Raw genomic sequence first — 72,089 nt, forward strand, 5'->3', positions numbered from 1 at the left:
TTGGGTGTGATAGATTCTAACTTTCACATACAACGGGTGTAAGCCAGATTTACACACACGAAACACTTAGGTTGACTTGACGAGCCTAGCATGTACAGACATGGCCTCGGAACACAAGAGACCGAAAGGTCGAACATGAGTCGTATAGTGGATATGATCAACATGAAGATGTTCACCGATGATGACTAGTCCGTCTCACGTGATGATCGGACACGGCCTAGTTGACTCGGATCATGTATCACTTAGATGACTAGAGGGATGTCTATCTGAGTGGGAGTTCATAAGATGAACTTAATTATCCTGAACATAGTCAAAAGGTTTTTGCAAATTATGTCGTAGCTTGCATTTTAGTTCTACTATTTTAGATATGTTCCTAGAGAAAATTTAGGTGAAAGTTAATAGTAGCAATTATGTGGACTGGGTCCGTAAACTGAGGATTGTCCTCATTGCTGCGTAGAAGGCTTATGTCCTTAATGCACCGCTCGGTGTGCTGAACCTCGAACGTCGTCTGTGGATGTTGCGAACATCTGACATACATGTTTGATGACTGCGTGATAGTTCAGTAATGTTAAACGGTTTAGAATTGAGGCATCGAAGACGATTTTGAAACGTCGCGGAACATAGAGGATGTTCCAAGAGCTGAAATTGGGATTTCAGGCTCGTGCCCACGTCAAGAGGTATAAGACCTCCGACGAGCTTCTTGGCCTACAAACTAAGGGAGAAAAGCTCAATCGTTGAGCTTGTACTCAGATTGTCTGGGTACAACAATCACTTGAATCGAGTGGGAGTTAATCTTCCAGATGAGATAGTGATGTTTCTCCAAAGACATTGCTACCAAGCTACTAGAGCTTCATGATGAACTATAACATATCAGGGATAGATATGATGATCCTTGAAATATTCACGATGTTTGACACCGCAAAAGTAGAAATCAACAAGGAGCATCAATTGTTGATGGTTAGTGAAACCACTAGTTTCAAGAAGGTCAAGGGCAAGAAGGGGTACTTCATGAAACGGTAAATCAGTTGCTGCTCCAGTGAAGAACCCCAGGGTTGAACCCAAACCCGAGACTAAGTGCTTATGTAATGAGGGAACAGTCACTGAAGCAGAACTACCCTAGATACTTGGTAGATGAGAAGGCTGGCAAGGTTGACAGAAGTATATTGGATATACATTGAATTAAATGTGTGCTTTACTAGTACTCCTAGTAGCACCAGGGTATTAAGATACCGGTTCGGTTGCTAAGTGTTAGTAACTCGAAATAAAAGAGCTACGAAATAAACGGAGACTAGCTAAAGGTGAGATGACGATGTGTGTTGGAAGTGTTTCCAAGGTTGATGTTACTATTGTTCATGGGTTAGGCATTAGAGACAACCACATTCACTTTAAATAGGGCACCACGTAATTCTGTTGAGATGACACCGTATGAACTATGATTTAGAGAAACCTAAGCTGTCGTTTCTTGAAAGTTTGGGGCTGCGACGCTTATGTGAAAAAGTTTCATCCTGATAAGCTCGAACCCAAAGCGGATAAATACATCTTCATAGGACACCCAAAACAGTTGGGTATACCTCCTATTTCAGATCCGGAAGCAAAAGTGATTGTTTCTAGAAACGGGTCCTTTCTCGAGGAAAGGTTTCTCTTGAAAGAATTGAGTGGGAGGATGGTGGAGACTTGATGAGGTTGTTGAACCATCACTTCAACTAGTATGTAGCAGGGCACAGGAAGTTGTTCCTGTGGCACCTACACCAATTGAAGTGGAAGTTGATGATAGTGATCATGAAACTTCGGATAAAGTCACTACCAAACCTTGTAGGACGACAAAGATACGTACTACTCCAGAGTGGTACGTAATCCTGTCTTGGAGGTCATGTTGCTAGACAACAATGAACCTACGAGCTATGGAGAAGCGATGGTGGGCCCGGATTCCGATGAATGGCTCGAGGCCATAAAATCCGAGAGAGGATCCATGTGTGAAAACAAAGTATAGATTTTGGAAGAACTACTTGATGGTCGTAAAGGCTGTTGGGTATAGATGGATTTTAAAAGGAAGACGGACAATGATGGTAAGTATCACCATTAAGAAAGCTCGACTTGTCGTTAAGATGTTTTCCGACAAGTTCAAGGAGTTGACTACGATGAGACTTTGTCACTCGTAGCAATGCTAAGAGTCTATTAGAATTATATTAGTAATTACTGCATGATTTATGAAATCTTGCAGATAGGATGTCAAAACATTGTTTCCTCGACGATATTCTTGAGGAAAGGTTGTATGTGATACAACCAGAAGGTTTTGTCAATCCTGAAAGATGCTAACAAGTGTGCAAAGCTCCAGCAATCCTTCTAAGGACTGGAGTAAGCATCTCAGGGTTGGAATATACGCTTTGATGAGATGATCAAAGATTTTGGGTTTATACAAAGTTTATGAGAAACTTGTATTTCCAAAGAAGTGAGTGGGAGCACTATAGCATTTCTGATGAGTATATGTTGTTGACATTTTGTTTATCGGAAATGATGTAGAATTTCTGGAAAGCATATAGGGTTATTTGAAAAGTGTTTTTCAATGGAAAACCTGGATTAAGCTACTTTAACATTGAGCATCAAGATCTATAAGGATAGATCAAAATGCTTAATAGTACTTTCAAATGAATACATATCGTGACAAGATTTTGAAGGAGTTCAAAATAGATAGGAAAAGAAGGAGTTCTTGGCTGTGTTATGAGGTGTGAGTAGTGAGTAAGACTCAAGACCTGACCACGGCAGAAGAGAGAAGAAAGGACTAAGGTCGTCCCCTATGCTTTAGACGTAGGCTCTACAGTATGCTATGTTGTGTACCGCACCTGAAGTGTGCCTTGCCATGAGTCAGTCAAGGGGTACAAGTGTGATCCAGGAATGGATCATAGGACAGCGGTCAAGGTTATCCTTAGTAACTAGTGGACTAAGGAATTTTCTCGATTATGGAGGTGGTAAAAGAGTTCGTCGTAAAGGGTTACACCGATGCGAACTTTGACACTAATCCGGATTATTCTGAGTAGTAAACCGGATTCGTATAATAGAACAGTTATTTGGAATAGCTCCAAATAGAGCGTGGTAGCTGCATCTAGGAGATAACATAGAGATTTTTAAAGCACACACGAGATCTGAAAGATTCAGACTCATTAACTAATAACCTCTCTCACAAGCAAGATATGATCAAACCCAATGGGTGTTGGACTCGTTGCAATCACATAGTGATGTGCACTAGATTATTGACTCTAGTGCAAGTGGGAGACTGTTGGAAATATGCCCTAGAGGCAACAATAAAATGGTTATTATTGTATTTCCTTCTTCATGATAATTGTCTGTTGTTCATGCTATAATTGTATTGACCGGAAACCGCAATACATGTGTGAATACATAGATCACAACATGTCCCTAGTGAGCCTCTAGTTGACTAGCTCGTTGATCAACAAATGGTCATGGTTTCCCGACCATGGACATTGGTTGTCATTGACAACGGGATCACATCATTAGGAGAATGATGTGATGGACAAGACCCAATCCTAAGCATAGCACAAGATCATGTAGTTCGTTTGCTAAAGCTTTTCTAATGTCAAGTATAATTTCCTTAGACCATGAGATACCGTAAGAGTGCTTTGGGTGAACCAAACGTCACAACGTAACTGGGTGACTATAAAGGTACACTACAGATATCTCCGAAAGTGTCTGTTGGGTTGGCACGAATCGAGACTGGGATTTGTCGCTCCGTATGACGGAGAGGTATCTCTGGGCCCACTCGGTAATGCATCGTCATAATGAGCTCAATGTGACTAAGTAGTTAGTCACGGGATCATGCATTACAGAACGAGTAAAGTGACTTGCCAGTAACGAGATTGAACGAGGTATTGGGATACCGACGATCGAATCTCGGGCAAGTAACGTACCGATTGACAAAGGGAATTGCATACGGAATTGCTTGAATCCTTGACATCGTGGTTCATCCGATGAGATCATCGTGGAACATGTGGGAGCCAACATGGGTATCCAGATCCCGCTGTTGGTTATTGGCCGGAGAGGTGTCTCGGTCATGTCTGCATGGTTCCCGAACCCATAGGGTCTACACACTTAAGGTTCAAAGGAAGTTTGTATGTGGTTACCGAATGTTGTTCGGAGTCCCGGATGAGATCCCGGACGTCACGAGGAGTTCCGGAACGGTCCGGAGGTAAATATTTATATATGGGAAGTCCAGTTTCAGTCACCGGAATAGTTTCGGGGGTTATCGGTATTGTACCGGGACCACCGAAAGGTGTCCGGGGGTCCATCGGGTGGGGCCACCTACCCCGGGGGACTTAATGGGCTGAATATGGGAGGGAACCAGCCCCTAGTGGGCTGGTGTGCCCCTCCCCAAGGGCCCAAGGCGCCTAGGGTTGAAAACCCTAGGGGAAGGGGGCGCCTCCACCTTGCTTGGGGGGCAAGTCACCCCCTCCTGGCCGCCGCCCCTCCCCTCTAGATGGGATCTGGAGGGGGCCAGCCCCTCTCCCCTTCCCCTAGTGGGGGTTCTGGGGCTGCCCAAGACATGAGTTTTCCTCTCCCCGGCGCAGCCCTACCCCTCTCCCTCCTCGTCTCTCGCAGTGCTTGGCGAAGCCCTGCTGGAGTGCCACGCTCCTCCACCACCACCACGCCGTCGTGCTGCTGCTGGACGGAGTCTTCCCCAATCTCTCCCTCTCCCCTTGCTGGATCAAGGCATGGGAGACGTCATCGGGCTGCACGTGTGTTGAACGCGGAGGCGCCGTTGTTCGGCGCTTAGATCGGAATCAACCGCGATCTGAATCGCTACGAGTACGACTCCTTCATCCACGTTCTTGTAACGCTTCCGCTTAGTGATCTACAAGGGTATGTAGATGCACTCCCCTTCCCCTTGTTGCTAGATTACTCCATAGATTGATCTTGGTGATGCGTAGAAATTTTTGAATTTCTGCTACATTCCCCAATAATAGCAATGACAGACAATGAAGTTACTGAATCTGTGAAGAAAATTCTTGACGAACCGATCGCCGCATGCAGCCAAATCGGGTTGCCACCTTTTTGCACCTCCAACAAACCGCCAGCGGTAAAGTTTAACTTAATGCTTACTGATCCACCTCCGCTTTAGTAATGTGCTAATACTCCTTTGTTTAATTTCATAGGCCAACAGCTCCTTCTGGAAGCGGAAAACTCAAGATAAACCGGTTAGGGCTCCTCGTGCGAAAAGCAAGGTCACAAAGAGAGCTTTCAAGAAGAAAAGTGCCAAGTCTTCTGATCCACCAGAAGATATTGACAAATCAGATCCAGAGGTAGAAGTTGACTCGCTTGGTTCCTTTTTCATACACCTTATTGACAATGACTATTCCCAGGATCATACGGAGGCCAGACGTGTGGACCATGTTGAGGTAATCTCTCTTTCCTCCGATTCAGATCTTGTGCCGGTTCAAAGATTTCGCCGTGCAGTTCGGAAAGTAAAATATTCTCACCCTCTTGCTTATTTGGATCCAAAATTTTCTTTGAAGACACAGCAACGTGAAGAGCGTCGCACAACCCGGCACAGTGGCCAGCAAATCACCTCTTCCAGTGTACCAGATACACCAACCCGGAAACGTCGTCCAGAGGTTACTTGTTCTCCCGAAAAAATTTACCCTTTGAAGGGTTTCTTCCGATACCCACTCAATCTGTCTGATCCGAATTATCAGGTGTCTTCCAATTCGTCTGGCGGTTCATCAACCACTCAGCTGCCTCCCCTTAAAACCATCCCTGGGTAAGTATACTGCCCTTCATATTTTTCCTTCATAGTTCGGTTTACCATGCTAATCTTTGTTTTGATATCACAGTGCTAAAGCCCGTATGAGCAAGAAGGCTAAAACCAGTGCCCCTATTGGTGAAGTTGAACCGGAAAGGGCTCCTGAGGGTACCGGTAGAAATACTGATGGTGTGGATGATTCCGCCCCACAAGGCGAGAACACTGAAGCTAATCCGCTGGAAGCTAACCCGGCCACTCATATTGATCCATCGAGCCCTCATGCTACTCCTCCAAGCCCGACTGCTGATCCACCAAGCCCAGCTTCTAATCTGCCAAGTCCAGCCAGAGGTACCATCAATCCGCCAAGTCCACCAAGAGGTGATGATGATGACGTTGTTATTACTGGCACGGCGCACACCAGTCCTGGTAATCCGGTTGTCTTGGCCAAACATACTGCCAAAGAGGAATTCACTGCTATGGGCAAGGGGAAAGGGAAGACCGATTTATCCAATTTTAGCAACCTTAGTGCTGAGGAACTCCATTCCGGTTTTTTAAACCGCCTTTACACCAGCCGTGACTTTGAAGCCGGTTTGGTGAATCTGATGAAGGAGCATTATGAGGTACTCTTCAAGAACACTTTAAAATTTACTCTATTCTGCATATCTCTTCCATTGTAGCCCCCAAGGGCCGGGTTATCTCTTGAAGATAAACCGGGACTTCGATATAAAGAACACTTCAACTGAGTAGCCCCCAAGGGCCGGTTTGTCTCTTGAAGACAAACCGGGACTTTCTATCCTTGTTAACTGTCTTTATTTATCACAGATCAATTGTGCATTAGCCCCCAAGTGCCAAGTTTAATACCTAGATTGAGCCTTGGGACTTGAAAATACTCACTTTTTTTAAAAAGCATCCACATTAGCCCCCAAGTGCCGAGTGCATAACTTGTAATGTGCTTGGGACTTTAATAACTTCATCTTCTGACTCTTGTAGACCGGTAAGGCTATCAAAGAATCTCAAATCGCCGACCTCCAAGAAAACATCAAGTCCCATCAAGAAGATACCTCTAAAGCCAAAGAGGGGCTAAAGGATGTTTTGACAAGCATGGAGCAATTGAAGGATGGGTTCAACTATGAACGCACCAACTGGGAAACTGAGAGGGCTGCTTTGTTGAAGCGGGCAGAAGATGCCGAAGCAACTCTTAAGCCGGTGGCGGAAGAGCTGACAGGGCTAAAACATCAAGTAGATGCGATGACTTCTGCAGTCTTTGGTAAGTACTTTGTCATAACCGGTTTGAAAATATCTTGAACTCTGCCGGTTTAACATTGAATTCTTAAACTGTTGCAGGTAATCGCATTGCGCAGCTGGGCACAGATATGCGGATGAAATTGAAGGCAACGTACACTTTGATTGAGCAATTATACACTGGTGCCCAACGGGTTATCTGTGCAATCTCATACAACAAACTGACACCAACACTGATCAAGGCCACACTAGCAAGATTATCCATGACACCCGCTCAGATAGAAGAGGTGAAACGATCTGCTGCCTGGGCTGGCGCTTTACTGGCACTGACTCGGGCCAAAGCATGGATATCTGACTTGGATCCAGTAGATATCGCCAAAGGGATTTCCGGATGAACAAGCAGACGGGTCAGCATTTGACAACGAAGCCCTCAAAGCCCTGACAAAGGAGATGCGTCCGCTATCAAGTCAACTGGCTGCAGAGGCTAACTTGACTGTTCATTGGTCCTTTTACGATGAAAGGAACCAGCGGGTTGATACGACTGTAACAGAAGCGCAAAATCTTATCCCGCTAATCCGTAAGCACACTTACGCCCCTGATATTGATCCGTCCAATCTGATAAGTGAAGAAGCTGTATTTCAGGCTCTAACCCAGATTGACTAGACCACCATTGAATTCCAGCCTCTGGGTGGAGAGGAGGAGGTTGAACCGGCGCCTGAAGATCCATCAACTTCACGTCGTCCTGGCAATGAGTCTTAATCCGTCATTCGAGTTACTTTGTCAGACTTTGTCGTGTAATAACAATCAACATTTTGGGCCTCAAAGCGCCTTGTAATAGGCTAGTGCAAGTACTTTAATCTTTGGCACTGAAACATAACGTTGGTTGATCCGTTATGATATTTGATGTGCTTGGTTACACTTTGATAATTTTCATGCAATTCTGATATCTGCATAAAAACAATTGTCCTGGCGGTTTACCGCCGGACGGGTCATAATGCCCAAGACAAAGTCTGGCTAATAACCAAAACGGAATAAATATGAAATAACTCATACATGTGATATGAAATCACTTAGTTGGTTAACCAACTATTATTTTAATAAGGGTGAAGACCCAAATCTTGACGAATATCACTTGGGAGGACCGCCTCTGCCCCGTATACCATGAAGAAAGGTGTGTAACCCGTCGATCTATTGGGGGTGGTGTTGATGCTCCATAACACAGAAGGCAATTCTTCCACCCAACAACCCGGCGTTCGCTTCAAAGGAACAATGAGCCGGGGCTTGATACCCTTCAAGATTTCTTGATTGGCTCTCTTTGCTTGACATTGGACTGGGGGTGCGCCACAGATGCTAAGTCAAGCCGGATGTGCTCTTGAAGGAAATATGCCCTAGCGGCAATAATAAAGTTATTATTTATTTCCTTATATCATGATAAATTTTTATTATTCATGCTAGAATTGTATTAACCGGAAACATAATACTTGTGTGAATACATAGACAAACAGAGTGTCACTAGTATGCCTCTACTTGACTAGCTCGTTGATCAAAGATGATTATGTTTCCTGACCATAGACTTGTGTTGTCATTTGATTAACAGGATCACATCATTAGGAGAATGATGTGATTGACTTGACCCATTCTGTTAGCTTAGCACTTGATTGTTTAGTTTTCTGCTATTGCTTTCTTCATGACTTATAAATATTCCTATGACTATGAGATTATGCAACTCCCGTTTACCGGAGGAACACTTTGTGTGCTACCAAACGTCACAACGTAACTGGGTGATTATAAAGGTGCTCTACAGGTGTCTCCGAAGGTACTTGTTAGGTTGGCGTATTTCGAGATTAGGATTTGTCACTCCGATTGTCGGAGAGGTATCTCTGGGCCCTCTCGGTAATGCACATCACTTAAGCCTTGCAAGCATTGCAACTAATGAGTTAGTTGTGAGATGATTGAGGGAGTCCTGGATTAGGGGGTGTCCGGATGGCCGGACTATGACCTTTGCCCGGACTCCCGGACTATGAAGATACAAGATTGAAGACTCTGTCCCGTGTCCGGATGGGACTTTCCTTGGCGTGGAAGGCAAGCTTGGCGATACGATATGAAGATCTCCTCCCATTGTAACCGACTCTGTGTAACCCTAGTCCTCTCCGGTGTCTATATAAACCGGAGAGTTTTAGTCCGTAGGATGAACAACAATCATACCATAGGCTAGCTTCTAGGGTTTAGCCTCTCTGATCTCGTGGTAGATCAACTCTTGTAATACCCATACCATCAATATTAATCAAGCAGGAGTAGAGTTTTACCTCCACCGAGAGGGCCCGAACCTGGGTAAAAACATCGTGTCCCTTGTCTCCTGTTACCATCCGCCTAGACGCACAGTTCGGGACCCCCTACCCGAGATCCGCCGGTTTTGACACCGACATTGGTGCTTTCATTGAGAGTTCCTTTGTGTCGTCGCCGTTAGGCCCGATGGCTTCTTCAATCATCAACCACGACGCGGTCCAGGGTGAGACTTTTCTCCCCGGACAAATCTTTGTATTCGGCGGCTTCGCACTGCGGGCCAACTCGCTTGGCCATCTGGAGCAGATCGGAAGCTATGCCCATGGCCATCAGGTCAGGTTTGAAGCTTAAACTACACGGCCGACATTCGTGGGGACTTGATCTTCGACAGATTCGAGCCACGTCCGAGCGCGCCGCACTGTCTTGATGGGCATGATCTAGCTCTGCCGCCGGACAGCGCCCAGAGTGCCACTCGGGAGTCCGCTCCGACCATTAGCTCGGAGCCGACTACGCTAACCAGGGACGGACGGTTGGACGCCACCCCAGGAGCCGCAATCTCTATGGCGATAGAGCCGAATACCAGCCTAGTCCTTTGCAAGGCCCGTGACTCCAAGGTGCCAGACTCTGTTCCGGACTCCGAATCTTCCGCACCCCTTCCGATCGAACCCGATTGGGCTCCGATCATGGAGTTCACCGCCGCGGACGTCTTTCAGCACTCGCCCTTTGGCGATATCCTGAACTCCCTAAAGTCTCTCTCTTTGTTAGGAGAGCCCTGGCAGGACTATGGTCAGCAGGGTTGGGATACGGACAACGAAGAAATTCGAAACCCACCCACCACCCACTTTGTAGCCACTGTCGACGATTTAACCGACATGCTCGACTTTGACTCCAAAGACATCGACGGTATGGATGCCGATGAAGGAGACGACCAAGAACCAGCACCTATAGGGAACTGGAAAGCCACCTCGTCATATGACATATACATGGTGGACACCCCCAAAGCAGGGGATGGCGAGGAAAAAACGGAGGATGACCCCTCCAAGAAGCAACCCAAGCGCCGACATCAGCGGCGCCGCTCTAAATCCCGCCAAAGCAAGAACGGCGAATCCGGCACCGGAGATAACAACACGCCGGACAGTGCCGAAGATAACCCCCTCCAGCAGGATTCAGTGCAGGAGGACGAAAGAGCCAGCCCTCATGAGAGAGCGGCCAACAGAGAGGTTGAGGACGACAACTATATGCCTCCCTCCGAAGACGAGGCAAGCCTCGATGACGACGAATTCCTCGTGCCAGAGGATCCCGTCGAACAAGAGCGTTTCAAACGCGGGCTTACGGCCACGGCACGCAGCCTCAAGAAAAAACAGCAGCAGCTTAGAGCTGACCAAGACTTGCTAGTCGACAGATGGACCGAAGTCCTGGCGGCCGAAGAGTATAAACTCGAGCGCCCTTCCAAGAGCTACCCAAAGCGCAGGCTGCTACCCCAACTTGAGGAGGAAGCAACTAAACCTACATCACCAGCGTACGATGCGCCCGATCGGCCACCCCGTGGCTGCGACAGAGAGGCCTTCAGGCCCTCGACCCAAGCCGCACCCCGGCACCACTCAAAACATGCCAGAGTACGGGGAGACGCAACAGACCTGCGAGACCTATTGGAGAACAAGGCAAGGCAAGCAAGATCGATCTACGGATCGCATGGGCGCCCCGCGTCACGTGATGATAACCGTCACACCGGATATGATAAATATGGCCAGGCCGAATACAACAGACCAAGATCATCCGAGCTGCGCCGCGATATAGCCCAGTACAAGGGCGCCGCACACCCACTATGCTTCATAGACGAAGTAATGGATCATCAAATCCCCGAGGGTTTTAAGCCCGTAAACATTGAATCATACAACGGCACAACTGATCCCGCAGTATGGATCGAGGATTATCTCCTTCATATCCACATGGCCCGTGGTGATGATCTACACGCCATCAAATACCTCCCGCTCAAGCTTAAAGGACCAGCACGACATTGGCTTAACAGCCTGCCAGCAGAGTCAATTAGTTGCTGGGAGGACCTGGAATCCGCATTCCTTGACAACTTCCAGGGCACTTATGTGCGACCACCAGACGCCGATGACCTAAGCCACATAATCCAGCAGCCAGAAGAATCGGCCAGACAATTCTAGACACGGTTCCTAACCAAGAAAAATCAAATAGTCGACTGTCCGGACGCCGAGGCCCTTGCAGCCTTCAGGCACAATATCCGAGACGAATGGCTTGCCCGGCACCTGGGACAGGAAAAGCCGAAATCTATGGCAGCCCTTACGACACTCATGACCCGCTTCTGCGCGGGCGAAGACAGCTGGCTAGCTCGTAGCAATAACATAACCAAGAGCCCTGGTAATTCGGATACCAAGGACAATAATGGCAGGTCACGTCGCAACAAGCACAAGCGCCGCATTAACGGCGACAATACCGAGGATACGGCAGTCAACGCCGGATTCAGAGGCTCTAAACCCGGTCAGCGGAAGAAGCCATTCAAAAGAAACCCTTCGGGCCCATCCAACTTAGACTGGATACTCGACCACTCGTGCCAGATACACGGCACCCCCGAACAACCAGCCAACCACACCAACAGGGATTGTTGGGTGTTCAAGCAGGCAGGCAAGTTAAGTGCCGAAACCAGAGACAAGGGGGTACGTAGCAATGACGAGGAGGATCCCCGGCTGCCGAACAACAGAGGACAAAAAGGATTCCCCCCGCAAGTGCAGACGGTGAACATGATATACGCAACCCACACCCCCAAGAGGGAGCGGAAGCGTGCTCTCAAGGACATCTATGCATTGGAGCCAGTCGCCCCAAAGTTCAACCCATGGTCCTCCTGCCTGATCACATTTGATCGAAGGGACCACCCCACTAGCATCCGTCACGGCGGATTCGCCGCATTGGTCCTAGACCCAATCATTGACGGATTTCACCTCACCAGAGTCCTCATGGACGGCGGCAGCATCCTGAACCTGCTTTATCAGGATACAGTGCAAAAAATGGGTATAGATCCCTCAAGGATCAAACCCACAAAGACAACCTTTAAAGGTGTCATACCGGGTGTAGAAGCCAGCTGTACAGGCTCAGTTACACTCGAAGTGGTCTTCGGATCCCCGGATAATTTCTGAAGCGAAGAGTTAATCTTCAACATAGTCCCATTCTGCAGTGGCTATCATGCCCTGCTCGGACGAACCGCATTTGCAAAGTTCAATGCGGTGCCGCACTATGCATATCTCAAGCTCAAGATGCCAGGCCCTCGCGGAGTCATCACGGTAAATGGAAACACCGAACGCTCTCTCTGAACGGAGGAGGACATAGCGACCCTGGCGGCGGAAGTACAGAGCAGCCTCTCAAGGCAGCTCTCCAATCCGGGTATCAAACGTCCGGACAACGTCAAGCGCGCCCAAAGCAACCTACAACAGAGCCAGCCAGCACGATCCGAGCAAGCATAGCAGTGCGGCCCCAACCCCAGCCCTCGTCAGATGGTGCTATCGGTACCACGCATACATAATTACGCTTTGAAAATACCATGGGCATAAGGGGAGGGGCACAACTACGGCACGCCCAGAATGCGGCTCAAACGCACTTAGGGGCTCCCTATTCGGCCGTTTTCCTTTCTTATATATATACTTTCAGGACCCAACTACTCAGAAGGCCTGTTCGGTAATATACTCGTCGAACACACGATGCAATAGCCAGGGTGAGGACAAGCCGCGTCGAATGTCCAGGTGGCCTCTATAACGAGTTAAATACATGTTTTTACTTACAAAACCCGCAGGTTGCCCCTGGAGGGGGACATGTCAAATAATCCCATCTCTTGCTTATCGCACTATTTGTATCGTTCTGCTTTCATAGCAGCCCCTTAATAATAAACAATACATAGCTTCTATCTATTATTGTATTCCTTTTATATATATATGTTCAGTCATGACATTATGCAGCCATACACTTTGGTACGGCCAATACACCAAGGGCTTAAGCACCCCATAACATGGTGTGAGAAGACCGAACACTCTCATGAGTGCGGCACCCCGAACTTATAGCACTATATGCATCGGCTCCGAATCATGTCTTTGGTCAATAGTTGGGTTTCCCCGGCTCCCATGTTTTGGTACCTTATGTTCCGCATGGTTGGCTAAGGTAGCGCTGGGAGAACTACTGCGATTGTGCCCCAGTTGAGCTGGGTTAACACCTCAGTAGAGAAAGCTAAAACTGACTGTCATGATAGTGCGAGAGACCGGTCGCTGTTCGCGAGGTTTTTCGAGTCCTTAAAGACTTATGCCCCTTAGAGCGAGGAACCGGACTTATCCGGCCTAGGCGTGGATAGCGCCCCGAACTCGGTCTTCCGAATACTAGGGGCTTCGCCGAAATTTAAAATTATAGAATTCTATGGCTAAGTGAGAGTGATAAAGCATTATAAGTCCGACGGCCTGGTTCGTTGTGCTGAGCGCCTCCCTAGATGGACCCAAGAATGGGAACAAGAGCGCTCAGGTTTATCCCGAACACCCCAGCACTCGTGGCATGGGGGTCGAAGCCGACGACTTGCATCTCTCAGATTTGATAAACGGCCGCACATAAGGTAATATTTTAAATTAACAAGCGTTGCTTAACGCATATGAACAAAGTTTTCAGCGTACAGGATAACAGATGCGAGCTTACTCAAAAATTACATCTTTGGAGCATTCGTCCGCTATATGGCGAGCACCCTTCAGGACACCCTTATAATACATCTTGGGCATGCGATACTCTTTGCCCGGCGGTGGCGCATCCGTCAAAAGCTTCTCAGCGTCCAGCTTGCCCCAGTGCACTTTAGCACGGGCAAGGGCCCGACGGGCACCTTTGATGCAGACAGAGCGCTTGACGACCTCAATCCACGGACACGCGTCCACCAGCCGCCGCACCAGACCGAAGTAGCTCCCAGGCATGGCTTCTCTAGGCCACAGTCGAGCTATGAGGCCCTTCATGGCCTGTTCGGCCACCTTGTGGAGCTCGACCAGCTGCTTCAGTTGGTCGCTCAGGGGCACCGGATGTTCGGCCTCAGCATACTGAGACCAGAACACTTTTTTCGTCGAGATCCCCTCTTCGGCTCGGTAGTATGCGGCAGGATCAGACACACTACGGGGCAGATCTGCGAACGCTCCTGGAGAGCTCCGGATTCGGGTAAGTAGCAGATAATGAACTTTTATATTCTTGCTTTGCATAAGAATGCCTTACCCGCCGCTATTTTATTCATCGCCTCGATCTCCTGGAGGGCCTTTTGGGCTTCGGTCTTAGCATTTTTGGCACTCTCAAGAGCCAAGGCGAGCTCGGACTCTCGAGTCTTCGAGTCACGCTCCAAACTCTCGTGTTTTTCCACGAGATCCTGGAGCTCTTGCCGCACCTCCGCCACCCGCGCCTCCTGCTTCTCTCGCTCGGCGCGCTCCAGGGCCGCACTGTTTTCGGCCTTGGAGACCGCCTCCTTCAGGGTCGCCACCTCGGCCGTGGCCCCTGCAACATTTAAGTTGGTCCTATCATTATTTGCAACCAGGTATTTCTATATACATTTACATGCGGTATCACATACCCTTCTTGTCCTCGAGCTGCTTCTTGGCACGGCCGAGCTCGTTCTCGGACCGCTCGAGGCTTCCCTTCAATGCATTGACCTCCGCAGTCAGGGCGGCAGAGGTTAGCAGTGCAGCCTGCATTCCCATATCGACATATTTTTATTAGACTCCTGCGTATATCTTTTTAGATCCTCAGCTCGGCTTTTCTTTCCGAACACCGAACCAAGCATCAGGGGCTACTGTCTATGTGGTAACATTTTTATATGTTTTTAACACATACCTCAAAGCCTGTTAACAGACTTGTACAGGCTTCTATCAGCCTGCTCTTGGCAGACTGAACCTTTTGAATCACCGCACTCATAACAGTGCGGTGTTCCTCGTCGATGGAGGCGCCGTTAAGCGCCTCCAGCAAATTTTCCGGCGCCTCCGGATGGACGGAGGTCGCCGGCGGCGTAGGCTTGCCCTTCTTATGAAGGCGCCGCCTATCGGACTCTGGAACTGTTGGTGGTTCCAGAGCAGTGTCCGGCCCGGGGCCGGACTTAGACCCCTCCGGGGCTTTACCCCCTTTGGGCCTGGAGTCTGGGAGGTCACCTTGGGGCGCCTCCAGGACCACCTCCTCCTGGTTCGGTCCCTTTTGGGACTCCACCTCGGCGTTGTCCGCAGGGAGCGGGGAGGAGGCCATCGGAAGTGAAGCGCTATTCACATCCGACGAATTCAGGGAGCCGCTCGACGAATCACTGAGCTGAGCTCTGGGTGGACTGCATAATTAAAGTTCGGCGTCGTAAGCTATCGAATAATAAAAGAGCGCCATGAGTCATTCGGTTAACCGGACACTTATGATTTTGCCAGGGGCTTGACCCTGGATGGCCATTCCTCCCCGCCGTCTTCGGCATCAGAGGCATAGTCCGGCAGAAGGGTCTTCCCCTTCTTGGACCCTCCGGCCCTCCCAGTTGGGGCGGCCTTCCTTTTCTTTCCTCCTCCCGTTGGAGGGGAGAGGCTTCTTCTTCTTCTTCCTCCTCCTCGTCTTCCGAGGCGGAGGGTGCGTCGGGGTTGTCGAGCGATGAATCCGACACCACCAGGCGCTGGGAGCTCTTTCAAGTCCCCGTGGCCTTCTTCTTGGCCTTCTTCTCCGGCACCACGTGAGGTGCCGGAACTAGCAGCTTCGTTAAACGAGCGTCCGCTGGGTCTTCGGGCAAAGGAGCCGGACAGTTGATCTCTCCGGCCTTCTTCTGCCAGTCCTGTTAAAGGGATGGGGGTTTAGATCCCGCATAGAATCAAATCTATGGAAAACAGATACCCCGTAATGGGAAAATTAGCTCACCGTGCTGGCTTGGCGCTTGGCGCAGAATCCGCGATCCTCGGTGACGGGAGGGGAGACCTCGGAGCTCTTGAATAGCACCTTCCATGCATCCTCGTGCTTTGTGTCGAAGAGCCGGGACAGAGTCTGGTGCTGGGTCGGGTCGAACTCCCACAAGTTGAAAGCCCATCGTTGACACGGGAGAATCCGGCGGAAGAGCATGACCTGGACTACGGTGACAAGTTTAACCTTCCTGCTGATCAGATCTTTGATGCAGGTTTGAAGTCTGGTCACTTCTGCCGAGTTACCCCACGACAGGCCCGTCTCTTTCCAAGACGTGAGCCATGTGGGAATGCCAGATTGGAATTCGGGGGCCGCTGCCCATTCAAGGTCACGCGGCTCGGTGATGTAGAACCACCCCGATTGCCACCCTTTGATGGTCTCTATGAAGGTGCCCTCGAGCCATGTAACGTTGGGTATCTTGCCCACCATGGTGCCTCCGCACTCCGCTTGGCGGCCGCCCACGACCTTCGGCTTGACGCTGAAGATCTTTAGCCATAGGCCAAAGTGAGGCTGGATGCGGAGGAAGGCCTCGCACACGACGATGAACGCCGAGATGTTGAGGATGAAGTTCGGGGCCAGATCGTGGAAGTCCAGGCCGTAGTAGAACATGAGCCCCCGGACAAACGGGTGAAGAGGAAAACCTAGTCCACGGAGGAAATGGGGAAGGAAAACAACCCTCTCATGGGGCCTGGGGGTGGGGATGAGTTGCCCCTCATCTGGAAGCCGGTGCGCGATGTCGTCGGACAAGTATCTGGCCTTCCTCAACTTTTTGATTTGCCCCTCCGTGGCGGAGGAGGCCATCCATCTACCTCCCGCTCCGGACATGATTGGAGTAGGTTGAGGTGGGAAGTGCGGGCTTGGGCGTTGGAGCTCGAGCATACAGGGACGAATAAGCAAAGGAGGAAGAAGGCGTGAATGGAAAGGGCGGGTTCTTATCCCTTATATGGGCGGCCAAAACTACGAGCCCCCACCGGCCTAATAAAACTCGCTTATCTCCCAAGCGCCGCGGTTAATGGCACGGTTGGGTTACCCACGCCCGTATTGATGAGAATCCTAGAATAAGGGGACACGATCTCTGCTTTGACAAGACGTGCCAAGGAAACCGCCTCGCTAAATGCGTTGAGGTGGAAAGGTAAAATGAATGAAAGCCTGGCCGTGGCGTGAGGTCACGCTACGGAATACGTCAGCAGATTAGATTGGTGCAAATGTTAGACTCTCTATGGTGGCATGTGGAACTTATTTTGCAGAGCCGGACACTATCCTGGTGTTCAACATCTTCTATGAAGTATTCGGACGAGGAACCCGCCTTGCAATGCCGAAGACAACTTGCGCGCCGGACTCGTCGTCATTGAAGCCTGGTTCAGGGGCTACTGAGGGAGTCCTGGATTAGGAGGCGTCCGGATGGCCGGACTATGACCTTTGGCCGGACTCCAGGACTATGAAGATACAAGATTGAAGACTCCGTCCCGTGTCCGGATGGGAGTTTCCTTGGCGTGGAAGGCAAGCTTGGCGATACGATATGAAGATCTCCTCCCGTTGTAACCGACTCTGTGTAACCCTAGCCCTCTCCGGTGTCTATATAAACCGGAGAGTTTTAGTCCATAGGACGAACAACAATCATACCATAGGCTAGCTTCTAGGGTTTAGCCTCTCTGATCTTGTGGTAGATCAACTCTTGTAATACCCATACCATCAATATTAATCAAGTAGGAGTAGGGTTTTACCTCCACCGAGAGGGCCCGAACCTGGGTAAAAACATCGTGTCCCTTGTCTGCTGTTACCATCCGCCTAGACGCACAGTTCGGGACCCCCTACCCGAGATCCGCCGGTTTTGACACCGACAATGATGTATTATGGAACGAGTAAAGAGACTTACTGGTAACAAGACTGAACTAGGTATTGAGATACCGACGATTGAATCTCGGGCAAGTAACATACCGATGACAAAGGGAACAACGTATGTTGTTATGCGGTCTGACCGATAAAGATCTTCGTAGAATATGTGGGAGCCAATATGAGCATCCAGGTTCCGCTATTGGTTATTGACCGGAAACAGTTCTAGGTCATGTCTACATAGTTGTCGAACCCGTAGGGTCCGCACGCTTAAAGTTATGATGATAGTTTCATTATGAGTTTATATGTTTTGATGTACCAAAAGTTGTTCGGAGTCCCGGATGTGATCACGGACATGACGAGGAGTCTCGAAATGGTCGAGACATAAAGATTGATATATTGGACAACTATATTCGGACATCGGAAGTGTTCCGGGTGATTTCGGGGAAAACCGGAGTGCCGGAAGGGTTACCGGAACCCCCCGGGGAAGTATTGGGCCTTAGTGGGCTTGAGGGGAGAGAGAGGGCAGCAGCCGAGGAGGTGATGCGGCCCCTCCCATGGGGAGTCCGAATTGGACTAGGGGAGGGGTGCGGGGCCCCTCTTTCCCTCTTCCTCTCCCCCTCTTTCCTTCCCCCTTCCCCCTTCCTAGTTGGACTAGGAAAGGGGACTCCCCCCCTCCTTGGCACGCCCCAAGGGCCGGCCGGCCTCCCCCCTTGCTCCTTTATATACGGGGGCAGGGGAGCACCCCAGAACACACAAGTTGATCTTCGTGATCGTTTCTTTGCCGTGTGCGGTGCCCCCCTCCACCATATTCCACCTCGGTCATATCGTTGCGGTGCTTAGGCGAAGCCCTGCGTCGGTAGAACATCATCATCGTCACCACGCCGTCGTGCTGATGGAACTCATCCCCGACACCCTGCTGGATCAGAGTCCGGGGGTCGTCATCGAGCTGAACGTGTGCTGAACTCGGAGGTGTCGTACGTTCGGTACTTGGATCGGTCGGTGAAGACGTATGACTACATCAACCGGGTTGTCATAACGCTTCCGCTTTCGGTCTACGAGGGTACGTAGACAATACTCTCCCCTCTTGTTGCTATGCATCACCATGATCTTGCGTGTGCGTAGGATTTTTTTGAAATTACTACGTTACCCAACAGTGGCATCCGAGCCAGGTTTTATGCGTAGATGTCATATGCACGGGTAGAACACAAGTGAGTTGTGGGCGATATAAGTCATACTGCTTACCAGCATGTCATACTTTGGTTCAGCGGTATTGTGAGATGAAGCGGCCCGGACCGACATTACGCGTACGCTTACGCGAGACTGGTGTCACCGTTATGAGCACTCGTGCTTAAAGGTGACTAGCGGGTGTCTGTCTCTCTCACATTAGTTGAACCGAGTGTGGCTACGCCCGGTCCTTGCGAAGCTTAAAACAGCACCAACTTGACAAACTATCATTGTGGTTTTGATGCGTAGGTAAGAACGGTTCTTGCTAAGCCCGTAGCAGCCACGTAAAACTTGCAACAACAAAGTAGAGGACATCTAACTTGTTTTTGCAGGGCATGTTGTGATGTGATATGGTCAAGACGTGATGCTATATTTTATTGTATGAGATGATCATGTTTTGTAACCGAAGTTATCGGCAACTGGCAGGAGCCATATGGTTGTCGCTTTATTGTATGAAATGCAAATGCCCTGTAATTGCTTTACTTTATCACTAAGTGTAGCGATAGTCGTAGAAGCAATAGACGGCGTAAACGACAATGATGCTATGATGGAGATCAAGGTGTCACGCCGATGACGATGGTGATCATGGAGGTGCTTAGGAGATGGAGATCACAAGCACAAGATGATGATGGCCATATCATATCACTTATATTGCTTGCATGTGATGTTTATCCTTTATGCATCTTATCTTGCTTTGATTGACGGTAGCATTTTAAGATGATCTCTCACTAAAATTATCAAGAAGTGTTCTCCCATAGTATGCACCGTTGTGAAAGTTCTTCGTGCTGAGACACCACGTGATGATCGGGTGTGATAGGCTCTACGTTCAAATACAACGGGTGCAAAACAGTTACACACGCGGAATACTCAGGTTAAACTTGACGAGCCTAGCATATAACAGATATGGCCTCGGAACACGGAGACCGAAAGGTTGAGCGGAATCATATAGTAGATATGATCAACATATTGATTTTCACCTTTGAAACTACTCCATCTCACGTGATGATCAGACATGGTGTAGTTGATATGGATCACGTAATCACTTAGAGGATTAGAGGGATGTCTATCTAAGTGGGAGTTCTTTAGTAATATGATTAATTGAACTTAAATTTATCATGAACTTAGTACCTGATAGTATCTTGCTTGTCTATGTTGATTGTAGATAGATGGCCCGTGCTATTGTTCCGTTGAATTTTAATGCGTTCCTTGAGAAAGCAAAGTTGAAAGATGATGGTAGCAATTACACGGACTGGGTCCATAACTTGAGGATTATCCTCATTGCTGCACAGAAGAATTATGTCCTGGAAGCACCGCTGGGTGCCAGGCCTGCTGCTGGAGCAACACCAGATGTTATGAACGTCTGGCAGAGCAAAGCTGATGACTACTCTATAGTTCAATGTGCCATGCTTTACAGCTTAGAACCGGGTCTTCAATGACGTTTTGAACGTCATGGAGCATATGAGATGTTCCAGGAGTTGAAGTTAATATTTCAAGCAAATGCCCGGATTGAGAGATATGAAGTCTCCAATAAGTTCTACAGCTGCAAGATGGAGGAGAACAGTTCTGTCAGTGAGCATATACTCAAAATGTATGGGTATAATAATCACTTGATTCAACTGGGAGTTAATATTCCGGATGATAGCATCATTGACAGAATTCTCCAATCACTGCCACCAAGCTACAAGAGCTTTGTGATGAACTATAATATGCAAGGGATGGAAAAGACTATTCCCGAGCTCTTTGCGATGCTAAAAGCTGTGGAGGTAGAAATCAAGAACGAGCATCAAGTGTTGATGGTTAACAAGACCACTGGTTTCAAGAAAAAGGGCAAAGGGAAGAAGAAGGGGAACTTCAAGAAGAATAGCGAACAAGTTGCTGCTCGGGAGAAGAAACCCAAGTCTGGACCTAAGCCTGAAACTGAGTGCTTCTACTGCAAGCAGACTGGTCACTGGAAGCAGAACTGCCCCAAGTATTTGGCAGATAAGAAGGATGGCAAGGTGAACAAAGGTATATGTGATATACATGTTATTGATGTGTACCTTACTAATGCTCGCAGTAGCACCTGGGTATTTGATACTGGTTCTGTTGCTAATATTTGCAACTCGAAACAGGGACTACGGATTAAGCGAAGATTAGCTAAGGACGAGGTGACGATGCGCGTGGGAAATGGTTCCAAAGTCGATGTGATCGTAGTCGGCACGCTGCCTCTACATCTACCTTCGGGATTAGTTTTAGACCTAAATAATTGTTATTTGGTGCCAGCGTTGAGCATGAACATTATATCTGGATCTTGTTTGATGTGAGACGGTTATTCATTTAAATCAGAGAATAATGGTTGTTCTATTTATATGAGTAATATCTTTTATGGTCATGCACCCTTGAAGAGTGGTCTATTTTTATTGAATCTCGACGGTAGTGATACACATATTCATAATGTTGAAGCCAAAAGATGCAGAGTTGATAATGATAGTGCAACATATTTGTGGCACTGCCGTTTCGGTCATATCGGTATAAAGCGCATGAAGAAACTCCATACTGATGGACTTTTGGAACCACTTGATTATGAATCACTTGGTACTTGCGAACCGTGCCTCATGGGAAAGATTACTAAAACACCATTCTCCGGTACTATGGAGAGAGCAACTGATTTATTGGAGATCATACATACAGATGTATGTGGTCTAATGAATGTTGAGGCTCATGGCGGATATCGTTATTTTCTCACCTTCACAGATGATTTGAGCAGATATGGTTATATCTACTTAATGAAGCATAAGTCTGAAACATTTGAAAAGTTCAAGGAATTTCAGAGTGAAGTTGAAAATCATCATAACAAGAAAATAAAGTTTCTACGATCAGATCATGGAGGAGAATATTTGAGTTGCGAGTTTGGTCTACATTTGAAACAATGCGGAATAGTTTCGCAACTAATGCCACCCGGAACACCACAGCGTAATGGTGTGTCCGAATGTTGTAATCGTAGTTTACTAGATATGGTGCGATCTATGATGTCTCTTACAGATTTACCGCTATCATTTTGGGGTTATGCTTTAGAGACGGCCGCATTCACATTAAATAGGGGACCATCAAAATCCGTTGAGACGACGCCTTATGAATTGTGGTTTAGCAAGAAACCAAAGTTGTCGTTTCTGACAGTTTGGGGCTGCGATGCTTATGTGAAAAAGCTTCAACCTAATAAGCTCGAACCCAAATCGGAGAAATGTGTCTTCATAGGATACCCAAAGGAGACCGTTGGGTACACCTTCTATCACAGATCCGAAGGCAAAATGTTTGTAGCTAAGTTCGGAAACTTTCTGGAGAAGGAGTTTCTCTCGAAAGAAGTGAGTGGGAGGAAAGTAGAACTTGATGAGGTAACTGTACCTGCTCCCTTATTGGAAAGTAGCTCATCACAGAAATCTATTCCTGTGACACCTATACCAATTAGTGAGGAAGTTAATGATGATGATCATGGAACTTCAGATCAAGTTGTTACTGAACCTCGTAGATCGACCAGAATAAAATCCGCACCAGAGTGGTACGGTAATCCTGTTCTGGAAGTCATGTTGCTAGACCATGATGAACCTACGAACTATGAAGAAGCGATGGTGAGCCCAGATTCCGAAAAATGGCTTGAGGCCATGAAATCTGAGATGGGATCCATGTATGAGAACAAAGTGTGGACTTTCGTTGACTTGCCCAATGATCGGCAAGCAATTGAAAATAAATGGATCTTCAAGAAGAAGACTGACGCTGACGGTAATGTTACTGTCTACAAAGCTCGACTTGTCGCGAAAGGTTTTCGACAAGTTCAAGGGGTTGACTACGATGAGACCTTCTCACCCGTAGCGATGCTTAAGTCTGTCCGAATCATGTTAGCAGTTGCCGCATTTTATGATTATGAAATATGGCAGATGGATGTCAAAACTGCATTCCTGAATGGTTTTCTGGAAGAAGAGTTGTATATGATGCAACCGGAAGGTTTTGTCGATCCAAAGGGAGCTAACAAAGTGTGCAAGCTCCAGCGATCCATTTATGGACTGGTGCAAGCCTCTCGGAGTTGGAATAAATGCTTTGATAGTGTGATCAAAGCATTTGGTTTTATACAGACTTTTGGAGAAGCCTGTATTTACAAGAAAGTGAGTGGGAGCTTTGTAGCATTTCTGATACTATATGTAGATGACATATTGCTGATCGGAAATGATATAGAATTTCTGGATAGCATAAAAGGATACTTGAATAAGAGTTTTTCAATGAAAGACCTCGATGAAGCTGCTTACATATTGGGCATTAAGATCTATAGAGATAGATCAAGATGCTTAATTGGACTTTCACAAAGCACATACCTTGACAAACTTTTGAAGAAATTCAAAATGGATCAAGCAAAGAAAGGGTTCTTGCCTGTGTTACAAGGTATGAAGTTGAGTAAGACTCAAAGCCCGACCACTGCAGAAGATAGAGAGAAGATGAAAGATGTTCCCTATGCTTCAGCCATAGGCTCTATCATGTATGCAATGTTGTGTACCAGACCTAATGTGTGCCTTGCTATAAGTCTAGCAGGGAGGTACCAAAGCAATCCAGGAGTGGATCACTGGACAGCGGTCAAGAACATCCTGAAATGCCTGAAAAGGACTAAGGATATGTTTCTCGTATATGGAGGTGACAAAGAGCTCATCGTAAATGGTTACGTTGATGCAAGCTTTGACACTGATCCGGACGATTCTAAATCGCAAACCGGATACGTGTTTACATTGAACGGTGGAGCTGTCAGTTGGTGCAGTTCTAAACAAAGCGTCGTGGCTGGATCTACGTGTGAAGCGGAGTACATAGCTGCTTCGGAAGCAAAAAAATGAAGGAGTCTGGATGAAGGAGTTCATATCCGATCTAGGTGTCATACCTAGTGCATCGGGTCCAATGAAAATCTTTTGTGACAATACTGGAGCAATTGCCTTAGCAAAGGAATCCAGATTTCACAAGAGAACCAAGCACATCAAAAGATGCTTCAATTCCATCTGGGATCTAGTCCAGGTGGGAGACATAGAAATTTGCAAGATACATATGGATCTGAATGTTGCAGACCTGTTGACTAAGCCTCTTCCACGAGCAAAACATGATCAACACCAAGACTCCATGGGTGTTAGAATCATTACTGTGTAATCTAGATTATTTACTCTAGTGCAAGTGGGAGACTGAAGGAAATATGCCCCAGAGGCAATAATAAAGTTATTATTTATTTCCTTATATCATGATAAATGTTTATTATTCATGCTAGAATTGTATTAACCGGAAACATAATACTTGTGTGAATACATAGACAAACAGAGTGTCACTGGTATGCCTCTACTTGACTAGCTCGTTGATCAAAGATGGTTATGTTTCCTGACCATAGACTTGTGTTGTCATTTGATTAACGGGATCACATCATTAGGAGAATGATGTGATTGACTTGACCCATTCCGTTAGCTTAGCACTTGATCGTTTAGTTTTCTGCTATTGCTTTCTTCATGACTTATACATGTTCCTATGACTATGAGATTATGCAACTCCCGTTTACCGGAGGAACACTTTGTGTTCTACCAAACGTCACAACGTAATTGGGTGATTATAAAGGTGCTCTACAGGTGTCTCCGAAGGTACTTGTTGGGTTGGCGTATTTCGAGATTAGGATTTGTCACTCCGATTGTCGGAGAGGTATCTCTGGGCCCTCTCGGTAATGCACATCACTTAAGCCTTGCAAGCATTGCAACTAATGAGTTAGTTGTGAGATGATGTATTACGAAACGAGTAAAGAGACTTACCGGTAACGAGATTGAACTAGGTATTGAGATACCGACGATCGAATCTTGGGCAAGTAACATACCGATGACAAAGGGAACAACGTATGTTGTTATGCGGTCTGACCGATAAAGATCTTTGTAGAATATGTGGGAGCCAATATGAGCATCCAGGTTCCGCTATTGTTTATTGACCGGAAACAGTTCTAGGTCATGTCTACATAGTTCTCAAACCCGTAGGGTCCGCACGCTTAAAGTTACGATGACAGTTTCATTATGAGTTTATATGTTTTGATGTACCGAAAGTTGTTCAGAGTCCCGGATGTGATCACGTACATGACGAGGAGTCTCGAAATGGTCGAGACATAAAGATTGATATATTGGACGACTATATTCGGACAACAGAAGTGTTCCGGGTGATTTCAGAGAAAACCGGAGTGCCGGAAGGGTTACTGGAACCCCCCGGGGAAGTATTGGGCCTTAGTGGGCCTGAGGGGAGAGAGAGGGCAGCAGCCCAAGAGGTGGCGCGCCCCCTCCCATGGGGAGTCCGAATTGGACTAGGGGAGGGGGGGTGTGGCCCCTCTTTCCCTCTCCCTCTCCCCCTCTTTCCTTCCCCCTTCCCCCTTCCTAGTTGGACTAGGAAAGGGGAGTCCTACTCCTACTAGGAGGAGGACTCCCCCCCTCCTTGGCGCTCCCCAAGGGCCGGCCAGCCTCCCCCCTTGCTCCTTTATATACGGGGGCAGGGGGGCACCCCAGAACACACAAGTTGATCTTCGTGATCGTTTCTTAGCCGTGTGCGGTGCCCCCTCCACCATATTCCACCTCGGTAATATTGTTGCGGTGCTTAGGCGAAGCCCTGCGTCGGTAGAACATCATCATCGTCACCACGCCGTTGTGCTGACGGAACTCATCCCCGACACCCTGCTGGATCGGAGTCTAGGGATCGTCATCGAGCTGAACGTGTGCTGAACTCGGAGGTGTCGTACGTTCGGTACTTGGATCGGTTGGATCGTGAAGACGTACGACTACATCAACCGCGTTGTCATAATGCTTCCGCTTTCGGTCTACGAGGGTGCATAGACAATACTCTCCCCTCTCATTGCTATGCATCACCATGATCTTGCGTGTGCGTAGGAATTTTTTTGAAATTACTACGTTACCCAACATCTCTCTCTGACAGAAATCCTCCATCTCACCTTTAGAAAGGTTTGTACCATTATCCGTGATGATGCTGGGTGGAAAGCCAAAGCAGAAGATAATCTTTTTGAGAAATTGAACCGTCGTAGCCGCATCACACTTGCTGACAGGCTCCACTTCAACCCATTTGGTGAATTTGTCAACTTCCACCAATAGGTGGGTCTTCTTATCCTTGGAGCGCTTAAAGGGACCTACCATATCAAGCCCCCAAGTGGCAAACGGCCAAGTGATAGGAATCATCCTTAATTCTTGAGCCGAAACATGCACTCGGCATGAAAACTTCTGACAAGCGTCACACCGCTTCACCAGATCCTCACCATCAGCATGAGCTGTCAACCAGTAGAACCCATGACGAAAAGCTTTAGCAACCAGGGACTTTGAACCGGTGTGGTGACCACAATCCCCTTCATGAATTTCCTGTAGGATCTCTTGGCCTTCTTCAGGAGAAACACAATGCTGGAATACGCCTGAAACGCTACAGCGGTGTAACTCGCCATTGTGAATAACCATGGACTTGGATCGTCGGACTATCTGTCAGGCCAGAACTTCATCGTCTGGTAACTCGCCCCGGTTCATGTACGCCAAATACGGAACCGTCCAATCCGGAACAACATGCAAAGCGGCCACCAATTGGGCCTCCGGATCAGGAACAGCTAAATCCTCTTATGTAGGTAACTTAACAGACGGGTTATGCAAGATATCTAGAAAGGTATTGGGAGGTGCCGGTTTACACTAAGATCCCAGCCGACTCAAAGCGTCTGTCGCTTCGTTTTTACGCTGATCAATATGCTCAACCTGATATCCTTTAAAGTGACCCACCACAATATCCACCTCGCGTCTGTAAGCCGCCATGAGTGGATCCTTAGAATCCCAAGTGACAGAAACTTGCTGGGCCACCAGATCAGAGTCTCCAAAGCATCGTACCCGGCTTAAATTCATCTCCTTGGCCACACGGAGCCCGTGGAGTAAAGCCTCCTACTCAGCTGCATTGTTAGTACAGGGGAACATTAAACGGAGAACATAACGAATTTTATCACCTCGAGGGGGAGTAAGGACAACTCCAGCCCCCGAGCCCTCCAATTGCCTGGATCCATCAAAGTGAATAGTCCAGTATGTATTATCTGGTTTGTCCTCTGGTGCTTGTAACTCAGTCCAATCATTGATGAAGTCAACAAGTGCTTGAGATTTGATGGCGGTTCGAGGCATATACTTCAACCCATGTGGACCAAGCTCAATCGCCCACTTTGCAACCCGGCCAGTTGCCTCCCTGTTCTAGATTATATCACCCAAAGGAGCCGAACTGACAACTGTAATGGGATGGCCTTGAAAGTACTGTTTGAGCTTCCGACTTGCCATAAAAACCTCAAAGACCAACTTCTGCCAATGCGGATATCGTTGCATTAACTTGATGAGCACCTCACTGATATAGTAAACGGCCGTTGAACTGGATATTCCTTGCCAGCCTCCTTGCGCTCCACCACAATTGCCACACTGACAACACGGGCATTAGCAGCCACGTATAATAACAAGGGCTCTTTGTCAACCGGAGCAGCAAGGATCGGTGGTTCAACCAATTGCCGCTTCAAGTCTTCAAATGCCGCATTAGCCGCATCACTCCAGACAAAGGTGTCTGTTTTCTTCAACATCTGATATAAAGGGATCGCCTTCTCTCCCAAGCGGCTAATAAACCGGCTTAGGGCTGCAATTCGACCTGCCAGACGCTGAACATCATTAATGCATGCCGGTTTAGCCAAATATTTAATCGCTTTGATCTTCTCCGGATTAGCCTCAATGCCTCTGTTGGACACCAGGAAACCTAGAAGCTTGCATGCTGGAACACCGAAAACACACTTGTCCGGATTGAGCATCATCTTGTAACCACGCAGATTGTCAAAGGTCTCCTTGAAATCATCTATCAATGTCTCCTTCTTCCTGGACTTTACCACAATGTCATCAACATAAGCATGAACATTGCGCCCAATTTGAGTGTGAAGACAATTTTGCACACAACGCTGATAAGTTGCCTGGGCACTCTTGAAGGGCATAGAAACATAGCAGAAGGCTCCAAAGGGAGTGATGAAGGCGGTCTTCTCCTGGTCCTTAACCGCCATTTTGATCTGATGATAGCCTGAATAAGCATCCAAGAAACCCAAACGCTCACAACCCGCCGTCGCATCAATGATCTGATCAATGCATGGGAGAGCAAAAGGATCGGCCGGACTAAACTTATCTCACGAGCAAAACATTATCACACCTTAGTACTATTTGGATGTTAATCACATAACGATGTGAACTAGATTATTGACTCTAGTAAACCCTTTGGGTGTTGGTCACATAGCGATGTGAACTATGGGTGTTAATCACATATAGATGTGAACTATTGGTGTTAAATCACATGGCAATGTGAACTAGATTATTGACTAGTGCAAGTGGGAGACTGAAGGAAATATGCCCTAGAGGTAATAATAAAGTTATTATTTATTTCCTTATTTCATGATAAATGTTTATTATTCATGCTAGAATTGTATTAACCGGAAACTTAGTACATGTGTGAATACATAGACAAAACATATAGTCCCTAGTATGCCTCTACTTGACTAGCTCGTTAATCAAAGATGGTTATGTTTCCTGACCATAGACATGTGTTGTCATTTGATGAATAGGATCACATCATTAGGAGAATGATGTGATGGACATGACCCATCCGTTAGCTTAGCATTATGATTGTGTCAGTTTCATTGCTACTGCTTTCTTCATGACTTATACAAGTTCCTCAGACTATGAGATTATGCAACTCCCGAATACCAGAGGAACACTTTGTGTGCTACCAAACATCACAACGTAAATGTGTGATTATAAAGGTGCTCTACAAGTGTCTCCGAAGGTGTTTGTTGGGTTGGCATAGATCGAGATTAGGATTTGTCACTTCATGTTTCGAAGAGGTATCTCTGGGCCCTCCCGGTAATACTCATCACTATAAGCCTTGCAAGCATTGTGACTAATAAGTTAGTTGCGGTATTAAGTATTATGGAACGAGTAAAGAGACTTGCCAGTAACGAGATTGAACTAGGTATGATGATATCGATGATCAAATTTTGGGCAAGTAACATACCGATGACAAAGGGAACAACGTATGTTGTTATGCGGTCTGACCGATAAAGATCTTCATAGAATATGTAGGAGTCAATATGAGCATCCAGGTTCCACTATTGGTTATTGACCGGAGATATGTCTCGGTCAATGTCTACATAGTTCTCGAACCCATAGGGTCCGCACGCTTAACGTTCGATGACGATTTGTATTATGAGTTATGTGATTTGATGACCGAAGTTTGTTCGGAGTCCCGGATGAGATCACGGACGTGACGGGGAGTCTCTAAATGGTCGATACATAAAGATTCATATATTGGAAGGTTGCATTTGGACATCGGAATGGTTCCGAGTGGTCCAGGCATTTTTCTGGAGTACCGGGAGGTTATCGAAACCCCCCGGGAGAGGTATGGGCCTTATGGGCCATAAGAGGGAAGCACACCAGCCCACAAGGGGCTGGCGCACCCCCCTTTGGGCAGGAGGCCGAATTGGACTTGGGAAGGGGGGGCACCCCCTTTCCTTCTCCTACTCCCTCTCCTTCCCCCTTTCCCCCTCCGGTAGAAAGAAAAAAAGGGTGGGGCCGAATCCTACCAGGACTGGAGTCCTAGTAGGACTCCCCTCTCCCTGGCGCACCCCTTGTTGGCATGCCTCCTCCTCCCCACCTTTATATACAGGGGCAGGGGGCACCCCAAAGGCACAACAGACAATCTCTTAGCCGTGTGCGGTGCCCCCCTCCACAGTTTTACACCTCGATCATATCGTCATAGTGCTTAGGCGAAGCCCTACGCCGGTAACTTCATCATCACTGTCACCACGCCATCGTGCTGACAGAACTCTCCCTCGGCCTCAGCTGGATCTAGAGTTCGAGGGACGTCACCGAGCTGAACGTGTGCAGATCGCCGAGGTGCGGTGCGTTCGGTACTTGATCGGTTGGATCGCGAAGACGTTCGACTACATGAACCGCGTTATTGAAATGCTTCCGCTTTCGGTCTACGAGGGTACATGGACACACTCTCCCCTCTTGTTGCTATGCATCACCTAGATAGATCTTGCCTGATCGTAGGTTTTTTTTTGAAATTACCGCATTCCCCAACACCAGCGCAGTAGAACAACCACCGCCGAAGAAGAATGGCATAGATCGAAAGGATCCAACCTGAAAAAACACAAACATAGACGAATTATGACCAGATCCTAAAGGAATTTTTAGGTCACCATGTATCGAGTTGTCTCAAATAAAATAACGTGATATTGTAGCGGTGGGATTTTACAGCCTTACCAAGAGGATTTGAGCACGAGTGGATGAGAATTCATGGCTCATAATGATGGATTATGGATGGGCTTAGGCACATATAAGACAATAATCCCTAGTTAATCTCTAAGGCCCATGTATGTGTATGGCAAGTTGTGGGAAGTGTGGGAAGTTTACTACCATACTGCTACAGTAAGAAGAGTGAGACCTCTTTATAAGGCATGCACCATCACTTGCTATTGCGAGCTTGGGAATAGGAGTTGTACACGCGCGCTCCTCCTCCGCTGCCGCCCGCCTCACCTCGCAAGGTGTCGTGATTCCACTAAGGGACCCTTGAGGGCGGTCACTGAACCCGTAAAAATGGCGACCCTTGGGGGCGGTCACCGAACCCGTACACTTTGGCAACCCTTGGGGGCGATCACCGGTACCCGTCAAATTGCTCGGGGCGATCTTCACAACCTAATTGGAGACCTCGACACTTGCCCGGAGCTTTACACCATAATAATTGAGCTCCGAACAACTCCAACCGTCTAGGGCGCTAAGGCACCCAAGAGGAACAAGCTCTAGGGTGTCCAAACACCCAAGAGTAACAAGCTCAAGGGTACCAAGCACCCAAGAGTAATAAGCTTCTCAACTTGTAACTTCCACATATCACGTGGAGAACTCAAACCGATGCACCAAATGCAATGGCAAGGACACACGGAGTGCCCAAGTCCTTCTCTCTCAAATCCTACCGAAGCAACTAATGCTAGGGAGGGAGATGAGAGGAAGAACAAGAAGGATAACACCAAGAACTCCAAGATCTAGATCCAATGGGTTCCCCTCACAAAGAGGAGAAAGTGATTGGTGGAAATGTGGATCTAGATCTCCTCTCTCTTTTCCCTCAAAAAACTAGCAAGAATCCATGGAGGGATTGAGAGTTAGCAAGCTCGAAGAAGGTCAACAATGGGGGAAGAACACGAGCTCAAGGGATAATGTTCATTGGGGAAGAAGACCCCCTTTTATAGGAGGGGAAAAACCAACCGTTAAGTGCTCAGCCCGCACACGAGCGGTACTACCGCTCCATGAGCGGTACTACCGCTCGGGCGGAAGAAGCAGGGAAAAGGAGCAACAAAACATGAACCTTGGGGTGGTAGTACTGCTTATAAGCGGTACTACCGCTCACCCCAGCGGTACTACCGCTGGAGGAGCAGAACAGAGCAGAGTACGGCGGCAGTAATGCAGTAGCGGTACTACCGCCCGACCGGAGCGGTACTACTGCTTATAGGCGGTACTACCGCCCAGATGGAGCGGTACTACCGCTTATAGGCGGAACTGCCGTGCCTTACTGCCGTGCAACTACTGCTAAACCCGACACGAAAAAAGCAAGACCCAAAATTGAGGCGGTAGTAGAGAGGTACTAGAGCGGTACTACCGCTTGACGCTACAAGCGGTACTACCGCTGCCACCGCGGTACTACCGCAGGAAGAAACACAGATCTGCCATAACTTCTTCATATGAGCTCCGAATTGAGCAAACTCAAGCTTGTTGGATACAAGACAATGAGTAGCATCAAAACAACGGAGGAGGTATGCTTAACAGAAAGAGGAGAGAAACCTCCAACAGAGAAGAACCTCATAGAAGATGCATGTGAACTCCGTTTTCGATGAACTCGAGCTTGTCATCAAGATGACCATAAGCTCCAAAACTCACAAAGAGAACCAAACAAGAACCAAGAAATATGATGCAAGGATGCAATGGTTTGAGCTCTCTACGAATGATACGATCAAGTTACTCATCGAGAGCCCCCCTTGATAGTACGGCAATCGATCCTAAAACCCGGTCTCCCAACTACCACCATGAGACCGGTAAAACGGAAAACCTATCAAGGGCAAACCTTTGCCTTGCACATGGTCCACTTGAGCTAGATGATGACGATCTTGACTCCCTCAAGTTGGACCACCTTTCTTGATTGCGTTGGCTCGATGAAGACTAGTTGATTGCTCCCCCATACTCCACTATGGGTGAGCCACACTTCCGCACATCTTCACAAGTCCATTGTCACCATAATGGACAGCAAGCTTCAATCATTCGATCTCTTCGTAATGCTTCACTTGAACTTGAACACCACAACCTAACCCCACAAAGAACTCTCACGAAGATCATGGGTTAGTACACAAAGCATAATTGACAATGCTTACCATACCATGGGATCGTTTGATCCCTCTCGGTACATCTTCTACGCTTTGTGTGATGATCAACTTGATTCACTCTTTGACTTAGTCTTGATCAACCTCTCACATGACCAATCTTTAGGTAATTCCTTGAATGGCACCTTGGTCGTCACAAACTCTCCTTGAAACCAACAAATGGACTCCAAGAAAAGCCTATGGACAAATCCTTCAAATAAAACTCAAGGCAACCATTAGTCCATAGAGATTGTCATCAATTACCAAAACCAAATATGGGGGCACCGCAAGTTTTTTCAGTTGATTTTTTAAAACTTGGTCAAATATTGATACACTTGACTTTTCAAAACAAAGTATGTACTATACTTTAGAACTGAGGGAGTATTAATTAGCATATGGTTCCACACCTAAGGAGCACGGTCTCTAACTGAATTTAATTGGCACTAAAACAATAAGAGAAAATGCTAAATAGGTTTTTCTATGAAGATAATTTGGTTAATTGTCACCGGGTCGCTTATGTACTCAGCTAATCATGCCTTATTAATGAATCGGTAATGTTACATTCAAATGAAAACTAAGATCAATCCCTTTTACTATTATTTCTTGATCCTCCCATTTTTGTCTCTTCCTCTTAGACGCCGCTATAAATATGATTCATTCCCTTTCCTGTCGTTAGTCAGTGCAAAGCATTGCATTTATTTTAAATATGTTCTTTCTATTTTGCTTCTAACTACACATCTAAATGATCAATATTTATAACCAGAAGCCATATACTTTGGTGCAGTGTTGCAACTTCCAAATATTTCTTACTTCCAATACCCTTTTACCGTTATTGCAGACCCATTATTGTCGGTGTTCTGTATTATTTGACCAAGGTAAGTTATGAAATATTGATTGGTCAAATCTTAGAGTTGTATGATTATTGTAGATGGATACTACAATCAGAAGCCTCGGTTACGCATATCATAGTTTTGAATTAGTTTTGTAGATGAATATTACCACGTTCATCCAATACTATGGTTAACACTGCAGGTCCGGGATATGCGTGACGCCTACCACTACTTTGGATATATTTCTGACAGTACTGCTAACATATCATTTTTGTGAAGAACAATAGTTGTAAAAAAACTAAGTAATATCCTACCAAGTAAATGATGATTCTTAGCATCCGGATATATCCTGCAATGCAATAAAGGGTGTTCTCACCCCAAAACTATGGAAGCCAGAACACAAAAGGCCCATGAAGTAAACAACAACTCCCGACCCATAAATAAAGCAGCAAGAAATCTATTCATAAATTAACAATCAAGTAAATAAATGATAGAAAAGTAGAACGGTACAGCAAGGCGAGCGTATGCTTCTAGGTAGTGTATTAATCACGGAGATAATAGAGACTAGAGAACGGGGACGAGCAGAAGAGGAGAACAGAGAGAACGAGACAAAGGTGAGATTGAGCCGTTTCTGTGCATATCACAGTGACCGCTACAGCGCACTCTGACCCGTGCACCGCACGCACGTTCTACCACCAGGCCCACCTGCCAGAGACCACTCACACCCAGGGACGATCGGGTCCCACCGATCTACACGCTGTCACGGCAACACCACAGACTCCGTCAAAGTTGGAGGCGTGACGGAGAGCGGTGGGTTTCGAAATTTTGGGGAATCGCGCCCCACACCATTCGCCCTCCCCGTTCCCATTCCACCCCGCGCGAAACGCAGGGAGAGAAACCCTAGGCTCGTCGGCGAGCGCGGCGACGGCGAGGAACAAGGTGGGGGGCGTGTGTGCCGGCGACAACGACCACCACGCGGAGACGAGCAGTACCAGCTGACCAAGCAGCGCGCGCGCGACGAGAGAAGGGGAGGAGGAGAAGGAGGGAGGGCCCGTCGGTGACGCGAGGCGGGGGCGGCGAACTGCCACATCTCCGGGAGAGAGAAGGTAATTCGCTCGCCCTGGTCTCCAATTCGTCTCACGAACGGCAGGGAGAGGGGGGAGAGTGGGGGCAGGGGCGTTTCGCCCACGCCGCGTCGTCATCTTCATCGACGAAGGGAGGCTGGGAGAGGAGGCTAGGGGTGGCCGGAGTCGGGGGAGGGGGGATCCAGGGTCGAGGTCGCCGGGGGAAATAGTCGCGCGCGGAGCCCTGCGTGCAAATTTCGCACCCCGCTCTTCACACATCGAGGGTCTCACGGGGAACGTTTTTTCAGGCAAGTTTGTTCAGGTAGGTGCGGCGTTTTTTTCCCAATTCACAGACGCTGGCCCTTAAGCAGCTCTTTTTGTCCCCTGATGAACAGGCAAGTTCGCAGAGGCAAGTGCAGGGGGGCAAGTTTGAACAGATGCAAGTGTAAGAGGACATTTGTTTAGAGGAGAGATCAGGCAATACTGACAATAGGAGAGGATCCCCTCAGGCAATAGAGTAGTGCATCATTAGGCAATTCCGTGTTAAAAACGCCGCAATTCTGCACATAAATAGAGTAGTGTATCATTAGGCAATTCTGTGTTAAAAACGCCGCAATTCTGCACATACTGTATGTAGTCTCTAGCATGTTGTTCTCTGTTTCTGTATGAAATGGGTGTCTCTAGTATGCTTCTCTGTTTCTGCACATTTTTGTCTTGCTTCCAGTCTCACCCAATTGCTGCTTGTACAGCAAAATCGCAAATCGGCGATGGATCTGGTGGCGGCGGGGCGCGGCGAGGCCATCAAATGGCTCCTGAACAAACTCGGGGCGCTGCTTGCTGAGGACTACACTTTGACCCGAGGCGTCCGTCGCGACATACAGTACATCACCGACGAGCTCGGCGCTATGCAGGCGTTCATTGGCGACCTCTTCTGCATGGAGCCCCACGGCCACGACCTCCTGACAAGGGATTGGCTCAAGCAGATCCATGAGGTCACCTACGACGTCGAGGACTGCGTCGACGACTTCGCCCACCGGCTGCATCACAACCCCACCACCGATCTTTGCTGCTACTCGTTTACCGCCTCCAAAGTCTATGAGGTCTGGACGTGGTGGCCTCGCCACGAAGTAGCTTCTACTTTATCTGAACTCAAGATGCGGGTGCAGCAAATCGGTGAGCGGTGCATCCAGTGCAGCTTCGACAACCCAAAGACCAGCAGCGACAGGCCTGGTGAAGCTGCCATTGGGTTCAACGCTGCAGAGAATCAGCAGACAAGGCTTGCGCTTGATAGAACCAAGACACCCGTGGGAGTTGAAAGGGACATGGAGATGCTTGGGAAATGGATGCTGACAGCTGAGGGGCCGGCAGAGACCATTGCACAGCAACTTCCAAGCAATAGCACCGTTGTCCCTGTGGAAGAACCTAATGCAGATCCAACAAACCATGGTGTGCTGTGCATAGTCGGATTGGCAGGGGCCGGCAAGACCACAATAGCCAGATCATTATATGAAAACTTCAGTGATCAGTTTGACCGCAGGGCGATGGTCACAGTGTCACAGAAATCTGATGTAGAGGCAGTACTAAGGAGTATACACTACCAGATCATGCCACAGGTTAGAGAAGGTACCAGGCAGCAGCGGTGGTGGGACACATCTCATGGTAGTATTGGGGGCAGCACCTTGAAGAAAGCATGTGATAGACTACAAACGTTGAAACTTCAAAAACTCAAGAAAGAGCTTAAGGAGCACTTAGAGAAATACAGGTATAACATCCATCAAGTGGTCCTTTGTGTAGCTCATCACTATGCTTTCTATGCATATTACATGAAAGCATCATCGAATTGCATAAACTAGTCTTCACATGATTTACATCAGTTTTTTTTTATGTTATTTGAATTCAAGTTAGTCCTGGAAACAGCCTCTTACAGAAATGTAGGGAAAGGCTGCGTACTATAGACCCAAAGTGGTCGGACCCTTCCCTGGACCCTGCGCAAGCGGGAGCTACATGCACCAGGTTGCCCTTTTTTTTTATTTGAATTCAAGTTGAACAAGATAATTTTTTGCTAGATATGTACTTTCATTTCACTCTTTGTTATTCCAACACTTCATTTACATTGTTTAAAAGTGACTCATCTTGTTATCTTTTCTTCTCATGGCAGTTACCTGCTCGTGCTGGATGATGTTTGTTCTACTGATATGTTGGAGCTGATAAAGAAGTCACTGCCTAAAAGTGAGAAAGGTAGCAGAGTAATTGTTACGTCAAGGTTCCAGGCTGTTGCCAGTGCTTCTGTAAGGAATAAAGGTGATTATCTTTACAAGGCTGTAATCCTCAGCACGGACAAATCTGAAGAATTATTTATGGACATCATGGCTGAAGCTAAAGGTTGCCAGGAACAGCAAGATAAGAGCAAAATTATACCTGAACACTGGGAAATGTGCATGAGGCTGCCATTGGCGATAGTTATCATGGCTGGATATGTTGCCTGCAACCCTCATATTTCTGACTGGAAACAAGTTTTTAAGGATCTGGTACCAGACTATCTGAAACCTCTTTCCCATGATGGATTAATGTGCATTATTGATAATTGCTATTTTGATATGCCACTTGAGATCAAAAGATGCTCTCTATATCTCAGTATATTTCCAAGCGGTTCGCAAAATAGCAGGAAACGCCTCTTAAGAAAATGGATCTCAGAAGCTCTTGTCAGTGAGAAACAAGGATTGAGCGTAGAAGAGGTCGCAGAAACATGCTTCAATCATTTGATAAAGAGACAGATAATTCGAGCTGTGAAGCACAGTAGCAATGGAAAGGTGAAGACCTATGAAGTTCATCACATGATACATGAGTATCTTGTGTGCAAGGCGGGTGAAGAAAATTTTCTCACTGTGGTTGGTGGCCAGTGGTTGGTGGCACCGCCCAGTAATATGGTTCGCCGTTTGTCACTTCAGAGTGATGGTTTGAAGACTGAGAGTGCAAAAAATAACATGAACCTATCCCATGTGCGATCGTTGAGCGTATTTGGTACTTTGAATGGGTTGCTTTCCAAGCCACAAAAGTTGAGAATTGTGCAACATTTGGATCTTGAAGGCTGTACAGATTTCAAACAAGAACACACAAAAGTTGTTTGTGAACTTTTTCTTCTCAAGCACCTCAGCCTCCGCAGAACAGACATCACAAAGCTTCCTAAAGAGATAGGGAAACTTCAGTATTTAGAGACCCTTGACATCAGGGAAACTGGTATTACAAAGTTACCCAAAACTATTTGCCAGCTGGAAAAGGTGAAGAATATACTTGGCGGGAACAAAAAGACACGGAAGGCATTGAAGCTTCCTGTGGATATGAAGAAGAAGCCAATAAAATCCCTCTGTGTACTGTCAGGCATCGAAATTGTCGAAGGACCATCTTCAGTAGCAGATATCCGTCAGCTGACCAAGCTGAGGAAGCTTGTAATCTACAAGTTGAACATCAAGAATGAGGGTAAACTTTTCGATGAATTGAGGTTCTCCATTGAAGATCTTTGTGGCTACTCGCTCCAAACCCTTGTAATTGATGATGGGTCTGCTGGTTTTCTCAGCTCATGGGGTTGTCTCTCCTCCCCGCCCAATTTTCTGAATGCCCTTGAGCTGTCTTGCAAACTGCAGGCGAAAGTGGTTAATCTCCCAAAATGGATCATTGAACTGGACGCACTGACAAAGCTAACCCTCTCAGTCGGGATGCTTAGCTCAGATGCTTTGGTGCAACTTAGCCAGCTGAGGAAGCTGTTCTCTCTCACATTTTCTCTTGATGACGCAGAACAGGGTCTAGAATCGGAAGCCACTTGCAGATAGATCCAGCTTCACTTGGAGCATCCTAACATTACCATGATGATCATAGTTCACCCTGGTGGTTTCGAGAGTCTGAAGCTTCTTCGTTTTTCTGCTCCTTACGTGCCAAAATTGGTGTTTCTGGAGAAGGCTACACCGAACCTCGAAAGGCTTGATCTGCGGTTCTTTGCTTTTGAGGGAGTTGACGGCATAGAACACCTTAAGGTTCTGAAAGAGTTGCACTTAAGTTTACAGAACAATGGAAGTCAGGGTACCAAAAAGATAATACAACAGATTTCAAATGAAGCATGGCAATGTGAGAATGGACCAAAGTTGATTGTTGATCAGTACCATTAGGTAGGCAAATTTCAGTTTTCATATCATCTTAACTTCTGTTCTTCATATCCTTCTGTCTAGCTATATGGGTGAACATCACGTTGACAAAATTTTGCTTCTCATCAGTGCCTATGGATGCGTGCTCAGCAAGGAACTACAACTGAGTGAACCATGCCTGGTGGTGGTGGATAGGGCTGCACTTCCGATTACATGACTGCTTCCGTCCTCTGTTAATCTCTACATCAGTTTCTGTTAGGAGTTTGTGTGGATAACTTCTTGTGCTTCATGTGAAGCCAATGCTTCTTGCCTTGTCCGTATGAGCTTTTGTGTACCGTGCGGTTCTTGATAATGAAAATACAGGCTGAGCCCTTGGATCTGAGGAGGAAGTAACTTCTTTTACTTAGGAGGAGAATGTGGCGTTTGCTGATGAGGTAGTGCCATAGTGTGGTGGCGAATGGTGATACAGATTTTGTTCTTAGTTGCATGGTGTGATGTGAAACTTGATAATGCTTTTTGTTCTTTGCTTGAGTATGAGAAGGGATACAACAGCTGCTTTTAGAGAATTTTGAAGGTAATAAATGCTTGGTGCTCTCAGAATAGAACAGCAGATGGATCAAAACAGAGTAAAATGCTTGATTTCCCCGTGGTACCGTAAAGAAGCCGCAGGTAATTAATTTGATGACTGGTTGCATGGCTTAGATGTTGTGGTGTGGCAATCGCCGATTGTGTGACCATTCCTATTTTCCTGCTTCTTTGCGCTGCTGTTTTGGTGTTGGATTCTTGAAGTCTGCAGACTTGCTATTGTTCACAGGCTGCCCATTGGACAGCCATCATTCTGTCCTTGTTGATACTTGTTAATGTTAGTGTATCTGTACTCTCTCTCAAAAAAAAGTTAATGTTAGTGTATCCTGTAACATGTTGAAAGCACGTGCGTGAGATGTGTGCATTTGCAACAAATCCTTGCGATGATATATTAGTATAAGAAGATTTGCATGTTCCTATGGTGACACTCTGCAGGGTTTTTGCTGCATCCTGAAGCTGCTCTGCTCGTTCTATCCACGCCACGGTAGGATTTGCTGTGCATCATGGTGGCTTCTCAGTTTTTGTGGCAGTTTTGGCTACTGCTGCTTGTCTGCCTTTTTTTTAATCAAAATAAATAAAATTGTTGAAGTGTTAGTACTGGAGAGTGGAAAGACGATTGCAGCGGATGGTTGGCTTCCGCATTGACACACGCAGTTATGCAGGACGTACATATAAACAGTTTTCTGAGTAACTCGGTCAAAGTTTGTTTTTCAGAAAATCCATACGCGATCGTCACCAGAGGCATTGTTACTAGCATAATCATTCGAGGGGTACTTCTTTATACTCGAATGATTCTTCGACTTAGCGACGAATTTAGACGAACGCTACCACTCCCTCCGTCCGAAAAAGCTTGTCCCAAGCTTGTTTTTCAAATGAATGTATCTAACACTAACTTGGTGCTAGATACATCCATTTGAGGGACAAACTTTTTCGGACGGACGGAATGCTAGTACTGTAATTGACATGTCTCGAACCGGCCGCATTCTATGAGCATTCTTTTCACATCATTATCTCTCTACGAGGTCGAGTAGGAACAAACGGAAATTTGGTTGGGAACTGGGGATCGTCCGCTGGCGGCACAAGTTGACCTGCCTACGGCCTACCCGATCGGAGGCGGGCAGACACGACAGATCGCCTCCGCAATGCGAGGAAAACAACATGGAACACAACAGAACAGAACAGAAGAGAACAGCACAGAAGAGGTGATTTCAGTTTCCAAGAGGATGAGGCAGCACCGCACCGCAGCAGCTAGCGCGGGTGGGATGTCAGGCATGGCGCCACGCCACGCCGCGCCGCCCGCCTCCCTCCATTATGTCAGGCGTGAGCCCATCCGTTGTTGGCCTCTGCCTAGGTCTTCTCCCCGCAGCTCGCTCTCTCACGAAGCCGGCTACAGAGGGGCGATGGAGGTGGACGAGCTGCTGAGGAAGATACGGGAGCTGGAGCAGGGGCAGGCCGAGCTCGTGCGGGAGATTGGCAGGCTCGCACCGGGGCCCCGCCGCCGCCCCCGCCCCGCGTTCTCGTCGCGGCGCGCCGTCGCCGCGCTCCCGGACCCGTCGCCGCGGCCGCTTCGCGACAACCGCGCCAGGCTCTCCGACAGGCACTGCCACTGGATACTGCAGTCGCTGGGCCAGGCCGTGCACATCATCGCGCCCGACGGCAAGCTCCTCTACTGGTGAGACACGCTCCTTGGCTTGGTTTGGTCGCGCATGCATGGTGCCCACCAGGTGTTCGATCAAAATGCTGAACCAGTACTGTTACTATGAATAGCTTCAAGTGTAGGATGTGGTGCTTTTTTGGCTATATTCAGTTGTGTGATCCTGCCCACCGAGTGAAAATGTGTTGCTGGGACCTGCATGGAGGCTGAAATGCTAGCTCAGAACTTAGTTTGGGCTGCACAGATCTCTTGTGCTGCTACAAGGATGTAACTAATGGCCTTTCCCTTGAGGTTATATTGAGCTAGTAGTCCTGTGTGCATTAGCTTTATGTGGTAGAGGATTCTGTGGCTTTACCGGGTGGAAAGCGGTTGCTAAATTCAGAAATGGATGTCCAGCCTCTAGCTTCTCCTGGTGATCACACTGGGATGTTGTATGGCATTGACCTGCTTAGCATCAACTCATCCTATGTAGGTATGGTAATAACTTAAGTTAGGTTTGTTCAAGATAGACCGCTAAAATTTGAACATGATGATTCTTTGCATGATTGCATCAGTTAGTGAGCATTATTTTTTATTCTGGTGTTGGTAAGCAAACTTGACCCACAAAAACTGTACAAACGTTGAAGCATCATGTCTGCTTTAAAGATCTACGTTATCTCAGATTGGTTGGAATAATTTGCCAACACTATACCCATGCCACATATTTGGTGGACCTTAGTTATGATGGTGCATACCTATCAGGCATTTTTTTTGTGTGAATGGATATAATTTTTTGGTCTCTGATTCACTTTGCTATATGATTCCAGTTTTGAAATTTCTTACAAGACTGTTTGAGAAGTTATGCTGTTTTTCTAGCAAGAAGAACGTGTAGTGAAAATGTTGCCATTCTGTTCGATCATATGAAGCGTCTTTTTACCAAACTCTTACCTTTGTACTGTAACCTAGGAACCGGTATGCTGAGCATATGTATGGCTATTCTGCATCAGAAGCAATTGGCCAGGATGCCATTGAGTTAATTGTTCATCCTACAGACTATGATGCTGCAACCGTCGTTATCCAGAATATATTTATGGGCAAGTGTTTTAGAGGAAAGTTTCCTGTTAAAAACAAGTCAGGAGAGAGGTTCTTTATTGTTGTCCATAACACTCCTTTATATGATGACGATGGTAGCTTGATTGGCCTCATATGTGTCTCGCTTGATGTACGGACACTGCAGGAGATATTTAGTCCTTCAACCACAGAGAAATCCTATCAAAGTTCATCAAAGCCCCATTTTCATGTTAACAACCGGCCTAAAAGTGGTTCACAAAACAAAGGTTCTTTTGACTCCCAGCAACCTCTTCAATCTGCTATCACCTCCAGGATAACAACTTTTGTAAGTCGCATTTCTAAGCAAACAGAAGAAAGAATTACAGTGTTTAGTTGTAATGGAGTGATTATCTTCCTGATATTTGTTGATAATTTATTTCCTAGTGTATTCTCTTTCTGATTTTTCAATAACAACACAGGCCACCAAGCTTACAAGTAGAGTCCGTTCTCGGATAAGGACGGGTCAGAATTGTGAGAGACGGTGTGCTAGTGGCTGTGAGGATCAGTATTCTGAACATGATGTCAGGGCGGACCTCACATCAAGTGAGGCAAGCACCCTGAATGGGGATGTACGGTATGGCGCTTTTGTTGCTGAAGAGAAATCCCCTGGGGAGTTGAGCAAAACAAATATCGATGATTCAGGAGAAGGAAAAGTAGGGTTTCACAAAATGTTTAGTTCAAAGGCCGAGGTATTGCTGGCCAAGAAGGGGATATCCTGGCCTCGGAAAGGGCGTGAAAATGATGGGGGTTCTGGGAAGAGTAACATACCCTCAACACATTTACATGATAAGCAAGCGAATGACCAGAGTCATCAGAGAGTTCCAGTTGTACAGTCTATCATAATTCCAGACTGCCAAGACACTAAATACGCCCACTCAAGCAAATATGAGTTCTCAGGTTCCTGGTGGACTTTTAACAACACCAGTAGTATCAGCAGCACAAGTACTATTGGCAGTCCTATCGAGAGAGTGGATTATGAAGCGGACTGCTTAGATTATGAGATTCTGTGGAAAGATCTGCTAATTGGAGAACAAGTAGGCCAAGGTAGTTATCCTCCCTTTGCAATTACTCCATCTTTCTGGACACGTCTTGTTCTGGTGAATCAGTCCTGTTCTGGGCGACCACTTGTTATTCTCCATTTTCCACGAAAAAACGTCCAAAATGAAGGAAGGTTACTTTAACACGCATAAGACATGTGCATGCACTTATTTACTACTGAAATTTTATGTAAATTTTCAAATAGAATTAGTAAGAAATGCCTATTCTTGAACAGATGTATGCAAGGCGGGCGTCGCCCGCTTCTGTAAGAGAGACCACTCATTTTGTACTATTGTCGTGTTTGATTCATGCAGGTTCTTGTGGAACAGTGTATCATGCTTTGTGGTATGGTTCGGTATGTATGTTCTGTTGCGTGGTTATGAATTTAGCTTTACATCTTAATAATCAATTCTCAATTTTTTTCCCGTTTTGTAGGATGTGGCAGTTAAATTATTCTCCAAGCAGGAATATTCAGAAGAAATGATAAATACGTTCAGACAAGAGGTAGGCATTTATATACGACTGCAATTTCTGCTGACCCTCAATTGCTGATGAAATTGAGTATTATGTCAATGGAACTGCATTATATCTACTGTCTTATTGAATCAGATACTCCAGTGCAAAAACTAATTCCAGATTACGGTTGGACCCTGTGATGTTTGCGGAACCCATAATTGCTATTTTTCTATTCTGTGTTGTTGTTCATGTGGGTAACTATGAAGAAGATGATGCAGTGTTAACAAAATTTCACTATGTTGATTTCTTTTGTAGGATATCAATTGGTAGTACATTGATAACTTTCTTAACCATGTTCTTGTGATTCCTTTTCCATAATTGTGGCCATGACCATACTTGTGTCCATCATATGTGTAGGTATCACTGATGAAGAAACTCCGACATCCCAGTATAATACTTTTCATGGGTGCAGTTGCATCAGAGGAACGACTTTGTATTGTTACAGAATTCCTCCCACGGTAGGCTATATGTCCCACATGTTTGTTTCTGTGGTTGTTAAATATTTTTTCCTTTACTTGGTGGAAGACAAGCATTATGCAGTCCATTTTTTCTACCATATTTATGATCTGGGACCATAGAAACAACAGTAGAATTCATATCATTTACCAAGGGGTTCTCAGCAGTCTATGCCCCGGTTTGAAATATAAGTGGTTCTTGATGGTCACTGATCTGTAGCAAGCTGGGGTTGAAAAGATGGGGTCTGTTTCGCAAAAAATGTAAGTTCTGTTGAGGAATTTCAGACAAGACGGTCCTTGTGGGGCTCGAAAGTGGAGCTAGTAGATGTAACTAATTAAGGATGAGAGTCAAGGATTCCTTCCTTCACCCCAACATGGCTGCCTCTCATATTTACTTTTGTTCCTTCTCTCGTTTGGGCTCAGAAGTGGAGGTGGTAGATGTAACCAATTAAGGATGAAACCAAGGATTTTGTTGACCTTTCCTCAACCCCACGTGGCTGCCTCTCATAGTTTCTTTTGTACCTTCTCTCATATATTTGGAATGATCCTCTTCAGAAATCCACCATCCAAACTTTGATCATAAACCAGTGGGCTACACAACTTGAGTCAAAATGAGCTTCTTGGCCTTATATTCCATCACCATAATTCTACTGCCCTTGAGTTGTGTTTATGTAATCCATGCGAAGTTTATGTTCGGACCCGTACTTTGCAGAGTCACTTTCTTGGAAGACATCTCAGATAAATATGAAAGAGAAATACTCCCTCCGTTTCAAATTAGCTAGTGTATAATGTTTTGTTAGGACAAACCTTTGACAAACAATTACTCTATTAGTAAAAACTTTATGCGACATAAAGTTGATGTCATCAGATGTACTTGTGGTTATGATTTTGTATCACAAAAATTATATATTAACAGTGTAATTGCTAGTCAAAGGCTTGTCCTAACGAAACCTAATACTCTAGGTAATTTGAAGCGCAGGGAGAATCATGTGGACACATACCACTCGTATTATGTTGGTCTTTCCACATTAACTAATGTGCGCAAACAGAAAAGGAAGTGCAAGCGTGTCGCCCCAGGTTGGTTGTGTGCCTCTGTAAGCCTAACCCAGTTACTTGTAGTAAATGAAACTTTTCATGAATGACGCATTAGTTATCTTGGTAATCCAGTTAGACCTAAGCTTAACCATTACGGAGAGAGGGGGTTATACAGTTTTAGTTTTCTTTCATTGCAGTAGCTTTGTCTTGTTTTGTTTATTTTTCAACAGCTTATCCAGTTTGAGAAAAAAAGATAGAGCTAAACACATTGATCTTTTCCCATGGTGTTGTACTGATGCTGCAAGTTCACCTTTGTTAACCATACTTTTAAAATATTTCCAATGGTTAACAGGTGGCTCAGTGGCTGGCACAAATAGCTGTGTGATCAAGCACCCAGGCTTTATATCCACCTTCCTCTTACCGATTAAGTTGGGGCTGCTAGTACCCCCGGTTCTTTTCATTTGACAATTGAACCACTTTCCAGTGATTGCTGACTTACCACTAGGTGGACTAGTCTCTATTTTCTCTGGGTCTTGAACCATTCTGGTTATTGCAAATTGAGTTTGGGCATTCTTCTATAATAGTTTAGACTTTAGAATCTCTTGAGAGGTCAGTTTTTGTTACTTCCTCTGTATAACACAGTTCCATGTTGCAGAGGGAGTTTGTTTCAGTTGCTTCAAAAGGACACTGGCAAGTTGGATCCAAGACGTAAACTTAACATGGCCATAGACATTGTAAGTCTATTTTCTCTTGACAGCTGGTTCAGGAAGTCAAAGCCAAATACATTATAAGAAGTGAACATATTGTAGCAGAGAAACTGGATAAGCATTCTTCACCTGCATATCTCAAGAGACAATTTTAATGTATTTTTTTTAGCATCCATGTGGAAGCGAAGTTGAATTGAATGTAAAGTAAGCGATATCTGTAGCTCCATTATAGAAGAAGGAAAGAAGAAAAGAGGTGATATCCTGTACCTGCCATCTCACATGGTATCTTGAGCTATGACACACATTATGTTACCATGATCATGAGAACCTATCAGGCTATCACCAAGGTGGTGAGCAATGATGTGGGCATAGCTTAGCCCAATTAGGTAAGCGTGAGTCTAGTTATGTGATGCGTGAGTCTGTGCCTTCCTGCATGTCGGCACTGATTCGCGTGATTGTATGAATGTTATTACCTAATTAATAAAGCTCACCCTTAAAAAAATTAAGCCATATCTGTAGCTTCAGTGCATGGAAGAATGAAAGAAGGATGGAGGTGATATCATGTACCTGCAATCTAACATGGTATCTTGAGCTATCACACACATTATGTTACTAAGTAAAGATTCTATCACCAAAAGTCAATCACGATTTATGTTATTAACCCATGGAGATAAAAATGTACCTGGTATTTTGTTTGACAAGTACATTTTTTGCCCGTATGGAATCTTTCATTGCCATGTGGATTCTTAAAAACATAATTATATTGTTGCAGGCAAGGGGCATGAATTATCTTCACAGTTCCATCCCCACTATTGTGCACCGTGATTTAAAATCGTCAAACCTGTTGGTTGATAAGAATTGGACTGTAAAGGTAACTATGAAACTTAGTTCTCCATACTTCTATACTTTCTGTGCTCACTTGTTTCAATTAGGTTGCAGACTTTGGTCTTTCGCGCCTCAAACTTGAAACATTTCTGACAACAAAAGGTGGAAAAGGAACAGTAAGTACAAGCAAACTTGACTTTTGGCATCGATTCTCCAGCTAACTAGGGTGTCTTTAACTTTAACCTCCTACCAATTTTCTATATATACAAATATGCTATAAACATCTGATAGCTAGCTTCCATATCCAGCCGCAGTGGATGGCTCCAGAAGTGTTACGCAGTGAACCTTCAAATGAAAAGTAAGCTCAACATGAACACTCTTTAGCAACAGATGTTCTTGTTACCTACAGAGAATCACTCATTTCTTCCTTTTTGGTAAAATATAGGTCTGATGTATACAGCTATGGAGTGGTCCTGTGGGAGCTTGTTACTCATAAGATACCATGGGATACTCTCAATCCAATGCAGGTGTATTTTGCTATTTATTATGTATGTTTGGTTAGGTAATTAATATTCTGATTTTTCTATCAATATCTGGTGCTAACTCTGTGGTTTTGACTTCAGTGGTGCTGTTTCGCACAATAGGTGATAAAGAGTGCCAGCTTGATCTGTTTTAAAAATATACGTACTTAGATACAAGCAGTGATAATAACAAATTTAATGTTTCGTCACTTCATTATTTCCTCCATTCTCTTTTCAGTCTAGCGGCAAGATTAACACTGAGATGCTTTCGTCAGGGCTTGGTTTTCTGTTGAAGAATTGCATGAGAGGTTCTTAAAAGTTGTACTCTCCCAATGCCTAGGGCGTCATTTTCCCTTTTCACCCTTAGAAACAAGTCTTCAGATATCCCTTTTCTGGGTGTCCTAGAACCAACATTCCCTTGAAAAGTACGAGTAGCTTACTGGTGAATGGTGAATCTTTACGAAAAACTGGAATCATCACCGTTGCAGTTTAAGAAAAGAAAAAACACCTGCTTGCTTATATAAGCTTGTTAGAAGATGAGAAAATCTCTTAACGATGTGATCCCTACGTGGCAGATTATCGCAGCTGTGGGTTTCATGGATCATAGACTGGAGATTCCAAGCAACATGGACCCTCAGTGGGCATCGATCATCGAGAGTTGCTGGGACAGGTACATTGTTACTGTCTTGCGCACTGCTCCATAACTGGTTCCCGGTGCCGCTAAAGGGTTATCCTTCCTTTTCCGTGAGCAGCGACCCGCAGCGTCGCCCTTCGTTCCAAGAGCTCCTGGAGAGGCTCCAGGACCTGCAGAAGCAGTACATCGTGCAGGCTCGGACACGGCGTGAAGCTGCTGGGAAAGGTGCTGGAAAGATGAGCGCTGAAGATTGCTAGCTTCGTTTCCTGAGGGGGGTGCACTGAAGCTGTCGTTTTCAGTATGGTTGGTTCGTTTGGCCGAGAGCTGAGAAGGTCGAGGTATGTTTTCCATGTCACTTCCCATAGGAGGAGCGATGGCCGGCCCAAGCAGGGATGTACTGTGTGTACGTACTCTCTTTTTTTCTTTTTTTTGCGGGGTGTACTTGTGTAGTACTCAAATCGTTAGCTGAAGCTTTGGGGTTGCAGTTTGTTTGTTTGTTTCAAGGGAGGGAGGGTGGAGGACACGTGTGACATGAGATGAGACTTCCAGTAACGCATATAGTTTGTCTCAACCCGTAATGGGCTATGTACTATGTGAAATGTTGTTTTTCTTTTCTAGGGAGCATTTTACTGAAACTCAATGTTGCATGAAGCTGACACACATGGCCAGGGGGGATCAAAACAGCCTGAAGACGAGTCATGAGAGTATGTAGGGCCTCTTCGTTTCGCAGGATTAGAAAAACTGACGGTTTTCTTCTAAAACATTTGAGCTGATGGAAAATTCCCCGTGAAGACACGGCGCGAAAAAATGTTCGGTAGATTTGTACAGTGAGAAAAACTTCGGCCTGTATGCGTTTCCTGTGCTATATATATATATATAATAGCAGGAGCTCTTGCTTTACACACCCGGAAAAGGCAAAGCAGCGGGCGAATCTGAGGATCAGAGCCGGTAACAATGCGCGCCACTTTGGGCGGTTCCGCTTTCCAGCATCCATCCATCCATCTTTCTGGGACGTGAGGGCGCGTCACCATCGCTCAGAATGTTTCGGAGCAGTATTCAAAAGCTCGATCCATCTATCCATCCGTCCATCATCTTTCTTGGCAACAATAAACAATGGTTTCTCTCTCCAAAGGAGAAAGAAAGAAAGGCTGTTATCTTAAGGTGCAAGCCAGGGCGGGATCTATCTTTGGCGATGCCGCCCACCACCGGCCGGCCGGATTTCTTTCTTTCTGCCTCCAGGGAAAAGCTTCACGGATCCACGTGCTTCCCGCGATCTAGCACGAGTTATTTATTATCCACACAGACAGATATTCTTTCGAGACGCCACCGGAAAGGCATGAAATATATTGCGTTTGGAGGTCGGTCTCTCCTATCATCCAGCCATATTTCACAGCTTCTTGTTTTACCCGGACAAAGATGGTGATTGATCGGTGTACAGTGGTTTCAGAGAGGGGGAGGGGCACGGGGCTAGAGCAGGGCCAAAACTGCGGAGAGATGTGGTGCGATCGGGTAGCTCAGAATTAGGCAGCTTTTCAGAGAGGCCGGCCGCCCGGGACGGGACGATGGTGCAGGTGCAGGGACGGAGTGTCTGACGAGATGAAGAGCCTGGAACCCATCAGCCGCTCGCTGTTGACCAGATCCTCTGCGTGGCTGTGGTCCGTGTGGCTGGATGGTCGATGGAGGCGCCACCGCCGGCCCGGGACAAGGAGACGAAAGCGACAGGCTATAGTACACGCAGTACTAACCAACGTAACCTAATATCGCCTGTTGCTGTCAGGCAGGTGGGGACTGTCACGTCTGCTGATTTTTCTCACGTCCTGTGAGTGTGATGCATCCATCCACCGAGCAAAAAAAATTCAGATTAAAAGAAGATTCACGACGTGGCGAGAAATTCACCCGTTAGACCCTGTAAATCTGGCCACTCGATTGGTTGCAAGAAAAGCCAACTCCTTTTGTAGTGTTCGAACCAAAGTATAATCGAGAATTCCTTGGCATGAACCGGTCCTCCTCCTGTAGACCTGACGCGCCGAACAGGAGCTACGCTGCAAAGGGCTGTGAGACGGAGTGCTAAGGGACAAGGCACGGCAGGGAAAAAGGCTGCAAAGCTACCCGTCCTCCTTGGCTCCTTCCCTTCCCTTCCCTTCCGGGACGGCCCCCCCTGTGGCGCGACTGCACAGTGCGCAGAATGCCGCTACTGTTTCAATGTAACACACATGCTGACATGCACTGTGATTGATTGGATCGCTCGGCTCGGCACCGAATAAAGCATCCGGCAGGGGAAAGCGGCTACTTATTGATCACTACAACTAGGAGTAGCGGGTTCCGGTTGCTTGCTGTGGTGCGTGCGCGCCTCGTGACCGGCTTTCGGTGTTTTTGACCTTGTAGGTTTCCACTTCCATCCGTCCAAGGGGGGCGATGGGCGATCGTTGTGATCCCCAACGAATAGAGTGATCCTTCTTGTAGACCGGCATGTTGTTTCCTTGCAATTTTTACCGATGGTTTCTGATACAAAACACACTTGGGAGCAAGTGGCCGGTCCAGCTATGCCGCGTAAGCAGATAGAGTGGAGCCGTCGCCGAGTAGAGATGGTGCATGGTAATTCGGAGCTAGTGGAAACCGGGACAGATTACCGCGTTCTTGACTCCGCTCCGCGCCCACAGACCCGAGCGCCTCCCCTCCGCGGAAACCTCCGGTCCACGCCATCTCAGAGCATGTATGTACACTAGACTACTCCGTAGGCTTAGAGTAGGTACTACCTTGCCGAGAAATGCATGTTTTTTTTACTTCTTCCAGAAGAGATTGGGAAAAACGGTCGCATCGCGTTCTTTATCGTGCGGGGCCAAGATGGCGTAGGAACAGAACAGGCCAGCCTGCTGCACTGTGAGCGCCCCTACCACGGTGACCCCACTGGCAGAAGGAACCCAGCCCAACGAGCCACGGGCCAACCGAACCCGCAAGCCCAACCAACGCTTCCTTGGCCAGAGTGGGTGACGGTCCAGTCCACCTCTACATAAGGGCAAGACGCCCTCACCAGCGAGTATCCAATGGATCACGGCGGCGGCAACCTGTTATCTTGTTTTTTAGAGCATCTCCAGCCGCGTCCTCAACAGGCCCCACAGAACGACTTTTTGAATGCTGGCGCCGAAAAAAATCCCCAGTCGCGTTCCCAAGACGTCGAAATTCGCCGGCTCGGCCCGTTTTTGAGCCCGGCGATCCCAGACTGACCCAGCGCGCTGGGGGCGCTCGGCGGCTCCGGCGGAAGGGAAAACACGCCTATACCACATGTCAGGCGAAAAGTCAAGGAAATCGCCCAGATTCGCCCCCACCCCTACGCGCTCGGCCACCATCCCTTGCCGACCCCGACGCCGCCCACCGCCCAGCACCACTAGATAGGTCATTCCTCGCCGGAAAGGAAAGAATGTTTCGCCGCGGCAACCTCTTCACCACCTTCCGGGTGAGTTGTCCGGTGCCCCGGCCGCGCAGGACGGCATACTGGCGGCTGCATGAAAGTGCGTTAAGTCGACTAAAGGGGGGGTGAATAGGAGTTTTTTACAAATTCGTCATTGAGGAATTTCAGGGTGAGGAAATTCCTAAGTCACGAACAACGAGCAGCGGAATAAGTACTCAGGTATAAGCATAACAGAGCAATAATATAGTCATCATGATGAAATGAAAGACAAACACAGAGTACAAGAAGTGTAAACACATGATAAGCAGACTGAAGACAATGTGACTGAAGAAATAGGATTGAGGAAATTGAGAAAGTCTTCAGTCAAAGTCTTCAAACAGTAATGATCAGGTTCATCATCATATGAATGAGGACATGAAAGGGTTGAGGAAATAGAACTAATAGACTTGATGAATACAATGATTTGATAGACCAGTTCCAACTGCTCTGACAGTTGTATGTCTGGTTGGAGCGGCTGCGTATTTAAACTCGAGGACACACAGTCCTCACCGTATTCTCCTTGAGCTAAGATCACACAGACCTCGCCCAACACTCATGGTAAGTCTTCACAGGTGACTTCCAAACCTTCACAGACTTGGTCACTCGGCGATCCACAATTCCTCTTGGATGCTTAGACCATGACGCCTAACCGTCTGGAGGATACACAGTCCTCAAAGGTTACAAGCGTCGGTTCCACACAGGAACAATCTCTTTAGTGATGCTCAATCACTTTGGGTTTGTAGGTTTGGGTTTGGGATTTGGGTTTTCCTCACTTGATATTTTCGCTCAAAGTCCTCGAAGGATGGGATGCTCTCAATTGACAAGTGTCAGTTTCTCTCGAAGTGGCCAACCAGCTAGTGGTTGTAGGGAGCGACTATCTATAGCCTAGGGAGCAGCCCGACATGATAAGACATAAATGCCCTTCAAGGATATGACCGTTAGGTGGTAGGATATTTTTGGACAGCTGGCGCGTGGCTCAACAACGGTCGGATTTTAGGTTCGAATTCCTCAGGGCTATCATATTCCTCACTGTGTAGGCAATCCACACCGGCGAATTCCTAACTCCTCAGTCAGAACAAATTTCTTAGAGACCAGAAGATCTTCGTCTCTGTCACTAAAAAAATTGACTGAACTGATATGAGATTTCCAATGGCTTCACTTGAGAGGATTGGGTGGGTGTAGGATTTTGAGATGAGCATCACTTGGAAATCAGTTTCCTTAGCATTATCTCGACCCCCTTTAACAGTACGGTGTTTCCTATGACTCAAGAAGGAGAAAATGAAAGTACGAAAACAAAGTCTTCACGGTTCATAATCCTCGCATGAATATCCAAATCTTCAAGGTCATACCAATTTCTTCACTTTCAAAGTTTTCAGGAGAACCAAAGTCTTCAGCTGAAGACATTCATTTTTACGGGTCGACATTCATTGTAAATATCAAACTCCTCATCGACTTATAGAGCCTGTGTACACTCATAAACATATTAGTCCCTTAACCTATAAGTCTTCAATACACCAAAATCACTAAGGGGCACTCGATGCACTTACACTGTGCGCCTACGACGCCCGCCAGGTGTTGGCGATTTGTCTGCCCGGCCCGGCGATGGACTCAGACGATGAGGAGGCACTCGCGGCGTTGCTAGAGGAGGAAGCTGAAGCCGATGTCCAGGAGGAGGAGCCTCTCATGGTCCTCGCCGCCCTCGCCGGCCTTCTTGCGAGCAATGAAAAGTCACGGCGAAGTGGCTCGGCACCGGGGCGGATGAAAGCAAAGAACCGGCATCGTCTGGAAGGCTACTACATGCTTTACTCCGACTACTTCGCCGACACTCCATTGCACGACGAGAACACATTTCGGCACCGTTATCAGATGAGACGAAAGCTTTTCCTCTGGATTGTGAATTCCATCCGGGAGTTCGACAACCACTTCAAGTGCAAGAAGGATTGCACTTGCACACTTGGATTCACCTTAATCCAGAAGTGCATGACAGCTATGAGGATGCTTGCATACGGAGCTCCCGGTGATTCACTCGACGACTATGGGCGCATGGCCGAGTCCGCAACCATTGAGTGTTTCTACAAGTTCTGCAGGGCAATGCTGGCAGTGTTTGGACTGCAATACTTGTGATCACCCAATGCTGAAGACACTTCTCGGATCCTAGCACATAATGCAACAAGAGGATTTCCTGGGATGCTTGGAAGCATTGATTGCATGCTTGGAAATGGAAGAACTGTCCATTTGCTTGGCAGGGGATGTACAAAGGCCAAAGGCGGTTGTCGTGTGGTACTTGAGGCAGTGGCCACACAGGACCTCTGGATTTAGAACTCTTTCTTTGTGATGCCAGGAACTCATAATGACATCAACATCCTGCAGTGCTCCCCTGTCTTTGCCAAGCTCGTTGAAGGTCATTCTCCTCTGGTGAACTTCAAGGTCAATTGGCGGCACTACAACAAGGGGTACTACCTAGCAGTCCTAGCTGATGGCATCTATCCGAGATGGTCTATATTTGTGAGGACTATCTCAAACCCTGTGCTAGGAGGCAAGAACTCCCACTTTGCGAAGGTTTAGGAGGCTTGCAGGAAGGATGTCGAGCAGGCATTTGGTGTGCTCCAATCTCGATTTGCTGTTGTCCAGTACCCTGCTCAGACCTGGTCGAAAGATCAAATGTGGGAGATCATGACTTGTTGTGTCATCTTGCACAACATGATCATTGAGAGCGAGCAGGAAGAGCCATTGTTTAACACTAAACCATATTACAGGCAGGGTCCTCTTGCACAAGTTGATCACCAGCTACCGGCAACCTGGACTGCCTTTCGCAATATGCGTCAGGAGATCCGAGTCCCACAGTGATACGGGGCTAACCCGGTGTAGGCCAATCTTTCACGATTGGAGTGGGTTCCCTCGAAGAACACGAAGAACACGGGGAAGAACAGAGAGAAATCACAAGGGGAAACACTCAAGAACAAGTCCAATCACACATCCCCTAGACAATCAAACACACAAGATTCAAAAGGTACATGAACAACAAAAGGAAAGATACAAGGTAAAGTTCATCTTCAAGAGAAGGTATTGAGGGGGGTCCTCTCGTGAGAGGGTCTTGATGATATCCCGCGGGATCTTCTCCTAGATGGAGGTCTTGGCCTCCAATGGAGTAGCGGTTTCTCTCTCTCTCTCTCTCTCTCTCAAGAGGAGGAGTGGTAGGAGCAAAGCTCACATACAAATGATCTATCACTTTGCTAACCCTAGAAAGGAGGTGGAGGTGGTCTATTTATAGTGTAAGCCACAAAGGGGTAAGTGGGAGAGGGATACAAGGCCAAAGGCCCGGCTGCGCACAGGCAGTATCGGACGTTCGACGGGGTCGAATGTCCGGTCGCTCGCGGGGGTCCGGACGTCCGGAGGGCGTCGGACTTCCAATGTTTTGGCTCTGGACAAGTGGCACCGGTCGTCCGGTCGGCGTCAGTCGTCCGGGCGCTGGAACTTGTCGGACGTCAAGTGGGCGTCTGGCGTTCGGCCACTGTAGCACGTGTCAGCTGTAGCTCTTTTGGCTGGTGAGGTCTCCAGGTGCTGGACGTCCGGAGGTCGTCGGTTGTCCGGAGGCCGTCGGACGTCCGAGAGCTGTAGCTTGTAGCATGTCCGTTTCTTCCGTCTTTGCTTCCACGCTTCCCTCGCAGATGGTGTAGGTGTTCCTTGGCACTTGCACTCGTCCTCGTCATCTGTGAAGCTCCAGGAGTACCTACGCATGCACACAGTGGAGTGTCAAGTAGTATACCATCCTCGAAGGGTTCAAGTGAACACGTGTAAAGGAGATGATTCACCTTTATCTATGTGAAGTAGAGGTCGCACGTGTCACTTGCCAAACGGACTCTTGACATGGTGATGTCCGTTGGATGCTCCGTGTCATCTCCGCATCAAGAGAACGTAGCTGTCGGTACCCTCTTGATCGGCACAATGCCAAACTCACTAGGGGGCTTCTTGATCGTATTTGAATCATAGATTAACCCATTTTGGGTCCGACTTTGATCGTATTCGAATAAGAGTCATTAAAAAACTCTCAAGGTCATTTGGGGGCTTCCTGTTCAAACATAGGTCATATTCGAACCAAAGAGAACATAGCTGTCGGTACTGTCGTGGATTTGTCACGGCAGATGTCGCGAGGCCAACGCATCTATGTGGTAGGTTGAGAGGGGTTGAGTGGGACGAGAGACGCAGGGCGGATCAACACGCAAGACAAGGGTTTAGACAGCTTCGGGCCCCGGGAAACATCATCCGGTAAAAACCCTACATGCTGTTTGAGGCTAGGTCTCATTATCATCACGAGGGAGTCGCCGTAAACCGGCTCTCCTCTTTGTGTCTAGCCCTAAGATTGTTTCTCTGCTTGTAGCTTGTCCCTCTTTGGGGAGCCCTGCCCCTCCTTATATATGTTGAAGGGGCGGGTTACATGTGGAGTCCTACTAGGATTAGGACTAGTCTATCTCTAATACAAACCGGATACAAGTCCAGATCTTTAACTCCTTGTAAGACAAATATTCCTTATGTCTTTCCTCTTAAACCGGCCCACCATAATATGAACCGGCCTTCATGAACCGCCCGTTGGGCCACCAGGTCTTGTCGCTCCTCGCACCCGCCTGCCGGATTACCAATGAGTCGTGAACTGCCAAGTGTCAGCGGGTCGCCGGTGAACCGCCAAGTCTGGCCGGGTTATACTTCCGGCCGGTTTACGCCACGGGGTATATCCCCGATAGGTACCCTCTTGATCGGTGCAACGCCAAAGCCACTAGGGGCTACATGATCGTATTCGAATCCTAGCTTAACCCCTTTGGTCCGATTTACCGGTCGTATTCGAATCAGAAGCCTCAATTTTTTCTTGCTATTTGGCTTAAATTTTTTGGAATAATCTTTGTGTTTATCTTGAGACTTTTTTGTTCAGATCTAAGTATAAGTGTGGTTTAAATTTAACCCGGCTTGGCTTTGGACGATAAGTCGCCAGCATATGACAATCATCATAAATTTGGAAGTGTTGGCTTCTAAGGATTGGGTTATCACCCTTACTGTTCAGGTCACATGAACCGACAGCGCAAATTCAAAATCACAGGTATGATATTATAGTTCTGTTTCAAAGCTATAGTTCATAATAGGCTTATCTGTGACTTTTTTTCCATATTAATGGTTATATGTAAGATATTATGACTCACCTTGCGGTAAACCGCCAAGGGTTTTCTTATGATCTATTTCTGTGTGCGGGACAGTTCAAAAACTTTCTTATGCATAAGGAAAACAGATGATAAGTATAAAAAGGGGCAAATATAATATGGCGGCTTAACAGTGTTGAGCACCAAAACATGCATGATGGCACGACAAGGCAAAGTCATTTCTACCCTATTACATGACTCCCCAAGTCCACATGGTTAAATTGTTTTTCAGCAGGCTGCAAATATGAGCCGCCCAGCCGGATCAATTCTCTGGTTAACCTGACGCTTCCGGATCAACCCTCTCCACTCCTTCGACCTGTTCCCTGTCCTGGAAGTTTGGCGATGACCAGTCAATGCCATTCAAAGCTTCAAATTCAGCTTCATCATCAATTAGTCCGGCCGGGTCAACTTCAGGGGCGAAGGTATGCTTACGGATAGGTGGGATCAGGCTTGTCACTTTATAATGTGGCGTCGGTATCCTCCGATTCTCTGCATCATAAACCAGCTGGTACCTGGTGAGATCCGCCTCATCATCAATCAGGGTGGCCATAGGGCGTATTTCCTTCACACAAGCGGCGAAATCCTCCTGTTCAAATGAAGTGCCATCTTCCTTAAGGCTTGGATACCTAATAGCGATGTCGGCCGGGTCTAATTTCGGTAGCCAAGCTTTGGCCCAGCTTAAGGCAGCCACGGCTCTGTCTCTCGCAGACGATCGCCTTAATTCATTGAATCACTGGGGCAGCACCGATAGCTTCTTTAACACATCCACCAAGAGCATGGGGACTTCATTTGACAGGGCAACTGTGGCTAAGGCACGCTGAGATCCCGTGTAAAGTTGTTCCACAAGCGTGTAAACCGCCTTCAGCTTCACCAGCATGTCCTGATTGAGATTTGTGCTCCTGGGGCCTGCATAGCAATATCAAGTGAGTTAATGATAATTCATATGATCACTAGAAAGATTGAATAATTGACACTTGCAGGGCGACTTGCCAAAGATTGCTGAGACCATCTGAGATACGTGGCGTTTTAAGTCGGATAGTTCAGTGGCCACCTCTTTAAGAGCCGCTTCCGCTTTCTCAGCTCGATGGGTCAAGGCCATCTTTTCTTACTCCCAAGCCTTTTTCTCCGTTTCAAAGTCTGTATTCAGTTTCTCTTGTTCAGACACACTGAATTCAAATTTGGAATTGGCTCTTTGGGTTTCAGTCTCCTGTGCCTCCAGGCGGTTCGTCAAGTCAGGCAGTTCTGATTGAAGTTGAGTGGTGGTGGCCTTTACAATTACCGGGTCAAAAACATGATTAGCATACAATATTAAAGTCCCAACCCTTTTGCAAGCAATAACACTTGGCACTTGGGGCCTAATGTCTACCGAAGAATTTTATCTAAGTGGCGGTTCATGAGAGTAAGTCCCAAGCACTTTGCAAGCAAGAGTACTTGGCACTTGAGGGCTAATGCATATTGCAGTTAAATCTACACAAGTACTATATTCTACACAAGCATGTGAAGGACCGGCTCATTCATTCTGATTAAACCGGCCTTTGGGGGCTATAGGTTAAGCAGGAATTTTACAGGTTTGACCAAAAGATATTCCTAATGCTTATATGTTTGTTCTAAGTCTACACAATATTCATCATAATCAATAGACTTGGGGGCTGGCATAGTAAGGATAATTCAGTGAAGGGAAGAGTTTATACCTCAAATTTCTGGTGCATTTGCTTCACCATATCAACTTCGAGGTCACGACTGCTGTTCACTTGGCTAACATAGCCAGAAAAGACTTCCCCAATGCTCATGTGAGTATAATTAGCAATGTCAAATCTGACCTTACGGCGTTCCAGGTGCTCCTCCTTGGCAAAACACTTGTCTAGCACAGTAGGTTTACCCGGCTCAGTATAGCCGGTCTTGGTAATTTCTACATCAGCATCTTGTGGGTCGTCTGTCTTCGCCGGACTAGGGACTTCAGGGTTTTCAGAGCCGTCGGCGGCTTGCCCAGCAGGCGGGTCAGCAGCCGACGTTGGCGTGTCATGAGCCGGCTCAAGTGGCGGCTCAGGAATAGAGGCATCAGGTGCGGCCGTCTGGAGTTCCGGCTTGTTAACAGTTGGCTCTTCGGCCGGCTTGTTCTTCTTCACCCTCTTGCTAGGTTTTGCTTTTCCGCTGCGTAAGATCAACACGATCAGTACAAGTATAAAGAATTGAAATGAATACAGGATAAGTAAATCGTCATTACTCTGGAGCGATCTTAAAAGCCGGCATGTTAGACTGAATTGAGTCGCCGGAAGAAGGTGAAGTTTCCTGATAATTTGAATTAGAAGAGTTGAGCGGTTGACGAGTGAGACCCGCCAAAGTATAAAGAGAATCTAAGACGGAGGTGACCTCATTACGATGTTTCCTTGGCGTATTTGGTAAGCCGGAGGAGAGCTCCACTTCTTTGCTGGTCCGGGTCTCCTCCGGCTTTCATGAATCTGTCGCTTCAAAATAAAGTGAGGATCCTGGTAAGCTAAGGGATGTGAAAATCTTACTTTTTGGGTTACTCTTTGAACTTTTTGTCTTGGCAAAGGTTCTGAGTTGGAGGAGGAAATAATAGTTACCTCTTCAGTCACTCCCGGACTCGTTCCCGCGTCACCCTAATGGTAATCAGTGTCAATAAGGTGGTTAAACAATGAGCCAAGAGAATCAAGGGTTACCTCCGACTCAGAGGAGTCGTCCAGCTGAAGTAAGTCGGAAGCACTGGGTTTTTTCCCTCTTTTCTGAACGGCGGCCTTCCTGGCGGCTTTCATGGCCTTCCTGGCTCTCTTTGCAGCTTCATGATCATATTTTTTTCTTCCAAAACTTATCATCAACCTGTGAAAATCAGCAAAAGTGTGAGTTATGACAAAATGTCAAAGGTAAAACTAAAGTAACTAGTTTTGGCGATTTATCGCTGGAGTCGGGTTAGGTTTGCAGAAAGGGATCAGGTCCACCTTGCCACAATCGGCTAAGCTCTCGTTCAAAAGTGACTTTGTCATATCATTGATAACATCGTCAGGTAAATCGTCAGGGCTGTGGCATAGGGGGTCCTTGCTGTCACCTGTGTATGTGCACATTAACCTGGAGCGGCGGCTCAAGGGGATGATCCGCCATGCGACCCAGCACCGGACCAGATCAATGCCATTTAAGTCGTTCCCCAGCAGAGCCTTGATTTTTGCAAGAGTAGGGGCAAGCGTCTATCGTTCAATGGCTGTTATTTTTTCAGGAAACGGATGATTGGAGTCAACACGCATAGCACGGAAGCCGGGAAGAGGGTTCTCGTCGGTCGGAGAGGTGTCCTAACAATAGAACCATGTCTGGTTCCAATCCTTGGGATGACTTGGTGGTTGCACATAAGGAAAAATAACATCTCTGCGTTGTTGGATTGACACCCCGCCAAGTTCCAAGCTAGGCCCATTGGAGTACCCATTCTGGCGGTTTAAGTAAAATAGGTCTCGAAAAAGAAGTAGGCTGGGCTCTTCTCCAAGGTATACTTCATAGAACACTTGGAAGTTGCATATGTTGGACACGGAGTTGGGTCCAATGTCTTGAGGACGGAGGTCAAAAAAGTGCAAAACATCTCTGAAGAACTTTTAGTCGGGTGGCAAAAAGCCCCGGTTCATATGATCCGTAAAGATGATGACTTCCCCTTCTTTGGGCTGAGGCTTTTCTTTCGTTGGATCAGGAGCACGGTACGACATGACATCCCTTTTTGGCAGATAGCCGACTTTCACAAAATCATCAAAAGTACTTTCCGTAACGATGGATTTGACCCAGTTACATGAAGTGGTTGTTGTGGGTGGCATTGTAAAGAGGGAAGCCTAACAAAGAGTAAAATTTCCGGTTCAAATTTAAGCCGGAGAGAACTCGTTACAGTACATATTCAAAATGGCAGCTTATGAAGGGGCCTAATGGTATATGGCTAAATATATCAAGTTATTTAAACTGCCATGAGCAGTCAAATTACTTAAGCCGCCATGTGTGGTTGATGTTATCTATTGAGATTGCAATTTAAGTAAGCTATTAGAGCCGCCAGGGCTAGGTGGATCTATCAAAACACATATATTTGGCTAAGTGTCATACAAACAAGTTTCATAGACTGCAATCATTATTTTGGATCAGCGGATGCTCAGAAAAAGGAAATAATATAGACCTAAAAAACCAGCACAGATGAGTTCGTGAGCTCTAATGAGGTCTCTTTACATAAAAAAGGGATCCACTAGTATCAAAAGTGGAAGCAAAACAACCACCGCATGAGTTCTATATTACTTTTGGATCGAAAGAGGCTGCGGTGGAGGAACTACGAAAAAACTGTGATGAACTATGAAGAACACAGAGAAACTCGCAAACCCTAATGCAGATCTGAGGTGCGTAAAGGCAAAACTTACAGCTGCAGATCTACTGCGGAGGGTCGCCGCCGTTCTCTGGATTGATTCAGGGTGATGCAGCGGCCTGGACGAGGATGACGGTGCGCTCTACGGTGGTGGCGGAGCTCAAGTGGCAGAAGGATGCGAGAGGTGGAAGACGATGGAAAGGGGGAGAATGAGGAAAGACCGGTCGTGCTTATTTATAAGGAAAGGCTCTTAAGTGGGCACGAAAAATGAGGAGGCCGAACATATGATTATCCAGCTACTGGGACGCCTCGATTCTCGGGATGGTCATTAAGATAAGGATCCATTGAGATATGTTGGACAAAGTGTGAATTAAAGACAGATGACATCACGACGGGTTATCGCGGATCCATAGGATGACGTCATGGCGGGTTATAAAATTTTCATACCAACGAAGAGTAGAAGATTTTTCCTAAAGTGTTGAAGATTGACATGAACGAGTTCAAATCAATCTGGGGCCTAATGTTGGGGATATAACTATTGGGTATGACCCGCCCAGGAGGGGCCGGGTTATACCTATGGCGATTCTCGAAGCCGAAGACGATGCTTGAAGATGGCGGTTCAGTTAAGGTCCCAAAGCCCAAAGGCTACTTAAGGCCCATAGAGATAAACCGCCATATGTATATAACTTGTATTGTAAGGCAAGAATAGAGAGAGACCGAGCCGGACACTGTTTATGAGCCAGTCGGGACTCTATGAGCCACTGGGCACCGACCTCCGTATATAAAGGGACGACCCGATGGTGGTTCAGGACAAGTAACATCAAATCGAGAACTAGGTCAAGCGGTTTTCGCTCCCTGGTAATCGAGACATAGCAATTCCACCTCAAACTGGATTAGGCCTTTACCTTCACTGCAAGGGGCCGAACCAGTATAAACTCCCGTGTCCTTTGCCCGTTTTAACCCCTTTAAGCTTCCTAGTTGCGATGGCTCCACGACTAAGTCCTTTCTCTAGGACATCTGACGTGACAATTCCACGACACTTGGTAAAGATCCGACCTCGGATCGAAAACCAAATCACCATGGGAAAGAGATGGCTTAGCCTTGTAGAAGTGGATGTTCACCAAGTACTCATCAACTTGACAATTGTAATGTGCACTCTCCAATGTAGCACCATCTTGTGATTCCTTCAAAAGGAGTAGGGACAACAAACACTTGGAAAAACAAATGTGGTTAGCATTAGTGCAAAACCAAGCATTCTGGTGATTCACCCAACAAGTATCATCATCAAACAAAGCATATGGTGTGACAAATGATTGTGACATGGCATGCAAGCATATCAATTGAGCAAAATCAAGGTCATCATGGAAACAAGCATGTAAATGTGAGGTATAGATGAAAATATGTGTGACAAGAGAATAAGCATCTACCTCAAGTTCATAGCAATCATGCTTAATGTGCTCAATGGAAGGTCTATGGTTGGCCTCAGAAGGATTCACAACACCAAATAAAATGAAGTGTTTAAACACATGGGTCAAGTGCAAGACAACCAAAGCATAACATGCATAGGGTGTAGTGAATATAGTGTGGCACTCAACACAATAGAAAGAGAAATTGTTCATCATGTGTGAGGCAATCAAGTCAAGCATGTGACAAGCAATGGGACACGACATATGTGAAGAAATGATATTGGTACAACCAACCATATTATAGTAGCAAGTAGTCCAAGAATTGGATGCAACACACAAGGTATATATGTCATGAGGCATGGAAATGTGGCAATCATGGGTGAAAGCAACATCGCGAACATGCATGCAAATGGTGCAAGCAACACATGAAGTATGATCTACAATATCCAAGCTCAAGAAGGTTATCACCTTGAAAGCGTGTCCTTGTGCATTCTTCACAATGCCGAAGTGGTAGGAAATGTGGTCTAGAAGCGAGTCATGGTAGAATGTATGAGGCTCGCTCTCAAGAGCTCGAATGGTCAACTCACGTGAAGTGGAAGTCGACACGAAGTCCAAGTATCGTACACACGCACACAACAAAACAAAGAACGTGTGCGCATGGTAGATAAACACATCATCCGTCGTGATGGTTCTCTTCTCTTGCACATAACCACTAGTAGCAAAAGTGCATGAAGAATATGAAGCAACAATCTCAATGTTCATGGCACTAGGCATATGGTGCAAAGAGGTAAGACAAGCATGCTTCACAAGGTATATGTCAAAATCTCCAAATATATGCGAGAATGCTATGGGGGCAATCTCATTAACAAGACCCAAAAAATTGTTGCACTCAATACATGTCAAATCATCTAGCATGAGAGAGGCAACACATGGAGATATATGACAAGAAGCAATAACAATCATGTGCAAAGCATGGAAATGGTTGTCATCAACCGCATGAAATGAGCAACTATGAATCATCGGTGATGCAACAAGGCAAACAATCATAGTAATCAAGTCGTGCAAGCTAGTAGTGCGAAGATGCAACATACTAGAGGAAATCATGGCAATCATGTCATGTGAGCAAATAATAGACGCAGACAATTCACATGACACATCGCAAGCACGAACAGAAAGCAAGATGAAAGTATCATCATAGGAATGGGTCAAAAATGGAACATGGCAATAACAAGTGATATCTCCACCAAGCTTGCAAATACACATACAAGTACAAGAATCGATCATCATGTGTAATGCAAAGCATGGGTCACAAATGCATGGCAAAGGCATATGAAAGAGCATATCATGCAAAATGAATATGGCAAGATGGGCATATTATATGTAATGGACAATAACCCATAACCATGTGAGGGACATGTAAAAGAAATGTGCAAAGTCTTTGCGCGAAGAGAGCATTGGGAAAGACAATCCATGGGATACCAAGTCATCATTGCTCTCTAGAGCTCGTTTTGTCAACTCGTGGGATTGCGAGGTTGACAAGTTGTCATGAGTACCTACACAAAAGAGACACAAACCAAATAAATTGTGTGTGTGGTAAATGTACACATCATCCATCATGATGTGTATGTGCATGTGTGAGTTACCACAAGAGAATCAATGCTCAAAGAAATTTGATGCATGGTATAAGAACATGTCATCCATCATGAAAGAATAGTCATTGGGTATAACACGATGGGGACACAAATTTAGAATGGAAGTATATGGCACATCAATAACATGTTTATTCATGGGGAGCATATGGTGCACAAAAGTATTTGGATCATGCAATGAATGGGATGGATCAAAATCTCCTAAAATGCATGAGTAAACTATGGGTGTCTCCTCATGATCAATATCGGAAACATCACATGGAAAAATGGACAACATCCAAAAAATGCATATCCAAAGCTATGTGGTCATGGCATGGCATATGAGATAAATGATGCAAAGGGAGCATATCAATATCATCACAAGAAAAACAAATGCCTATAACCATGGGATTGTCATCTATGCCATATGTGCAAATTTGGTTAATTTTAATGGCATATGCATAGTAACTACGAAGGGATTGCAAAAAAAGACATATGGTTGATCTCATGCATAGCATATGACAAGTCAAGCGGATTGTCAAACATGATGTGACCTAAAGAATTGTCACAAGAAATCCTATGTAACATGGCATCACAACTAATATACTCCACATGAGAATCATCATACTCATTGTAAATGGGCAAGAAATCATCATATGAGGAAGTCGCACTAGCATGAAGCATGGAAATAGGTTGATCAACATCATGCAAGCAATCAATGTCAAGAATGTTCGCTAGTGGGACTAGAGCATCACCGTCACCTATGTGACCATTTTCATTCCGCTCAAGTGGTGTAGGTGATGTGGGAAATACCAAATGGTGGTCAATATCATCATCTTGATGGAACCATGTGGGGGGTGCATCATATTCCACCATGGCCATTGTCTTGTCCAAAGGGAGGACGAAGTCGTCGAGTATCAGCGCGTCATCATATATGGGACCTAGCACCAAATGAGAAGACAAAATAGAGGTAGAGGTTACGTCGTTAGAAATCAAAGTGGCCTCAAATGCCCTATCAACTACCTCACTCTACCTATGTGGTTGCTCACTCACTCCCTCAAAGTAGGTGCACTCAATCTCACATATGGTGGAGTCACTCATCTCACTCAAGTGGTGGGGGTTGTGGCTCTCCTCACATGGGAATTGGGGCAACTCGTCATATATGGGGCTAGTGGTGAATTCTCTCTCACTCCCAATATGGTGGCATAAGTCACTCAAGTCATCATACGTCGCCGTGGTCGAAGGGAAAATCCCATGATCAACCATGTCGTCGCCGTGAATGAAGGTCGAAGATGGCACATGATCACTCTCATCTCCAAAGATGGAAGATGAAGGAAATATGCCGTAGAGGCAATAATAAAGTTGTTATTTATATTTCCTTATATCATGATAAATGTTTATTATTCATGCTACAATTGTATTAACCGGAAACTTAGTACATGTGTGAATACATAAACAAAACATATGGTCTCTAGTATGCCTCTACTAGACTAGCTCGTTAATCAAAGATGGTTATGTTTCCTAACCATAGACATGTGTTATCATTTGATGAACAGGATCACATCATTGGAGAATGATGTGATGGACATGACCCATCTGTTAGCTTAGCAAAATGATCGTTGAAGTTTATTGCTACTACTTTCTTCATGACTTATGCATGTTCCTCAGACTATTAGATTATGCAACTCTCGAATACCAGAGGAACACCTTGTGTGCTATCAAACGTCACAACATAAATGGGTGATTATAAAGATGCTCTACAGGTGTCTCCGAAGGTGTTTATTGAGTTGGCATAGATCAAGATTAGGATTTGTCACTCCGTGTTTCGGAGAGGTATCTCTGGGCCCTCTCGGTAATACTCGTCACTATAATCCTTGAAAGCAATGTGACTAATGAGTTAGTTGCGGTATGAAGCATTACGGAACGAGTAAAGAGACTTTCCGGTAACGAGATTGAACTAGGTATGAGGATACCGACGATCGAATCTTGGGCAGGTAACATACCAATGACAAAGGGAACAACGTATGTTGTTATGCGATTTGACCGATAAAGATCTTTGTAGAATATTGGGAGCCAATATGAGCATCTAGGTTCTGCTATTGATTATTGATCGAAGATGTGTCTCGGTCATCTCTACATAGTTCTCGAACCCGTAGGGTCCGCACGCTTAATGTTCGATGACGATATGTATTATGAGTTATGTGTTTTGATGACCGAAGTTTGTTCGGAGTCCCGGATGAGACCATGGATGTGACGAGGAGTCTCGAAATGGTCGAGACATAAATATTGATATATTGGATGGCTATGTTCGGACATCAGAAAGGTTCCGGTGAAGTTCGGGTAAAACCAGAGTGCCGGAGGGGTTACCGGAACCCCTCGGGGAACTAATGGGCCATGATGGGCCTTAGTGGAGAGAGAGGAGGGCGTCCAGGGTAGGCCGCGTGCCCCCCTTAGCAGTTTGAATATGACAAGGGAAGGGGGACGGCGCCCCCTTTCCTATCCCCTCTCCTTCTCCTTCCTTCCCCCTCTTTCCCGGGAGGTGGACTCCTACTAGGACTTGGAGTCCTAGTAGGACTCCTCTCTCCCAGGCGCACCTGCAAGGGTCGGCTGGCCTCCCCCTCCCTCCTTTATATACGGGGCATGGGACACCTTAAAATACACAAGTTTCTCTCCCAATCGTATGCGGTGCCCCCTCCACAGTTACACACCTCGATCATACCGTTGTAGTGCTTAGGCGAAGCCCTGCGCCAGTAGCATCATCATCACCGTCGCCACACTGTTGTGCTAACGGAACTCACCCTCGTCTTCAATTGGATCAAGAGCATGAGGGACGTCATCGAGCTGAATGTGTGATGAACGCGGAGGTGCCGTACGTTCGGTACTTGGATCGGTTGGATCGCGAAGATGTTCGACTACATCAACCGTGTTACTAAATGCTTCCGTTTTTGATCTACGAGGGTACATGGACACACTCTCCCCTCTCGTTGCTATGCATCACATAGATAGAACTTGCATGATCGTAGGATTTTTTTTTGAAATACTACATTTCCCAACAGTAGCATCCGAGCCAGGTCTATGCGTAGATGTGATATGCACGAGTAGAACATAAAGAGTTGTGGGCGATAATAGTCATACTGCTACCACCAACGTCTTACTTTGATTCAGCGGTATTGTTGGATGAAGTGGCCTGAACCGACATTACATGACCATGTTCATGAGACTGATTCTACCGACGTGTTTATGCACACAGGTGGCTGGCGGGTGTCAGTTTCTCCAACTTTAGTTGAATCGAGTTTGACTACGGCTGGTCCTTGCGAAGGTTAAAACAACACACTTGACGAAAAATTGTTATGGTTTTGATGCGTAGGTAAGAATGGTTCTTGCTAGAAGCCCGTAGCAGCCACGTAAAATTTGCAACAACAAAGTAGAGGACGTCTAACTTGTTTTTGTAGGGCTTGCTGTGATGTGATATGGTCAAGACATGATGTGATATAAATTGTTGTATGAGATGATCATGTTTTGTAACAGAGTTATCGACAACTGGCAGGAGCCATATGGTTGTCGCTTTATTGTATGCAATGCAATCGCCATGTAATTGCTTTACTTTATCACTAAGTGGTAGCGATAGTCATAGAAGCAATAGTTGGCGAAACGACAACGTCGATACGACGAAGATCAAGGTGTCACGACGGTGACGATGGAGATCATGACGATGCTTCGGTGATGGAGATCATGAGCACAAGATGATGATGGCCATATCATGTCACATATATTTTGATTGCATATGATGTTTATCTTTTATGCATCTTATTTTGCTTAGTACGGTGGTAGCATTATAAGATGATCCCTTACTAAATTTCAAGGTATAAGTGTTCTCCCTGAGTAAGCACCGTTGCTATAGTTTGTCGTGTCGAGACACCACGTGATGATCGTGTGTGATAAGCTCTACGTTCACATACAACGAGTGCAAGTCAGTTTTGCATCTGCAGAATACTTGGGTTAAACTTGACGAGCCTAGCATATGCAGATATGGCATCGGAACACGGAGACCGAAAGGTCGAACGTGAATCATATAGTAGATATGATCAACATAGTGATGTTCACCATTGAAAACTACTCCATCTCACGTGATGACCAGACATGGTTGAGTTAATTTGGATCATGTGATCATTTAGATGACTAGAGGGATGTCTATCTAAGTGGGAGTTCTTAAGTAATATGATTAATTGAACTTTAATTTATCATGAACTTAGTCGTGATAGTTATTTTGCATATCTATGTTGTTGTAGATCAATGGCCCGTGCTACCGTTCCTTTGAATTAAAATGCGTTCCTAGAGAAAGCTAAGTTGAAAGATGACGGTAGCAATTACACGGACTGGGTCCGTAACTTGGGGATTATCCTCATTGTTGCACAGAATAATTACGTCCTGGAAGCACCGCCAGGTGCAAGGCCTGCTGCAGGAGCAACTGCGGATGTTATGAACGTCTGGCAGAGCAAAGCTGATGACTACTCGATAGTTCAGTGTGCCATGCTTTATGGCTTAGAATCGGGACTTCAAAGATGTTTTGAACATCATGTAGCATATGAGATGTTCAAAGAGTTAAAGTTAATATTTCAAGCAAATGCCCGAGTTGAGAGATATAAAGTCTCCAACAAGTTCTATAGCTGCAAAATGGAGGAGAATAGTTCTGTTAGTGAACACATACTCAGAATGTATGGGTACCATAACCACTCGACTCAGCTGGGAGTTAATCTTCTTGATGATAGTGTCATTGACAGAGTTCTTCAATCACTGCCACCAAGGTATAAAGGTTTGTGATGAACTATAATATGCAAGGGATGAACAAGATGATTCCCGAGCTCTTCGCGATGCTAAAGGCTGCGGAGGTAGAAATCAAGAAGGAGCATCAAGTGTTGATGGTTAACAAGACCACTAGTTTCAAGAAAAAGGGAAAAGGAAAGAAGGGGAACTTCAAGAAGAACGGCAAGCAAGTTGCAGCTCAAGAGAAGAAGCCCAAGTCTGGACCTAAGCCTGAAACTGAGTGCTTCTACTGCAAAGGGATTGGTCACTAGAAGCGGAACTGCCCCAAGTATTTGGCGGATAAGAAGGATGGCAAAGTGAAAGGTATATTTGATATACATGTTGTTGATATGTACCTTACGAATGCTCGTAGTAGCGCCTGGGTATTTGATACTGGTTCTGTTGCTCATATTTGCAACTCGAAACATGGGCTACAGATCAAACGAAGATTGGCTAAGGATGATGTCACGATGCGCGTCGAAAATGGTTCCAAGGTCGATGTGATCCCGCCGGCACGCTACCTCTACATCTACCTTCGGGGTTAGTTTTAGACCTGAATAATTGTTATTTGGTGCCAGCGTTAAGCATGAACATTATATCTGGATCTTGTTTAATGCGAGACGATTATTCATTTAAATCGGAGAATAATGGATGTTCTATTTATATGAGTAATATCTTTTATGGTCATGCACCCTTGTTTGAGTGGTCTATTTTTGTTGAATCTCGATCGTGGTGATGCACATGTTCATAAAATTGAAGCCAAAAGATGCAAAGTTGATAATGATATTGCAACTTATTTGTGGCACTACCGTTTAGGTCATATTGGTGTAAAGCGCATGAAGAAACACCATGCTGATGGATTTTTGGAATCACTTGATTATGAATCAATTGGTGCTTGCGAACCATGCCTCATGGTCAAGATGACTAAAACTCCATTCTCCAGAACAATGGAATGAGCTACTGACTTATTGGAAATAATATATACCGATGTATGCGGTCCAATGAGTGTTGAGGCTCATGGAGGGTATCGTTATTTTCTAACCTTAATAGATGATTTCAACAGATATGGGTATATCTACTTAATGAAACATATGTCTAAAACATATGAAAAGTTCTAAGAATTTCAGAGTGAAGCGGAAAATCATTGTAACAAGAAAATAAAATTTCTACGGTCCGATCGTGGAGGAGAATATTTGAGTTACGAGTTTGGTCTTCATTTGAAACAATGTGGAATAGTTTCACAACTGACGCCACCTGGAACACCACAGCGAAATGGTGTGTCCGAACGTCGTAACCGTACTTTATTGGATAAGGTGCAATCTATGATGTCTTTTACCGATTTACCGCTATCATTTTGGGGTTATGCTTTAGAGACGTCTGCATTCACGTTAAATAGGGCACCATTAAAATCTGTTGAGACGATGCCATATGAACTGTGGTGTTGCAAGAAACTAAAATTGTCGTTTCTTAAAATTTGGGATTGCGATGCTTATGTGAAAAAGCTTCAACATGATAAGCTTGACCCAAATCAGAAAAGTGCATCAGAGTGTGATCCGCACCAGAGTGGTACGGTAATCCTTTTCTGGAAGTCATGTTACTAGACCATGATAAACCTACGAACTATGAGGAAGCGATGATGAACCCAGATTCTGCGAAATGGCTTGACGCCATGAAATCTCAGATGGGATCCATGTATGAGAACAAAGTGTGGACTTTGGTGGACTTGCCCGAGATTGGCAAGCCATAGAAAATAAATGGATCTTCAATAAGAAGACTGACATTGACGGTAATGTTACTGCCTACAAAGCTCTACTTGTTGCAAAAGGTTTTCGACAAGTTCAAGGAGTGGGCTCGATGAGACCTTCTCACCTGTAGCAATGCTTAAGTCTGTCCGAATCATGTCAGCAATTGCCGCATTTTATGATTATGAAATTTGGCAAATGGAAAACTGCATTCCTTGATGGATTTCTTAAAGAAGAGTTATATATGATGCAACCAGAAGGTTTTGTCGATCCAAAAGATGCTAACAAAGTGTGCAAGCTTGAGAGATCCATTTATACACTGGTGCAAGCCTCTTGGAGTTGGAATATACGCTTTGATAGTGTGATCAAAGCATATGGTTTTATACAGACTTTTGGAGAAGCCTGTATACGCTTTGATAGTGTGATCCATTTATACAAACTTTCGGGAATTAACCTAGATCGGAAGTTCCGCCGCCGCAAGCCTCTGTAGCCACGAGAAGTCAATCTAGGTCCTCTCTGGCACCCTGCCGGAGGGGGCCATCATGACCGGAGGCCATGGAGGAGGATCTCGGAGGGGCCATCATCTCCATGAAGACCAAGGACCAGAGGGGGAAAGCCATGGAGGAGGAAGCACAAGGGGGAGAACCTCTCCTCCTCTCTCTTGGTGGCACCGGAGTGCCATCGGGAGGGGAATCATCGCCGTGGTGATCGTCTTCATCAACATCACCATCATCATCACCATCCTCATCTCTTTTACGCGGTCCACTCTCCCACACCCCGCTGTAATCCCTACTTGAACATGGTGCTTTATGCCACATATTATGATCCAATGATGTGTTGCCATCCTATGATGTTTTGAGTAGATATCTATTGTCTTTGGGTTGATTGATGATATAGATTGGTATGAGTTGTATGTTTCACTTTGATGATGTCCTATGGTGCTCTCCATGTCGCGCAAGCGTGAGAGATTCCCGCTGTAGGGTGTTGCAATACGTTCATGATTCGCTTATAGTGGGTTGGTGAGTGACTGAAACACAAACCCGAGTAAGAGGGGTTGTTGCGTATGGGAATAAAGAGGACTTGATGCTTTGATGCTATGGTTGGGTTTTACCTTAATGATCTTTAGTATTTGCGGACGCTTGCTAGAGTTCCAATCATAAGTGCATATGATCCAAGTAGAGAAAGTATGTTAGCTTTTGCCTCTCCCTCATGTGAAATTGCAATAGTGATTACCGGTCTTGTTAACAATTGCCTAGGACAATTCCGCACATCAATCCACCATTATTCCACACTCGCTATTTATATTATTTAGTAATATATTCTAAATTTATGATAACATCACCTACTTTTATATTTTATCTCTCCGATTTCATACAAAGTTATCCTCTTCATACCCACAACACAGTTTTATTTCTTGTTTCTAGTTGGAAGCAAACGTTCGGTGCACGTAGAGTCGTATCAATGGCAGATAGGGCTTGAGAGAATATTGATCTTACCTTTAGCTCCTTGTGGGTTCGACACTCCATACTTATCACTTCCACCTTTGGGAATTGCTACGATGATTCCCTGCACTTGGAGATTATCAAGCTCTTTTCTGGCGCCGTTGCCGGGGAGCAATAGCGTGGGGTTGATATTCTCGTGTGTGCTTGTTTGCTTTCTTTACTTAGTAGATTTTGTTTTTCCTTTTTGTTCCTGTTTAGTTGT

At 46.2% G+C, this 72,089-nt stretch overlaps 2 protein-coding genes across 11 annotated transcripts; both read left to right on the forward strand.

The window, feature by feature from the left end:
* The first annotated feature begins 34,405 nt into the window (after window positions 1–34,405).
* On the forward strand, window positions 34,406–39,726 carry LOC123113381 (disease resistance protein Pik-2). Its single transcript, XM_044534600.1, has 4 exons — window positions 34,406–34,683; window positions 35,391–36,403; window positions 36,800–38,801; window positions 38,907–39,726. Exons 2-3 carry the CDS (start codon window positions 35,409–35,411, stop codon window positions 38,466–38,468), a joined length of 2,664 nt encoding a protein of 887 aa, XP_044390535.1. The 5' UTR covers window positions 34,406–34,683; window positions 35,391–35,408; the 3' UTR covers window positions 38,469–38,801; window positions 38,907–39,726.
* Window positions 39,727–40,457: 731 nt separating this feature from the next.
* Window positions 40,458–48,648, forward strand: LOC123113382 (RGS domain-containing serine/threonine-protein kinase A). 10 transcript variants are annotated; one of them, XR_006455997.1, is made up of 14 exons: window positions 40,463–41,034; window positions 41,962–42,391; window positions 42,525–43,149; window positions 43,458–43,498; window positions 43,579–43,647; window positions 44,017–44,117; window positions 45,805–45,883; window positions 46,629–46,727; window positions 46,789–46,857; window positions 46,990–47,039; window positions 47,127–47,208; window positions 47,441–47,510; window positions 47,778–47,872; window positions 47,955–48,645. XR_006455997.1 is itself a non-coding variant. In XM_044534601.1 (13 exons), exons 1-13 carry the CDS (start codon window positions 40,505–40,507, stop codon window positions 48,074–48,076), a joined length of 2,427 nt encoding a protein of 808 aa, XP_044390536.1. In that variant the 5' UTR covers window positions 40,463–40,504; the 3' UTR covers window positions 48,077–48,643. The 10 variants fall into 10 exon arrangements, 2 of the variants coding, with proteins under 2 accessions (XP_044390536.1, XP_044390537.1); XM_044534601.1 differs by lacking the exon at window positions 47,441–47,510 and having other exon boundaries at window positions 47,127–47,243; window positions 47,955–48,643; XM_044534602.1 differs by lacking the exon at window positions 47,441–47,510 and having other exon boundaries at window positions 40,466–41,034; window positions 47,955–48,642.
* The last annotated feature ends 23,441 nt before the right edge of the window (window positions 48,649–72,089 follow it).

This window comes from Triticum aestivum, chromosome 5B, assembly GCF_018294505.1.
Source record: "Triticum aestivum cultivar Chinese Spring chromosome 5B, IWGSC CS RefSeq v2.1, whole genome shotgun sequence".
In the NCBI taxonomy this organism is placed as follows: domain Eukaryota; kingdom Viridiplantae; phylum Streptophyta; class Magnoliopsida; order Poales; family Poaceae; genus Triticum; species Triticum aestivum.

Coding starts and splice junctions, on each gene's coding strand:
- LOC123113381 (XM_044534600.1), top strand. CDS start 35,409: ATGGATCTGGTGGCGGCGGGGCGCGGCGAGGCCATCAAATGGCTCCTG. Junction 36,404..36,799: donor GAGCACTTAGAGAAATACAG/GTATAACATCCA, acceptor TTCTCATGGCAG/TTACCTGCTCGTGCTGGATG.
- LOC123113382 (XM_044534601.1), top strand. CDS start 40,505: ATGCGAGGAAAACAACATGGAACACAACAGAACAGAACAGAAGAGAAC. Junction 43,499..43,578: donor ATGCTTTGTGGTATGGTTCG/GTATGTATGTTC, acceptor CCCGTTTTGTAG/GATGTGGCAGTTAAATTATT. Junction 44,118..45,804: donor GTTACAGAATTCCTCCCACG/GTAGGCTATATG, acceptor TCCATGTTGCAG/AGGGAGTTTGTTTCAGTTGC.